Source organism: Aquarana catesbeiana, linkage group LG04 (assembly GCF_042186555.1).
Source record: "Aquarana catesbeiana isolate 2022-GZ linkage group LG04, ASM4218655v1, whole genome shotgun sequence".
NCBI lineage: Eukaryota > Metazoa > Chordata > Amphibia > Anura > Ranidae > Aquarana > Aquarana catesbeiana.
Window position 1 is genome coordinate 372,665,898 of NC_133327.1, and position 60,948 is coordinate 372,726,845.

Consider the following 60,948-nt stretch of genomic DNA (forward strand, 5'->3'; position numbering starts at 1 on the left):
TTTTGTGAAATTCCTGTTTCGTTTTGCCTCTACCTCTGTATTGCATTTGGGGCAAGGGGAGAATTGTGTCTACCCTAGTTGAATAGTTGTGCTGGTGTCCTACAAGTCTGAGGTAGAATAAATAGTTTTGTCAACTTTTGGCAGCGGATACTGAGACCAACGATACCAATGCCTATTCCTATACCCTATTCCAGTGATGGCGAACCTTGGCACCCCAGATGTTTTGGAACTACATTTGCCATGATGCTCATGCACTCTGCAGTGTAGTTGAGCACCATGGGAAATGTAGTTCCAAAACATCTGGGGTGCCAAGGTTCGCCATCACTGCCCTATTCCATATCTCACCATCTATCTCCACCACATCACGCTCGCACTGACCACTACAAAGAAGCGTTGCTAAATTTTGTGACAATATAGGTAAATTACAATATATATGTAAAATCATACCCTTCCTATTAGACCCAGACACCAAGGCACCTATTAAGGGTGGTTCCTCCCATCTCAAGGTGGTTATCTGGGCTTGTGCCTGAAGTGTGTGGCGTGACAGTAAATATTGATAGCCTCAGAATATCAAAACTTGCTTGAAAAATATAAAAAAATGTCAGCACATTCTCAGAGTACAGCTGAGAAATATTCCTAATGCCTCCTTAATACTATCACTAGAACCCCATTTCTGCGTACGACTTGTGCCATAGTGGCTTGTTTTTGCAATACCCAGTGACCTTTTTGAGATACCCTGTGACCTGGAGACTCTGTTTTAGAGCTGACCAAACCTTTAACAGTAGTAGCACTATAGTGCATTGCACTGGTATGTTGGGGAGCCCTAATTCTAGGTGGGACAGCGTTGTGAGGTCAATCTCTGGGCAAGTCAAAAGTTTATGGATAGGATCTGTCTTATCTTCCCGGTCCAATCGAGTAAGATGCTGTAATTGAGCAGCAAGAAAATAGGTTTTAGAGTGTGGAACAGACATGCTTACTATATTGCAAAGTGGTCAATCAAATCCTGGCTACCTGTCTCCTAAAGATCCCGAAATTGAGAGTCAATACAGGTAAACCATACTCACGGAATCTACATAGGAGAATTGTGAATTATACAAGATAGTTATGGGGCCCAGACAATTTTGATTCAATTTATTCTTCCAATTACAGATAACGTGAGTTTACACCAGCTAGGACATTTCTGTTTAACCACTTCCCGTCCGCCCTATAGCGGATTGACGTCCGGGAAGTGGTTCTGTTATCCTGACTGGACGTCATATGACGTCCAGCAGGATAACATGCCGCAGCGCGCCCCCGGGGGCGCGCATCGCGGCGATCGGTGGAGCGGTGTGTCAGTCTGACACACCGCTACACTGATCTTGGTAAAAAGCCTCCGGTGGAGGCTCTTTACCACGTGATCAGCCATGTCCAATCACGGCTGATCACGCTGTCAATAGGAAGAGCCGTTGATCGGCTCTTCCTCACTCGCGTCTGACAGACGCAAGTAGAGGAGAGCCGATCGGCGGCTCTCCTGACAGGGGGGGTCTGCGCTGATTGTTTATCAGCGCAGCCCCCCCTCAGATCACCCCACTGGACTACCAGGGATGCCACTAGGATCACCAGGGAAGGGGCAACGTGGATGGCCAGGTATGTACCCCATGGCCATCCACATGTGCCCAATCTGTGCCAATCAGTGCCCACAAATGGGCACTGATTGGCACTATTATGTCAATGATATGCCCAGATCTGCCCAGCAATGCTTTATCAGTACCACCTGTCATTGCCCATCTGTGCCACCTGTCATTGCCCATCGGTGCCACCTATCAGTGCCCATCTGTGCCCATCAGTGCCCACCTATCAGTGCCCATCAGTGCCACACATAAGTACCCATCAGTGCCACCCATATATACCAATCAATGCCACCTACGAGTGCCCATCAGTGCCGCCTATGTGTGCCCATCGGTGCCACCTATGAGTGCCCATCAGTGCCGCATACCAGTGCCACCTATCAGTGCCCATCAGTGCCACCTATCAGTGCCCATCAGTGCCGCCTATCAGTGCCCATCATCAGTGCCCGTTAGTGCCACCTCATCAGTGCCACCTCATTGGTGCCACCTCATCGGTGCCCATCAGTGCCGCCGTATCAGTGCCCATCAGTGCAGCCATATCAGTGCCCATTATTGAAGGAGAAAGCGTACTTATTTACAAAAAAATTTAACAGAAACAAAGAAAAACTTGTTTTTTTTCGAAATTTTCGGTCTTTTTTTATTTGTTGCGCAAAAAATAAAAACCGCAGAGGTGATCAAATACCACCAAAAGAAAGCTCTATTTGTGGGAACAAAATGATAAAAAATTTGTTTGGGTACAGCGTAGCATGACCGCGCAATTGTCATTCAAATTGCAACAGCGCTGAAAGGTGAAAATTGGGCTGGGCGGGAAGGTGTCTAAGTGCCTGGTATTGAAGTGGTTAAACAAATAGAGGATAGGCTAAAGATTCAGAACCAAGTATTTCTCTGGATATGAAGTTACTGTAATTCCCAAATATTTAACAGACTGTATTTTTTTAATTTGGGAGGCACAACCTAGCAGAGAATGGGACACTGGACCAGGCTTAGGGATAAAAGGATTATCAAACATGGAAAGAAAGGTTTCTTTTAGAAGGAGCCTGAAGTTCCCTGACCCTACAGGCTGAAGTAATTTGTATAAGTATGACCTTGGTGGTGTGGATGTGTCATTGCCATCATCCCATATGCCTATGTAGAAAAAATTATAATACCTCTTAAGGGATTTTTAAGGCAATGAATTTTAAATTTTAAATTTAGGTAAAAGTAAATTTATTTAAATCGTTCAGAGTAAAATTGTACAAAATTATACAAGAAAGACAATAACATCAAAAATTACATTAATTTTACTCTGAACGATTTAAATAAATTTACTTTTACCTAAATTTAAAATTTAAAATTCATTGCCTTAAAAATCCCTTAAGAGGTATTATAATTTTTTCTACAGGCTGAAGTAATAGCAATGAAAAAGACTGTTTTTCAAAGAAAGCAGCTTGATAGAAGACTCTTATGCCGCTTACACACGACCAGACTTTCTGGCATAAAAGGTCCGATGGTCTTCCCGACGGAGTTCCGACGGACTTCCGACTGAACGGACTTTCCCACACACGAACGGACCAAAGTCCTTCATTTTGAACGTGATGACATACGATGGGACTAGAAAAAGAAGTTCAATAGCCAGTAGCCAATAGCTGCCCTTGCGTCGTATTTGGTCCGTCGGATCAGCAAACAGACGAACTGTTTTCCCGATAGAAATTGACTCCGTCGGACAGATTTGAAACATGTTCTATTTCTAGGTCCGTCTGAATTTTTGAAGAAAAAAGTCAAATGAAGCCCACACACAATCGTAATATCCAACGGAATGATTCCGTCGGACCTTTTCTCCCGGAAAGTCCGGTCGTGTGTACGCAGCATAAGGGTTAAAAGGGAGCTTGAACAACACCCCATAGAACTAAGGATAAATCCCACCTAGGACAAGTTTTAGGACTAACCGGCCACCTAATTCTAGGGATAGCCTTAAAAAACCTTGAAACAGTAGGATGTTCCAAACAGTGTTAATTTCGTCAACTAAACGACTAAAACATTTTAGTCGACTAAATGAAAATTATTTTAGTCGACTAAAATACGACTAAAACAACTGAGATGACTAAAATACGACTAAAACTAAAATGTCATTTTAGAAGACTAAAATGGGACTAAAACTAAAATGCCATTTTTGTCAAAAGACTAATGCCCCGTACACACGATCGGACATTGATCGGACATTCCAACAACAAAATCCATGGATTTTTTCCGACGGATGTTGGCTCAAACTTGTTTTGCGTACACACGGTCGCACAAAGTTGTCGGAATTTCCGATCGCCAAGAACGCAGTGACGTACACCATGTACGACGAGACTAGAAAAGGCCAGTTCAGAACCAAGCGCGGCACCCTTTGGGCTCCTTTTGCTAATCTCATGTTAGTAAAAGTTTGGTGAGAGACGATTTGCGCTTTTTCAGACTCGTGGTTTTCAGATCGTTTTCTGCTGTTCAGTTTGTGCTTATGGGTTTGTATCTAGTCTTCAGTGCGTGCAGTGAGTTACGCGTGACTCTTATCATTGTGTTCTTGTTCGTTCGTTACTGTTTTTCAGGTCGCTCTTCACAGGCCTTGCTGTTCTTCAGTGCGTTCTGTTACTTTGTTCTGAGCAGCCGACCATTTTCTAGCCATGTTGCGTATACCGTAGAGTTCGTGCTGTGCGGGGGCTTGGTGTTGGGGTCCTTACCTTGACACAAGCCCAGTCCATGAACAGGGTGGGGAGGAGTTCATGGACCAAGAATTGGTTGCTCCAGCGTGACCAGTTCTGTCATATGTCTTTGCTCCGTGAGATCCGTGAGAATAATCCTGATGTTTTCAGGAACTTTCTCCGGATGACGGACCCCGTATTTCACCGTTTGTTGGCTTTGCTGACCCCTTATATTAGCAGGCAGGATACCTGCATGAGGCAAGCCATCACTCCAGAGCAGAGGCTAGTCGCCACCCTGCGGTACTTGGCGACGTGGAGAAGCCTGAAGGACCTCAAGTTCTCGACAGGCATCTCTCCCCAGGCTCGGGGGATCATTATCCCGGAGACCTGTTCTGCCATCATTCAGGTCCCGCAGAAGGAGTATATTAAGGTAAGATTTTTATCCTTTAATATCACATTTTATTGTATTTAATGTTTGATAATATATTGTATTTCTTTCCTCATTCTCTAATTACCATGATTGTAATATTCTGTGAATGACCCCTTTGTCCTCATGCATGCTGGATTTTTCTGTAATTTTTTTTTTGTCCTTCATACATATTTGCCTTCACTAACCTCCCCAGCATGCTCTCCTGGCCCTATATTCACCTCATGTAGTCACTTAACAATGTATTTTATCAGCTCCATAGTAGTGCTTTACCCCAAACACCCCCTAAAATGTTTTTAAATGTGATTTGTGCTTTAAATTCAGGCAGAGTGCCAGAGGCTTTTTTTGGGGGGTCCCCAAATCATTTGGAACCCTCCCTCCCCCCAACTGCTAAGTCAGCTGATACCAATTCTCTATCTATTCTCAATCATCTGTCTGCTGACTTTGCCAAACCCATACACACTATACCCACCTCTTTTGTGGTCAGATGTATGGATGAATTCCCCAAAGCATGTAGTGCAAGGGCCTGCCTGTATACTTTCAAATGGTACTGTTTAAAGTTTTTGTATCCTATTATTATCTTGATAGGTAATAGCAGAATTTCCAAATGTGCTAAAATGTGTACAGTGTTTTTATATCTTTGTATTATGACACTTCTTACCTGTCCAGTGGGCTGTCAATAGTGTAAGTAAGGAGGGGCTGGCCAAAGTAATACACATTATTTAGGCATTCATCTCTCAATGAAGTGGAGAGGGTTACCTGTCCAAGAGCTCCCCCCCATAAAATGTTAGAAATGGCCTATGAGAGGGGGGGAGGGGGAATCTGATAGGTGGACCTTATACTTTGGTCTTTAAAACTCCCTCAAATAAATGTTATCTTGATGTTGGCCAAGAATGTTTGTGTCTAATCTGCTTTCCCTGTTTATGTGCAAAATGACTATTTTTTGTTGTTGTTTGACTCCACAGTTTGCTTCCACGCCACAGGAATGGCAGACTGTGGCCTCCCACTTTGCCCAGTGATGGGACTTTCCTAACTGCGGAGGGGCAATTGATGGGAAACACGTCCACATCGTCCCACCACCCAACTCGGGGTCATACTATTTCAACTATAAGGGGTTCAATAGTATTGTGATGTTGGCGGTGGTGTCGGCTACTTACGAGTTCCTGTATGTGGATGTGGGGAAGAATGGCCGGATGTCCGATGGTGGAGTCATCGCCCAGACGGAGTTCTACAGGCGTCTCCAAAATGGCAGCTTGGACTTGCCACCTCCAGAAGACAATGTGAAAGGACTCCCATTCTTCTTTGTAGCGGATGAAGCGTTTGCGCTGGGGGACCATCTTATGCGGCCATTCCCGATGAGGACCCTCACCCCGGACCAGAGGGTTTTTAATTACCGGCTGGCCAGAGCCAGAAGAGTGGTGGAGAACACGTTTGGAATCATGGCAAGCCGGTTCCGCCTATTTCTTACACCCATACACATAGCGGAGTACAAACTGAATCACATCATCCTGGCGTGCTGTGTTCTACACAACTTTTTACGGCAACATTCTGCCAACTATGCTGGCTCAGTTGCGCCTGAGGCTGGAATTCAAAATGAACCAACCCTGACGGCGCTTGAAAGTGGCCGTCCTGGCTTGCCCCCCCTGAGTGCCCGTGATGTCCGTCTAAGATACCTTGAATACTTTGCGGGTAGGGGGGCTATCAATATGCCAGACAATGTCTGAAACCTTTTTCAAATAAAAAAAAAATTTAACTACTAAAATCTTTGGTGACATTTACTGCTTGTGTTTCTTTTAGCTGACCCTGACAGAAATGTGGTGTGTCCTGAAAATGGCGTGATTGTGTAACATTACAAAGCATTGTTGGGTGTTATTTACTAAAGGCAAAGACACTTTGCACTACAAGTGCACTTTAAACTGCACTTGCAGTGCAAAGTGGATTTTCCCTTAGGAAATAACCCCCATTGTCACTGAAAACACCAATTAGAGCACAACAAAAGTTTTGGAGCGTTGAAACAACAATCCACACATTCTTGATTATCAATCTTTTTAATACCAGCACAATCACATGTTCATTTACAAAAGGTTTTTAAAACAAACCAACATGTTTGTTGTATAACAATTTTTGGGGTCACATTAGAAAAAGTAGAAATGTCCATTTAAGATAAAACAGGTATGTTTAAAACCAACAAGAAAGACACAAATCTTGAACTTACAAAGTTCAGATTTGGTAGAACTTGAAGGCAATATCAGACATGAGTATTTACAAACTGTGTTTGATATTGCGTTCAGATGGGGTGAAGTCACCCCAGGAAAAGCCAAATTTTGAAGATGCACACAAATTGCCGAATGTCAACATGTGCTACCTGCCATCACGGGGGATCAAGGGACGTGTTTTGTGGGTGCAACCCCTTCCTCACAGCTACTTTATTATTGAGGAAGGGGTTGCACCCCCAAAACGCCTACATTGATCGCCCGTGATGGCAGATAGCACATGTTGACACACTGTGTGCATCTTCAAAATTTGGCTTTTCGCAAATATGTCAAAAAATGGTAAAAATTTTTAGCTCACAAAAAACAAAGGGATTTTGATTGGTTTTAAACTCTCCCTAAAACATCAATGATGTTCTTCATTTTTTTTGAACATCATTGATGCTTTTCTGGATGTTTTCCAAGTCCCTATTACACCCCATGATATCCCCGATCAGGATCTGTGCACTTTCTGAGGTGAAATGCCCTGGATCCACAACATCACGATCACATAAAAAGATAGAAACAAAAACACACCATGTATTATAAATCTGCCGGCATCCATCTCTTACCTGAGCCTTTGGTCGCAGACACTCACCTGTTGTGGTGACAATTTCCACCACATCTCCTTCCTCCTTCTGCTCTGCTTGGCTTGGGTGGGTCTCCACTTCTTCATGAGGTGGGGGGTCTCTGGTCTCCTCAGATGAGGGGTGTCCTCTGAGTCTTTTATCCCCTATGTAAAAAAAAAATAGGTATACTTAGCACACAGATATTTGATGGCAGAAATAGGAATATGAAACATTGCTTGGAAGTGGGGTACAATTGTCTGTTTTGGCAGAGTTCCAAGATGTTGAATTTTTATTGTCCTTTGTCAAGCTTCAATACTTTACCTATTTAGTACAAGCTTCACAAATGGAGTCACCCCTATAGTATACACTGGAGCACCTGTGTGGACCCCCTAATAAAAAGTGTGTTCTTGTGTCCCACACTAGTGCTCCAGCGTCCAGATATGAAAACTGCTGAGTGTCCTCTCCTTACACAGAATCTAGTTTGCATTTCATTCTAGTTACAAACCCATCTACACAACTAAATTATTTAAAAAAAAAAATGTTGGCAAATACATATGGCCAAAACAATGGTGTTTTCTAGGCCGAACGAACAATGTTTTATACGAACGAATAATGTGCCCATGAACATGAATGTTGCCATTTTAAACTGCACAACAGTTAAGAAAAGCACATGGAGCAGCACGAACGTAATAAACATAAAGAATAGGAAGACAGGACAACTAATTACTTTTTTGCAGCACTCTCCGGATCCTTCTGTACTGCTCATGCTCTCTTAATTTGAGGTCCGACCACCGCTTCCTGAGCTGATCTTTCGATCGTTGTACCCCGAAATTCCGGTGCAGACTCTTGACCACTTTCGCCATGATCGTGGCCTTTCGGACATTGGGGTTGGGGTAAGGTCCATGCTTCCTGTCATAGTCGTCCTTCTTCAGGATGTCCACCATCTCCAACATCTCCCCAAAGGACATATTTGATGCCTTAAATCGTCCCCTTCTGGATCGGGACGTTTCAGGCTCCGGGCTTTCCTCCTCCTCGTTGGTGTAATTATCTGACACCTGTTGTGTCTCCGCCATGTGCTCTTCCCCCACTGCGCCGAACAAGAAGGGGCGGGGAATAGACTAGAAAGAACGTCAGGGGCGGGCGGAGTTTCACGCATGCGCAGTGTCTATAAAGCGTAACACGCGTGCATAGTACGTACGATCTGTGAGCGGAGGACGGAGTAACGGAGGCACCTATCGTGATAGCGGAGGTAAGATTTAACATTGGGCCTATACTGCTTCTAGATTGAGGCCTGTATTTGCACAAGTTTAGAAGACTTTAGGCTGACATTAGGGTTTGTCTTGTGTTGTGTCTTGCAGTGAAAATGGATATCTTGAAGGATCAGGACTTTATGCCAATCTTCATTGATATGTTCAGGGAGCTGCCTAGTCTATGGCAGATAAACCACCCTGAATATAAGAACCAAACAAAGAGGAAGGCAGCGCTGGATAATTTGTTGGAATTTGTTAAGACGGTGATCCCCACGGCAGACATCATCTATTTGAAGATCCTAATTGGTGGCCTGAGGAGCACTTATCTAAGGGAGCACAAGAAGGTCCAGGATTCCCAGAGATCAGCAGCTGCAGATGACATTTATGTCCCCATGCTGTGGTACTATGACAGGCTGCATTTTTTGGCAGGTCAGACTGAACCCAGGCCAGCACTTTCCACTCTTCCTTCCACGCTTCCTTCCCCCCCAGCTGAGGCTTCTGACGCCCAACCTGGGCCTTCCAGTCAGCAACATGTGGAGGAGCCCAGATTGAGCCAGGTATAGCATTTTTCTAAATATTGCTGGTTGTCCAATCAATGATGTTAAATAGATGTTAGTTTGGAGTACTAATTTATGATTGTGATTGATGAAGCAAAAACTAAAACCATGTCCCTTTTTCATACACAGGGAAGTCTCAGCCAGGAGGTGGCCGGGCCAAGCAGGCTGCCTGATGTCCAGGTCCCTCCCCTCCACCTTCAAAGAAAAAGTGGCAGGAAGAGGATTAACCTGGAGGAGGCTACCATAGGCCTATTTTGGAAGGCTACAGAGGCCCTCAGAACACCCCACACTGTGGAAGAGGACTTTGCTGGCCTAACTGCATGCAAAATTATGCAGATGGAGGAGGGCCAACGACTCCTGTGTGAGTTCTTAATTTTGGAAGCTCTAAATAAGGACTTGAGGGGCCAAATCACATGTGCAACCCACATTTGTGACCTCACACATAGTCCTCCTCCTCCTCCTCCTCCAGGTCCTACTCCTCCTCCTCCTCCAGGTCCTACTCCTCCTCCTGCCACATCTCCAACACCAGAGCCACAGCCGGGAAGGAAGCGTGGAAGGAAGACCAGAGAGTGATGGCCCTGGGCTCAGTCTGGTCTGGCAAAATATGCAGCCTCTTGTATGACCACAGCCTGGGGACATACATGTCATCTGCTGCTTTCATGATCTCTGGAACTTCTGGACCAGACTGCACTCCCTTACATATGGACTCCTCAGGCCACCAATTTTGCTGTAAAATAATTGATGTGTGCCCTGGGGGTCCAAGGCTTCGCCAATTTCTGCTGTTTCTCCAGCGTTGCCTCCCTCTTTGTTTGGTTCTGAGCCCTTAATAAAGGAATTTTTGTTACAATTATACTCGCCTATGTGTGTTTCCCTTCAAAAAGGACAGTTTGTTTGTGAGGAGGCAGGTACATTTCAAAACTACAATGTGAAATTAACAAGAGACACCAACACCAAACAATCTCCTTGAGATTAAATAATACAAGATAATAATGGTGTTGTGGTAACTTGACACACAAAAATATTCTGGAGTAAAAAAACAAAAAAAATCAGCCTTGAAAAAAATACAAAACAAAAATTAAAAAAACAAAAAAAAATTTTGTCAGATGTGACAAATCAAAATATATTGAGGGAATCACGATAAATAATAAAGAAATAAGTTTATGAGAAGTCTGTGTGAATATAAGCAGCAAAACTACTTAATTCTTCTAGCATTATAAAGAAGAAGAGAGTGCGCTGTATTAAACAATTTTAAACATTGCAGCCTGACGAAAGTGCTCTATCCATTCCGAACGCTAATTTTACCAGACCGAGCTGTTCCGTCTCAGAATTTCTTCTGAGCATGCGTGGCACTTTGTGCTTCGGAATTGTCCACACACGGTCGGAATTGACGCGATCGGATTTTGTTGTCGGAAAATTTTATAGCCTGCTCTCAAACTTTGTGTGTCGGAAAATCCGATGGATAAAGTCAGATGGAGCCCACACACGGTCGGATTTTCCGACAACACTCCCCGATCGCACATTTTCCGTCGGAAAATCCGACCATGTGTACGGGGCATTAGACTAAAACTAAATTGAAATTTGACTTCAAAATTAACACTGGTCTGTAGTGCATGTTCATACCTCAATGCCATAATAAAAAACATATTCGATGTTTCACTCCAGCAGTATATAATGAGTTTGGAAATGGTAGAGAAATGTTAACTAATGCATTACAATTTAATTACACCTATTCGATTTTAGACGACTAAAATGTACTGGAGATTTTAGTCGACTAAAACGTAGGACATTTTAGTAGACTAAAATGTACTGGAGATTTAGTTGACTAAATATGACTAAAACTAAAACAATTGCAGAAGACTAAAATGGGACTAAAACTAAAATGCCCTTTTAGTCCTAAGACTAAAACTAAATCGAAATTTGCTGCCAAAATTAACACTGGTTCCAAAAGAAATCTTTGTAGAAAAACACTGAGAGCTGCTGCTTGAACCTTTAAGGTGCTACAGTAAGAGTCAAACTTATCTGCACCATCCTGGAAGAATTCTAAAATAGACTGAATGTCAAATCACGTCCTCTTGCACCATCTACCACAAACTGAATTTCCTTCATATCTTGCCATAAATAGACCTCATGACAGACCTGACTATTCTGTCCAAAACCCTTAAGCCCTTAACATCTGTTCTTCAAAAACCAAGCTTATAATTTCAGAGTGAATATCCAGGGGTGTAGTACTGGCCCCTGTGAGAGGTGATCTGACATTTCCTAGGATGAAATAGATGAATGAGGGAGAACCATGGCCTCTTGGGCCAAAAAAGGTGCAATCAAGATCAGATTTGTATTTTCCTATGAAAACGTCTGAAAAACATTTGGCAGTAGAATGCGGGGTCAAGGAAGAAAGTAGAATGCGGGGGAAAGAATGCATAACACAGGTTGAATTGCCATCCACTGCCATTGCTGAGTCCTCTGGATTCAGGGAAAAAATAGCCTTACTTTTACAGTATGTTTTCCTGAGAGGTAAAAAGATCCACCTCTGGTTGATCCCCCAGAGATTTGTGAGGGCGAAAAATACCTCTGCATTTAGGGACCACTTATTCTGCAACACTTCGTGCCTGCTGAGGAAAACTGCCAACTCATTCCGAGTCCCCTGTGAGTGCAAACTGTGATAACATTATCTGACAGGATCTGGAGATGGAAACCTTTACCCTTTCCTTGCCTTGAGTGCGCGATCCACTGCACTCAGCTCCTTACAAGTCGAAGATGATCTGACTTTCCTCCAGGATCATTGTCCCTGCACCACGTTGTCCTTTAGATGTGCTCCCTAGCCCCATATGCAGGCATCTGTGGTCATTCTCTGAGACACAGGCCAGTCAAAAGAAGACCCTCCAAGGGATGAGCGTGAGCTCTCCAGCACCACAGAGGGTGATTCACTCTGGCTGGGGCTGGCACCAGGTCGCCAAGTGAGTCTCAGAAGCCATTCCAAACAATCAGCAAGAATAATTGAAGAGGTCAATGGTGAAGTCAGGCCTATGGCACTGCTGGAATGCAAGCCTTCATAAGACCCACTGCTCACTTGACAAATCTCACTGCGACACTGTGATTCATCTGGAGGCAAGCTAAATGCCAATCTATCTTTTGGATTTTGTCTTCTGGGAGGAAAATTTCTGCTCCCCAAAATGCATAATGTACTGCAAGAAATTGACAATCTGAGATGGATTTTGATTCGACTTCTCTAGATTGATTAGCCAACCCAGTTTCTCCAGACAGCTTTGGGTGAACTGAAGATCTGCATACAGCTGCTCTTGCATGGGTGCTATGTGGAGGAGGTAATCGAGGTAATGAATAACCATAATGGACCTTAGCTTTAGTAGAGCTATGGAGCTTCCCCCATAACCTTTAAAAAATCCTTGGAGCCAAAGAAAGACCGAAGGGTAGGGCTTTGCACTGGAAATGATGAGCTTTTGACCTTATTTTCACCCATATCTGCAGAAATTTCTGAGAGGCTGGGTTGATGAGAATATGTAGTTACAGAATACATCTCTCAATATGGAAAATACACCAGATGGAAAAAATTGATTCCATCTGACATTTTTTTTTTTTTGTATTTGATGGACCTGTGGAGAGGTTTGAGAATGAGAATTAAGTGAAATTTCCCAGAATGGATTCTTTACCATAAAAACGTGTGAATGAAAACCCTTCCCTTTTTCCTCCTGCGGTAGTGGAACTAGCACCTTCTGATCGACCAAACATTCGTCCAAGAGACAAAAAGCCTTTTCACGGTCCTTGGGTAATTTCAATACCAGAGAGCTTTAAGGTGGACGACTGTGGAATTGCAATATGTATCCTCGATTGACAAGGTCCAGGATGAATCTTTTGGAGGTATGATCGACTACCACTGTGGAAGGAAACCTCCTAATCTTCCTCCCAGTGGGGCTACCACATCATTAAGGGTTGATCAGGAGGGTTGAAACAGATACCCCCTTTACTCTTCCCTTCATGGCCTGACCAATACTTCTTAGGCCTGACTTTGTTCTCTTGACTGTGTACCATCGGGCCACAAAAAAAACTTCTATTTGAAAGTCTTTTCTTTTCCTCTGGAAAGGCCTTCTTTCCTGTCCTTCTTTCCCATCTTTGGTACGCTAAAGAGCAGCCTGAAGTTCTGGACAAAAGAGATAATCTCCAGAAAAAGGAAGACCACAAAGACATAACTTAGAGGCTGAATCTCATAACCAGATTTTCAGCTATAGGGCTCTATGAGCTGAATTAATAAGAGCAGAAGATCTAGCCGACATCTTACCATACTCGGCAGAAGTGTTTGCAATAAATCTTACTGCTTTGAACGACATAGGGAGAGATTCTAGCAGCTGCCTCATAGGTGACCTTGTCACCAGGTGCAACTCTAATTGCATTTGACATAACTCCATATTGCATGCAACACAGGTGGTAGCTACAGCGGGTTTGAGACTAGCGATTGTAGAATCCTAAGCCCTCTTTAGCAGAATTCCTCCTCTTTTATCCATGGCATCTTTAGGTATTCCTTTAAGTTTACTCAAACGCCAAATAAAATTTTTTGGAGACCTTGGAAAGTGTGGAATTAAGCTGATGGCACTTATTTCAAAGACGTTGTTAGAGAACGAAGGCTTTTTTTCTGGTTCTGTCCATTCCTTCAGAATGAAATCTGAAATAGAACCCTGTGCACCAGAAAAACTCTAGACTGCTTGTGCAGATCCCAATACATCTTATTATGCCTACAGAGCGGCACCTTTTTCTCTTCAATATCCAAGGTCTCATAAATCGCTTTAGGAAAGTTGTCAACATCTTCTAGAAATAATTTATCTCTAGAAGGCTCCTCCTTATTGTGGGCTTATCTCAACTAGCTGCATCTGCTTCTGAAGATGATATGTCACAAGGAACCTCTCTCACCACCTTGTTAAGCAAAGCTTTCCCTACAACTGAGGAAACTGCAGCCGTCAAGGACTTTGGCACCATTATAGGCTGGCTAGGAGCAGCAGAAGGGGTCATCATATCCACCAGAAGTGACCTAAAAGTATGGAATGCGGAAGCCATCTCTTCCTTTATTAAAGAAACTAGCAGGCTGCAGGCCATCGCAGATTCTTCCGTCAGAAGATCCTCTATACATGAATGGAATAAAGGCTTAGACCGAGAGGATCCTAACTTTGTTTCACAGACTGCACCCTTCTTCTTAGAAGCAGTTCTTGCAAGTTTATCCAGGGCCTTGGCCTGCAAAACAATGACAAGCTGGCTTACTTCCACCATCCAGCACCTTCTGACTTTGTACCCACATCAGAAAAAATAGTACACTATCATCTTAAGCCCAATACCAAGGACCCCCACATGACTTGCTTGGAAAGAAAGATAGAACACAGGGTACAGCAAGAAGGTACTACCACCTCCAACTTACCTGTGAAGAGCTGGTGCCAGCAGAACCTGCTTCTGTCAAAGCCTAAGGGAGAAAGTGTATTTGAAGCGGGGAGACCACACCTTCTGTTGGGAGCGATTGCCACAGACACCAACAGCCCTCCTTTTCTTATCCATCTGCACTGCCAATGAAGGCCGAAACCATGGCTATTACAGCTGTCTCTGTAGAAATTTACTGTATTTGTCCTAATGACCATTATCTCTGGGATTGAAAGGGAATTCAATTAGAAAGTTTTGAGTTATTGCCAGAACAGGAGATGAGGGGACATTTATTCCAGTGACTATTGTCTAAGAGGGGATTTTCTTTAACAGGACAGGAAGTAAAGGGACATATTCTCTTGGAAAACAGATACAAAAAAAACTGACAAGAAAAATGGCTTCGTGGTTAGCACTTGTAACCTGCACCAGATCTGAATATTGACTGCAATTTACACTGCACACATGAACATTTGTGATAACTTTTATATGTGTATAGTGCAAATTGACTCTATTAAAGTACAAGAGTCTTAGCAACAAAGGAAGCTAGGCAGCAATGACCAGCTACATCCTAGCAAAGGAAGATGCTAGGCAGCAATGGCCAGCTGCATCCTAGCAATGGAGGATGCTAGGCAGCAATGGCCAGCTGCGTCCTAACAACGGAAGATGTTAGGCAGCAATAGCCAGCTGCGTCTTAGCAACGGAAGATGCTAGGCAGCAGTGGCCAGCTGCGTCCTAGCAACGGAGGATGCTAGGCAGCAATGGTCAGCTGCTTCCTAGCAACAGAGGATGCTAGGCAGCAATGGCTAGCTGCGTTCCAGCAACAGAGGATTCTAGGCAGCATTGGCCAGCTGCGTACTATTAATGATTGTGCAGAAGGCTGTACAGCATCAGCTCCAGGCCTACTTCTACTCTCAGGAGACAGAGCTGCAGTGTATAGCTGTTCATATTAATTAATATCTATGCTTGCGCAACACGCCTTGCTTGTGTAAACAAATTATGTCTAGCGACTTACAATTGCGTTTTTTACACAAGTATGGCTTCAATGCTAGGCAGCAATGGCCAGCTGGCCAGCTGTGTTCTAGCAACGGAGGATGCTACACAGCAATGGCCAGCTACATCCTAGCAATGGAGGATGCTAGGCAGCAATGGCCAGCTGCGTCCTAGCAACAGAGGATGCTAGTCAGCAATGGCCAGCTGTGTCCTAACAATGGAGGATGCTAGGCAGCAATGGCCAGCTACGTCCTAGCAATGAAGTATGCTAGGCAGCAATGGCCAACTGCATCCTAGCAACAGAGGATGCTAGGCAGCAATGGCCAGCTGCGTCCTAGCAATGGAAGATGCTAGGCAGCAGTGGCCAGGTGTGTCCTAGCAACGGAGGATGCTAGGCAGCAATGGCCAGCTGCATCCTAGCAACAGAGGATGCTAGGCAGCAATAGCCAGCTGTGTCCTAACAACAGAAGATGATAGGCAGCAATGGCCAACTGCTTCCTAGCAACGGAAGATGATAGGCAGCAGTGGCCATCTGTGTCCTAGCAATGGAGGATGCTAGGCAGCAATGGTCAGCTGCGTCCTAGCAACAGAGGATGCTAGACAGCAGTTGGCTAGCTGCGTGCTAGCAATGGAGGATTCTAGGCAGCAATGGCCAGCTGCGTACTATTGATGATTGTGCAGAAGGCTGTACATCAGCTTCAGGCCTACTTCTACTCTCAGGAGACAGAGCTGCAGTATATAGCTGTTCACAGTAATGAATATCTATGCTTGCGTAACACGCCTTGCTTGTACAAACAAATTATGTCTAGCGACTTACATCTGTGGTTTTTACACAAGTATGGCTTCAATGCTAGGCAGCAACGGCCAGCTGCATCCCAGCAACGGAGGATGCTAGGTAGCAATGGCCAGCTGCGTCCTAGCAATGGAGGATGCTAGGCAGCAATGGCCAGCTGCATCCCAGCAACGGAGGATGCTAGGCAGCAATGGCCAGCTGCATCCTAGCAACTGAGGATGCTAGGCAGCAATGGCTAGCTGCCTCCTATCAACAGAGGATGCTAGGCAGCAATGGCAAGCTACGTCCTAGCAACGGAGGATGCTAGGCAGCAATGGTCACCTGTGTGCTATTAATGATTGTGCAAAAGGCTGTACAACATCAGTTGCAGGCCTATGTCCACTCCCAGTAGACAGAGCTGCAGTGTATAGCTGCTTGTGTAACACGCCTTGCTTGTGTAAACAAGGTATGTCTAGCAACTTACATTTCTCATTCGACAAAGGCTTTTTTTTTTGTTGTTTATTGTTTCTGATTATGCGCAGTCTTTCGTTTCTGATTCTCGTATGAAAATCGTATGGAAACGGTACACATTAAACCAAAATCCTTCGTTCTGTTCCCCTACAAGAAATTTTTTTGGGCTTGTCCCTTCGGAAATCTTCATTCAGAAGGTAGGAATCAGCTGTAGAAAGTTGTGTACACACTATACGAAAATCATACGAAAGTTCCTCGGACGCAAAGTTTCTTATAGTGTGTACGAGCCATAACTGACACTTTTTGGGGATCAGTGACACTAATACAGTGATCGATGCTAAAAATATGCCCTGTCACTGTGCAAATGACACTGGCAGGGAAGTGGTTAACATCAGAGGTGATTAAAATGGGTTAACTGTGTCCCTAGGGAGTGCTTGCTAACTGTGGGGGAGGTAAAGATCCAAGTTCCTGCTTAGCAGAAACACAGGATCATACATTCCCCTCCCACAGAATGGCGATCTGCCTTGTTTACATAGGCAAATCGCCGTGCCGCCTGTCTCCCGAACGATCGGCAGACCCACTAATTAGCTCCTGCTATGTCCACTCACATGCTTGCGTAACATGCCTTGCTTGTGTAAACAAGTTATGTCTAGCGACTTACATCTGCATTTTTTACACAAGTATGGCTTCAATGCTAGGCAGCAATGGCCAGTTGCGTCATAGCAACAGAGGATGCTAGATAGCAATGGCCAGTTGCATCCTAGCAACAGGGGGTTGCTAGACAGCAATGACCAGCGAGTCCTAGCTACAGAGGATGCTAGGCAGCAATGGCTGGATATGTCCTAGCAATGGAGGATTCTAGGCAGCAATGGTCACCTGTGTGCTATTAATGATTGTGCTGAAGGCTATACAACATCAGTTGCAGGCCTATGTCCACTCCCAGTAGACAGAGCTGCAGTGCATAGCTGCTTGCGTAACACGCTTTGCTTGTGTAAACAAGTTACCATATTTTTCTGTGTATAAGAGGCTACTTTTTCCTAATCATTAGACTGAAAATTGAGGGGCGTCTTATACACAGTCAGCCTGGAAGAAAGTCGCGCAGGTGCTTAGCTGCCCATAGCGTGTCAAACAGCCTTCCTCCAATCACGAGCCTAAGGTTACTGACAGCTGGAGGTGGAGGTGGAGAGTGCACAAGTGCAATCCCATTGGAGGTGGAGAGTGCGCAGATGCAACAGGGACCGGAGCGTTCTGAGCCCAAGATGTCAGAAAAAAAATTAAAAATACCTGTAAGCGATTGTGTTTCTCTGCGAAATTCAAAATGAATGTAGTCAGCTATGCAAATAAGCATGGAAATAGAGCTGCAGAGAGACAGTTTGGACCTCCTCCCACTGAGTGTATGATCAGACAGTGGAGAAAACAGGAAGAACTCCTCCTTCTGTCTGGAACTAATAGTGATGAAGAAGAGAACAGTGATGTAACACTGGCTGAATAAAGTGATATGCTGCATAATATACTGATATGTAAACTTTACGTGTGGTAATTACCAAATAAAAATGTGTTCTGTTTTATGTTTAAAATATTGATTTCTTAATTTTGTGTTTGAAAAGTGGGGGGCGTCTTATACATGGAAGCAAACAAAGAATTGGGGGGCACACCCTAAAAGATGCATTAACCACTTCAGCCCCGGAAGGATTTTCCCCCTTCCTGACCAGGCCATTTTTTGAGATACGCCACTGCATCGCTTTAACTGACAATTGCGACGCTGTACCCAAACAAAAAGAGCGACAATTTTGAAAAAAACACAATGTTTTGTACTTTTTGCTATAATAAATATCCCCCCAAAAAATATAAAAAAACTAATTTCTTCTTCAGTTTAGGCCGATATGTATTCTTCTACATATTTTTGGTGAAAAAAAAAAAATCGCAATAAGTGTATATTGATTGATTTGTGCAAAAGTTATAGCGTCTACAAGATTGGGGATAGTTTTATGTCATTTTTATTATTATTTTTTTTTTTTACTAATAATGGCTGCAGTCTGCGATTTTTATCAGGACTGTGACATTGCCGCTGGCAGAGCAGACACTGGGACCATTGACATTTATACAGCGATCAGAGCTAAAAATAGCCACTGATTACTGTATAAATGTCACTGGCAGGAAATGGGTTAACACTAGGGGGCGATCAAGGGGTTAAATGTGTTCCTTCACTGTGTGTTCTAACTGTGGGGGGATGGGAGTGACTAGAGGAGGAGACAGATTGTTCCTACTTTGTCTCCTCTTCCCTGACAGAAAAGGGATTTGTGAGTTTACACGCACACATCCCCCGTTTTCATCCTCTCACAAGCTGGGCTCCGGCTCCAGGGATACGCTGCGGGCACGCACCTGCAATAGCGTCCTAAAGAGCTGATGTACACCTACGGCGATTTGCGCAGCCGTGCCAACCTGCCGCAGTATAACTGCGGCTTATGGTCGGCTATCGGTTAAAGATGGTGCAGCCATAAGACCATATAAACAGAACAAAATATTACAGCGCACACATGCAAAAATGACATTTACCTCCTGCAAGGCTATTTAAAACACCTGAACATTTTCAAAAAATATGGGGGAACATTTTTCAAAAAATACAGTGTGTCCTATGCTATTCATAGAATGGAAGATCCTGCTTCTTCAAACCATAGGAGAAATACACTCCGCTATATGTGTTATAGGAGTCCTTTAGTTCTCTCATATAGAGGAGTGTATTTCTCCTATGGTTTGAAGAAGCAGGATCTTCCATTCTATGAATACCTTCCGCTATATGTGTTATAGGAGTCCTTTAGTTCTCTCATATAGAGGAGTGTATTTCTCCCATGGTTTAGAGAAGGGGATCTTCCATTCTATGGATAGCGCAGGACCCACTGATAATGGGGTACGTTGACGCAGTAAGTGGGCTTAAGCACCATATGGCCATATGGTGTGACTAATGCCGCGTACACACGGTCGGACTTTTCGTCTACAAAAGTCCAACGGACGCCGACGGACTAAAGCTGGCTGGTAATCCGATCGTGTGTGGGCTTCTCCGGACTTTCAGCAGACTTTTTCAGCCTCAAATCCGACGGACTTTAGATTTGAAACATGCTTCAAATCTTTACGTCGTAACTACGACGGACCCCGAAATCCGCTCGTCTGTGTGCTAGTCCGACGGACAAAAACCCATGCTAGGGCAGCTATTGGCTACTGGCTATGAACTTCCTTATTTTAGTCCGGTGTACGTCATCACGTACGAATCCGTCGGACTTTTGTGTGGTCGTGTGTAGGCAAGTCCGTTCGTTAGAAAGTCTGCTGCAAGTCCGCCGAAAGTCCGCAGGAAGTCTGTCGGACAGGCTGTCGGACTTTTGTAGACGAAAAGTCCGACCGTGTGTACGCGGCATAAATCCCCATATTTTTTTTAAATGTTCAGGTGTTTTAAATAGCCTTGCAGGAGGTGAATGTCATTTTTTCATGTGTGTGTTGTAATATTTTGTTCTCTTTATACTTGGGGGTTCTTATAAACACAAAAATACGGTATGTCTAGCGACTTACATTTCTTGTTCAACAAAGGCTTTTTTTTTGTTGTTTATTGTTACTGAATCATGCGCAATCTTTCGTTTCTGATTCTCGTATGAAAACAGTACACATTGAACCAAACTCGTTCATTCTTTTCCTGTACGAAAAAAAATTTGTAGCTTGTCCCTCCTGAAATCTTCGTCTAGAAGGTCGGAATCGGCTGTAGAAAGTTGTGTACACACTATACGAAAATCGGATGAAAATGTTCGCTCGATTTTCTTATACTGTGTACGAGCCATGACTGACACCTTTTGGGGACCAGTGACACGAATACAGTGATCAGTGTTAAAAAATATACACTGTCACTGTACAAATGACACTGGCAGGGAAGAGATTAACTTCAGGGGCAATAAAAAGTTTGAGGGCCAGTTCACACAATAGAAGATTTTTTTATGCATGTGCGTTTTTTATGCGTTCCAGTGCGTTTTGGTGCTTTTTTTGATGCATTTCAGTGCATTTTGGTAAGAACTATGCCATTGAAAACCATATTACCTATTTTCCATGTGTTTTTGATGCAGAAAAAAAAACACACTGGACTGCATGTGGTGTGAACTGGCCCTAAATGTGTCCCTAGGGAGTGCTTGCTAACTGTGGGGAATGTGCTTTGACTGGGGGAAGGTAAAGATCCGTGTTCCTGCTTAGCAGAAACACATTATCAATACATTTCCCTCTCACAGGATGGCGATCTGCCTTGTTTACATAGACAGATTGACATTCTGCCTGTCCCCCAAATGATCGGTGGACCCACTGATTAGCTCCTGCTGCGTCCAATCACATTGGGAGCGAGTTGCGCACGCCCCACACCTGGAAGTGTCAGATCACATACTAGGTACGTAATCTGGCACAGAGCGGCCGCCCTGTGCAATATATCTACGGTGGGCGGTCCGCTAGTGGTTAAATTCTTGTAAGGGCTCGTTCATACGAGCGGTCTGAAAAGCGATCCCTGAGGCCCAGTTCACACCTGAGAGATTTTCAGATTAAGGCTGGGTTGACACCTATGCAAATTGGATGCAGCTTCCTCCGTATCCAATTTGCATGACAGGAGATTGTGACCGGCTCTCTATGGAGCCAGTTCCCATATCTCCAATGCGGCAGCGGAGCAGCTTGCACAGGAGTGCTGTGCGTATTTGGCTCCGTTTCAGGGCCGAATTCAGGTAAAAATTTTGCCCCGATTCGTCCCTGAAATGGAGAACAGGACCACACCAGACCCCTGCTGCGATCCACATCCTTCGGAGGTCTGAACCCAGCCTTAGAGCCGGTTTACACACAGGGCCGTAGATATGGGGGGGGGCATGTTTGGGGTTGAAACCCCCCAGAGCATCAGTGCAGATTGTAGAACCAGTTATGTTATTTATGCTTTTTTAACGCCAGCCGCGCTGGTGCCGCCACACTCGGTACTGACTCTCCCATGCTGTGGTTGTGTGCTGCCTCAACTGGCCTGCGGTGTGGGCTGAGGAAGGCTCTATCAGCAGGAAAGCAGCAGGGACGGGCGGGGACGGTAACGCTGCTTACGCTGGGACCCTGGCCCATGCCATGCAGCCTGTATGTTTGGAACAGAGAAACCGAATGGATTAGCGCTGAGAGCCCTGGACTTTTGAGAGCCCTGCCCCTGGACATTTGACAGCCCCAAATGATAGAATTTTAAAAATAGCTACTTGATCTGTATGTCGTGTCCGCAGTCCCTGGTTATCTCTGTATGTCGTGTCCACAGTCTCTGGTTATCTGCTTTTGACCATCCTTAATTTCTGCTTATTTCCTGTAATCCATCCGCAGTCTCTGGTTAGCTGTGCATTTGGCTTGTGGCTGTGCCAACAGTCACTTCAATGAGCACGTTTAACTGCTGCCTGTGAAACTTGCCATGTAAGGTTGTGGCACCGTGAAGCTAAGCATCAATGTCAAGGCAATGTGTAGTCAACGATGCAGTTGCTATGTTTGCTGTAACCTCTGGCAACCATAAAGCAAGCAGAAATTATGTGCTGTAACCTCTAGCAACTAAACAGTGAGCTGTAACCTCTGGCAAACAATTTCAATCGCTGCCTGATCTGCTGCAGTAAACTGATTTTGAGTCTTCCTGCTATTTGTTATATGTCTTAGAGCAGGGGGGGCATGAAAATGTTTGCCCAGGGTCCAATCAATTATAAAAAAAAGGCCCTGGCTCTCTCTGCTCCGCCTCCGCACCTCCAGGCTCCATTATATGACATCATGTCTTCTTGACTTGTCCAGCCGCAGCCTTCAGGACAGGAGGCAGCACTGAGCGGAGTGGGAGCGGCTGGTGCTTACCCGCCCACCGGTTGGCTCCACCCCCCTGCAGTGCCACTTCCCACCTTTTGGCTGCCGCTTGGGTGGGGAGCTGGACCCTTGAGGGTGCTGTTAACTGCTGGCCTGCCACGTGGGCATGGATGTTCTAAAGTGCTGCTGTCCGTTGACCCAATCCACCCCGGGTCACCAGGTGTGTCCCTCTTTCCCTTGTGTCCTCCTGTCAGGCTAGCTTATAGTTGCAGAATTTCTTCCTGTCATTCTACTCGGTATCAGAGATTGTGGCAACGGCAAAGTTGGTGATTGAGGTGCTGGGTTAAGTCTTCCATAATTGCTGTTGTGTTCAAATTTAGCGATTTGGGTTTGTGGGCAGAATCATTGTGATTCTGCCCACAATTCCAAATCACACTGCAATGCTGGCAAAACGCAGCACGTGTTCATTTTTAGTGGCACCAAAATGTGGTGTCTTTTTGCTGTGATTGTTGAGCGATTTATCGCATAACAGGCATCCAAAACCACGCTGTGTTTGGTGCCACTAAAAATGAATGGAACACAAACACATGTGCTGCGTTTTGGAAGCATTCTAGTGTGATTTGGAATTGCAGGCAGAATCACAACGATTCTACCCAAGATCCCAAATCGCTACATGTGAACAGTCAGGGCCTAACAGGCTAAAAGAATAGCAATATGGAAGACTCAACCTCAGCATATTTTACAGGTGCAAGGTAGCCCATGTTTTGTTTAACCACGACTCTTAAGCCCCTCCCACTATCATGGTTAGCCACGCCCACTTTTTCAGCAGTGCACTCAGTGTTTCCAACCCCCCGAAGTGAAATTTACTGGCAGGACGCCAAAATTTACAAATGGCACCAATTTTTTACTGGCGAAAACCATTAAATTTACTGTCAGAGCCGCATTTTTTACTGCCACTGCAAAAAAGTACCTAAAATGCCTGTTTTCATTGCTAAATAGTGCAAATATCAATATTTAAACTATAAACATGTTGCTAGTGCTATTCACAATGTGTTTAAGTTAAACAAAAGTCTAAAACCATATTTCTCCATTTACATTGAAGGGGAGGGGGTCTGAGGTTGTGCAGAATGGTACAGGGGGTAAGAGGCTGCATGGACATGGTACAGGGGGTCAGAAGCTGCGTGGATATGGTACAGGGGGTCAGATGCTGCGTGGATATGGTACAGGGGGTCAGATGCTGCGTGGATATGGTACAGGGGGTCAGAGGCTGCGTGGATATGGTACAGGGAGTCAGAGGCTGCGTGGATATGGTACAGGGGGTCAGAGGCTGCATGGATATGGTACGGGGTTCAGAGGCTGCGTGGATATGGTAAGGGGGTAAGAGGCTGCATGGACATGGTACAGGGGGTCAGAAGCTGCGTGGATATGGTACAGGGGGTCAGAGGCTGCGTGGATATGGTACAGGGGGTCGGAGGCTGCATGGATATGGTACAGGGGGTCAGAGGCTGCGTGGATATGGTACAGGGGGTCGGAGGCTGCGTGGATATGGTACAGGGGGTCAGAGGCTGCGTGGATATGGTACAGGGGGTCGGAGGCTGCATGGATATGGTACGGGGTTCAGAGGCTGCGTGGATATGGTAAGGGGATCAGAAGCTGCGTGGATATGGTACAGGGGGTCAGAAGCTGCGTGGACATGGTACAGGGGGTCAGAGGCTGCGTGGATTTGGTAAGGGGATCAGAGGCTGCGTGGACATGGTACAGGGGATCAGAGGCTGCGTGGACATGGTACAGGGGGTCAGAGGCTGCATGGACATGGTACAGGGGGTCAGAGGCTGCGTGGATATGGTACAGGGGGTCAAAGACTGTGTGGATATGGTACAGGGGGTCAGAGGCTGCGTGGATATGCTACGGGGGTCAGAGGCTGTGTGGATATGGTACAGGGGGTCAGAGGCTGCATTAGACATGGTATGGGAGTCAGAAGCTGCGTGGACATGGTACAGGGGTCAGAGGCTGCGTGGACATGGTACAGGGGGGGTCAGAGGCTGTGTGTGTAGTGTTCTATTGAATGGCTCAGCTCTGCTCTAGCTGTCCTCCCTCCTTGGCTCAGGCTGATCAGCACAATACAAATCAGTTTCTGACTGACCTGGTGTGGAGTGGATGGTCAGTCAGCGGCGCTCTGTTCAGCACTCCCTCCATTCCAGGCAGAGACAGACTGACTGTGCCATCACGTCACTGTGCATGCGCACGCCCAAGCATGTACGAGTTTCCCCGACCTACACAGGCTTCGGAACAGCGCATGCGCACTTGCGCTGTCCCTAAATTAATGGGTGCTTGGCAACACTGGGCGCGCTAAGGTTAATGTCTCCATGTCACTCAGTCTCAAGTTCGAAAGTTTAGAAGTATGTATGGACTCACAAGATGGTGCCCTTTGCACCTGCCCAGTAAGATTGGCTATTACAGTGCATCACCCTGTGATAAGGCATTCCAATGGCTGAGAGCACTGACTGCTGTGTTATGGTGGGGGGGGCCAACCCCGTCAGAACACAATAGCACAGTGGGTGAGATTGCTGTACTAACACCCTGTGTGTTAGTACATTGATCTGTTAGGTTTTTTTTAGTTCAGCCAGTACCAGGCTTTAGACTGGACAATAGCCAACCTCACTGGGCAACGTTCATAAAAACTGGAAGAAGGCAAAACTGAAATCAGGTTCAACTTTCAATAGGATCTGAGAAAATAGAATTACGAATGTGATTGCTTACTATAACACAGTTTTTCCTTTTCCCACTCTTTATGAATTAAGCGCAATTTGTTTTATTTAAAGACATTTACCTAATATTTGCTGCTGAACCCCCCCCCGAACAAAAAATTATTTACAGCCCTGTTCACACAGGGGGCGGCTTTAAAGTCGGACGACTTTGAAGCCGCCCCGTACAGTGTGACTTGCAAAACGACTTCTGTATAGAGTTCAATGCAAGTGGCCCCAAAGTACTACAGGAACCTTTTTCTTGAGTCACTCCTGTTAGAACAGTTCTGTTGTACAGAATGAAGCACGGATTGTCAGTTGGCTATGTCGCTTAGGCCTCATGTACATTGCTACTGGTAAACGGATGTTTAGGAGCAGTTGGGCATTTTTTTCAACTGCTCCTGAACTCTCCTCTGTGTTATCTTATCAGTACATGTACACAGGGTTGTTTATAGTTGTTTCTAGGCAGTTGTGTTTAGAGGCTTTTTTTGGAACCCAAAAAAAAATGCGTTCAGAAGCAGTGTTTAACCGGTTTCCGACCGGCGAGCGCCAATGTACGTCGGCAAAACGGCACGGCTGGGCAAATGGGCGTATCTGTACCCCGCCGTGCCATTGCGTGCCGGCCGGGAGCTCTGTGAGTCGGGTCGCGGGTCCCGCGGACTCGATCGCCTCACGGAGAGATGCTGATGTAAACAGCATCTCCCCATTCTGCCTAGTGACAAGTGTCACTGATCACAGCTCCCTGTCATCGTGAGCTGTGATCAGAGTAATGACACTGCTAGCCCATCCCCCTACAGTTAGAAATCACTCCCCTAGGACATACTTAACCCCTCCCTGCCCCCTAGTGGTTAACTCCTTCACTGCCAGTGTCATTTACACAGTAATCAGTGCATTTTTAATCGCACTGATCGCTGTAGAAATGACAATGGTCCCAAAAATGTGTCAAAAACTGTCAGTTAAAGCGACACAGTGCCGAATCGCAAAAAACGCTCTGGTCAGGAAGGGGGTAAAATCTTCCAGGGACAAAGCGGTTAGAGGCATTCCAAATGCGGAAACTCGCATTTAGCTGCGTTTACAGGCATTTTTCATTTTGGGCTATTTAAAAAAAAAAAAAAAAAATTTTCAAACGCTTCTAGACACCAACGTGGCACGTAAACGCGGCTAAACGGTCATTTTTAGACGCTGGTTTCTAGCTGTCAAGTTCAATCTTTCAGGAGAGGTTGAACAACTTCCCGTGTACATGAAGCCTAAGCGCTAAAATGCCGAACAAGCCAAATAAATCCCCTAAATTTCAATGGCCCCTGTTCTCATATGAGCGTTCTGTCACCTGAGGCAAACTACCTGTCGCTCAGAGAAGTGCATGAGCTCTTTTTGTCAGATAACAAGCGGTTTTGGCCCCATAGACTCGATTTTGCCATGTCAGTCAGAAGTGGCGGCAACTCTGTGAGAGAAGGGTCAGTGACTTGCTATAAGGTGTGTGTGAGGAACCGCCAGGTGTACACTTAGAGGCCGCCAGCCGAGGACACACGAAAAACCGGGAAGAAGAAGACGATAGGGCCGCCTCTCCCCGCTCCTCCTCCTCCCTCCTAGGCCTGTTACTGCTCGGCTGCTACATCCGGGTTGTTCCCGGAGAAAGAAGGCCGGAGCCTGGGCTAGACATGAGGAGGAACTGATCTGCACCGGGGACATGACGGGGAACTGCAAGAAGAAGAAACAGGTGCGCTTTGCACGGGCGGGAGACGACGAGGCCGGGGAGGAGGAAGAAGACACGCTGTTTGAGAAGCGCCCGGCCAGGCTGAGAGACGAGGGGCTGGAGGACGAGGGGGCAAGGAGCAGAGCCGAGGATGAAGTGCACCTGGTGTCCGGAGGGCAGCAATGCCGGGGGATACGCTGCTGTATCACCACCGTCATGTGCGCTGCCTTCCTGGGGCTGGTAAGAGGAAGTCTCTTCTTCATGTCTTCTATAGAGCAGTGTTCCCCAACCCCCGGGCCGTGGCTTGTTTGCAGCCGGGCCGCGAAGGCTGCACTGTCTGACGTGCGACGGCGGGCAAGCAGAGAGATGACATCTCTCACCGCCTGCCTGGAACATCGCTCTTCTGCCCACACAGCGGGGCTGCTACATTGCAGTAAGGCGGGGGAGCAGAGAGATGAGATCATCTCTCACCGCCCACCCGGATCACCGCTCTTCCGCCCACACAGCGGAGCCGCTACACTGCTGGAGGTGAGGCAGGACAGCAGACAGATGAGCTCACCGAGCCCGCATCACCGCTGTTCTCACTGGCATGTGCTGCCACCACAGCAGGTGACAAACCACATCCGGTGGCAGGTGGAAAACCAAATCTAGTGCCAGGTGGCAAACCAGACCTGGTGGCAGGAGGCAAACCAAATCTGGTGGCAGGCGACGTGGCAAGCAACAATCCACATCTGGTGGAAGGTAACGTGGCAAGCGTCAATCCACATCTGGTGGCAGGTGACATGGCAAGTGACTAACCACATCTTGTGGCAATCCACATCTGGTGGCAGGTGGCAATCCACATCTGGTGGCAGGTGACATGGCAAGTGACTAACCACATCTGGTGGCAGGTGGCAATCCACATCTGGTGGCAGGTGACGTGGCAGGTGGCAATCCACATCTGGTGGCAAGTGACTAACCACATCTGGTGGCAGGTGGCAATCCACATCTGGTGGCAGGTGACGTGGCAAGTGACAAACAGCATTAGGAGGCAGGCGACGTGGAAAGTGTAAAACCAAATCTGGTGGCAGGTGACGTGGCAAGTGACAAACAGCATTTGGAGGCAGGCGATGTGAAAGTGTAGCAGGCAAGGTAGCAAGTAACACTCTTCATCTGATGGCAGATTCTGGATTATGGTGAGTTGAAGTATTTAATTGTATATTACAATGTAATGACAGAAATAATGAGCTTCAATCATCGTGACACCATTTCAGCCATAGTGCTGGGATGATTGAAGCTCTAATACCAGCCGTTTCCCCGACAAATTGCCTGTGAAAAGCCGCATAAACCCCACCCGGGCCTTGGCACACTTTTATTCCACAATGCCGTCCTCGGTGCCAAAAAGGTTGGAGACCACTGCTATAGAGAACATTCCAGGGGCAGGATTTCTATAGTATACCTGTGGATTCTTCCCTCCACCTCATTCATGCCATGTCTCAGGCACCCCTCACAAGCTGCCAATGACCCAGTCACACCAAGCAAGGAGCAGAATCGTGCCTGTTTCCCTAAGGGCCCGTTCACACTGGGGTGGTTTGCAGGCACTATTGCGCTAATAATAGCGCCTGCAAACCGACCCAAAAGTGGCGCTGCTTTGTTTCCAGTGTGAAAGCCCTGAGGGCTTTCAAACTGGAGCGGTGCGCTAGCAGGACGGTAAAAAAAAGTCCTGCTAGCAGCAACTTCGGAGCAGTGAAGAAGCGGAGTGTATACCGCTGGCAAAGCACCTCTGCAGAGGCGCTTTGCGATGGTTTTTAACCCTTTCTCGGCCGCTAGCGGGGGGTAAAACTGCCCCGCTAGCGGCCGAATACCGACGGTAAAGCGCCACTTTAAGACCACTTTCATACCGAGCTGCCCATAGCGTCGGCGGTAAAACGCTGCTATTTTTAGTGGTGTTTTACCGTCAGATTTGCCGCGCATTTGGGGCGCTTTTACCCCCGCTAGCGGCCGAAAAAGGGTTAAGACCGCCCGCAATGCGCCGCAATAGCGGCGTTTTACCGGCGGTATCCCAGCTCTGCCCCATTGATTTCAATGGGGAGGAGCGGTAAACACACTGCTCCTTCACTGCTCCAAAGAAGCTGCTGGCAAGACTTTTCCTGACGTCCTGCCAGCACACCGCTCCAGTGTGTAAACCCTCGGGCTTACACACTGGAGACAATGGAGCAGCTGTTTGAGGGCGGATTGCAGGCGCTATTTTTAACGCTATAGCGTCTGCAAAACGCCCTCGGTTTGAAAGGGGTCTCGGTGAAGATGCCAGCGCCTGCACCCTCAGCCGATAGACAAATCAGTTAGGGGTGCGAACATCGTGGGATGCCTGGAGAGGTAAGTGTCCAGATATTTAAAAGTCAGCAGCTACAGTATTTGTAGCTGTTGCCTTATAATTTCAATTTCTTTTCCGGCTGGAACTTGGCTTTAGCCACCTCAATACTGGGCACTTACTCCCTCTTCCTGCCCAGGCCATTTTTCAGCTTTCAGCGCTGTCACACTTTGAATGACAATTGCGTGGTCGTGCTAACTGTAATCATGTGAAATTGTTATAATTTTCTTCAAACAAATAGAGATTTCTTTTGGTGGTATTTAATAATTCCTGGGTTTTTTATTTCCCCCCCCCCCAAAAAAAGACCAATAATTTTGAAAAAAAAAAGTTTTACTTAGTTTCTGTCAGTAAATTTTGTAAATAAGTAATTAGAGGTCGACCGATATGGGTTTTTCTCTGGCCGATGCCAAAGCCGATATTTAGAAATCGCGGTGGCCGATGGCCGATATATGATGCCGATTTTTTTGGGCCGATATATGATGCCGATTTTTTTGGGCCAATATATTAGGCCGATTTTTTTGGGCCAATATATTAGGCCGATTTTTTTTTTTTTTTTTTCCCCCTTCATCTCATAAAATCTAACAGTTAGACCCCTTTCACACTGGGGTATTTTTCAGGCGCCTTTGGGCTAAAAATAGCGCCTGTAAACGGCTCCCCTGCAGTCTGTGTGAAAGCTCGAGTGCTTTCACACTGAGGTGATGCGCTGGCAGGATGTTAAAAAAAAGTCCTGCAAGCAGCATCTTTGGAGCGGTGTATAACCACTCCTCCACCACTCCTGCCCATTGAAATGAATGCGCACCGCTGCCGAAGCGCCTGCAAAGCATTTCGGCAGCAGAGCTTCAGGGGCGCATTTAACCCCTTCTTCGGCCGCTAGCTGGGTTATAAGTGCTCCGCTAGCAGCAGAATAGCGCCGCTAAAATGACGGTAAAGCGCCGCTAAAATTAACAGCGTTTTACCGTGAACGCATGCCCGCTCCAGTGTGAAAGCAGCCTTAAGTAATAAGTGATACAGAAAATTTTTTATATTTAAACATTTATTAAACAAAACAAACCTCCAATCAGTTCACTTGTATGTAGAATTTAGATTAAAAAAAAATAACGATATCTTAAATATTAAATACACAAAAACAGGTAATCAAAACTTTTGGACGAAAAAAAATGGGCTAACTTTACTGCTTTTTTTTCTTTTAAATTTCATTAGTGTATTTTTTTTTTTAAAAATTGCGTTTGAAAGACCGCTGCGCAAATACTGTGTGACATAAAATATCGCAACAACCGTTATTTTATTCCCTAGGGTCTCTGCTAAAAAATAATGTTTGGTGGTTCTAAGTGATTTTCTAGCAGAAAATACAGGATTTTTACTTGTAAGCAACAAGTGTCAGAAAAGATTTAGTCTTTAAATGGTTAAACTGAAAACTTCTCCACGGAGTTCAGTCTATTGATAAAAGAACCTGAAAGAGATACAATGTATCTTCTTATCAGACTTGGCAGGCTGCCCAGAGGAGGAGAGAAGAAAACTTCAGACAACTTGCAATTGACTTCTATTACAGAAGTCATTTGCAAGTCCCGCTGAATCGGCTTTTTTTATCAGCACAATCGGCCGATGCCGATTAAGTAAAAAAAGCCAAATATCGGCCGATATATCGGTCGACCTCTATAAGTAATGTTTCTCCTTCGCTGGTGGGCATTGATGTGCAGCAGTGATGTGCATTGATGGGCAGCACTGATTGCTGGCACTGGTTGGCACTGATTGCTGGCACTGGTGGGCACCTAATTGTAATCAGGGCACTGATGATCAGTGCCCTGATTACATACCTAGCTGTCCCCTATGAGGAGATGCCGCTGATCGGCTCTCCTCTCCTCACACTCTGTCAGTGTGAAGTGAGGCGCGCCGATTACCGGCATCTCCGTGTTTACATGTGACCGGCTGTGATTGGACACAGCCGATCACATGGTACACAGATCGGGGTTGTGCCATGTCCTAGCAACACGGCGCGGCCACCGGGGGCACGTGAGAGTGATCGTTCTGGGAAGCCGTCGTATGACGTCCACCCAAGTGGTTAAAGAGAAGGTCCAGCCCCCCCCCCCAAAAAAAATTAAGTGGGCAGCTACAAATCCCGGTAAGGGAACCCGGCAGTGAACCCAGTTCCCTACTGCTCATGCACAAAGTGTGCTTTCTAATTGATCCGGTGGCAGAAGAGGGGACCGAACTCCTGAGAAACCGGGCCGCGGCCCCATCTCCCAGAAGTGGGGACCGGTACCTGTCAAAAACAGGTACCCCTACCCCCTGAAAGGTGCCAAATGTGGCACCGGAGGGGGGAGGAGACGGATAAGCGGAAGTATGGGCAAAAGAGTTTTTTTCATTTTGGATCTATTTCCGCTAGAGAAGTCTGTTAAAATGAATACAAAAGTGTTATGCCCTGTACACACGGTCGGATTTTCCGATGGAAAATGTCCGATCGGAGCGTGTTGTCGGAAATTCTGACCGTGTGTGGGCTCCATCGGACATTTTCCATCGGATTTTCTGACACACAAAGTTGGAGAGCAGGAGATAAAATTTTCCGACAACAAAATCCGTTGTCGGAAATTCCGATCGTGTGTACACAAATCCGACGGACAAAGTGCCACGCATGCTCAGAATAAATAAAGAGATGAAAGCTATTGGCCACTGCCCCGTTTATAGTCCCGACGTACGTGTTTTACGTCACCGCGCTCAGAACGATCGGATTTTCCGACAACTTTGTGTGACCGTGTGTATGCAAGACAAGTTTGAGCCAACATCCGTCGGAAAAAATCCTAGGATTTTGTTGTCGGAATGTCCGAACAAAGTCCGACCGTGTGTACGCCCTATTACTGTTACGATGGACAAATCGGACACCTAACTGACACTTTTTTAAAAAAAATTATATTGTTTATTTTTGCAAAACAAGGTAACATGTCCTATTAGGCATTGCCACAGGTATAAAAGTTGAAGATCCAAAGGACATGTATAACATGTGCAAGCACACAAAACGCAACAACATACTATTAATGCACACTCCGTTAGGCGGTTGCAGCAACCTTAAGGGCATATACATAGACCTAAAGAATAAAATAACTTAAGAGGTAGGTTGCGGAGCCACTCCTGGACTGTCAAAGACAGAGTGGAAAAGTTTACAATAATGTGGCCTTTCTGGCCCCAAAGTTGAGGGAGGGGAGCCAAAATAGCCTCCATCAGACCTCCCCCAATAGGCCACCACCACAAGGGCCACACACAGAAATATTTAAGTGCTGAGAATGAGGATTTAGGATCATTTTTGAAAGGTGACCTCCCCTACCATAGTGAAACATTAGGTCAGTATGTCAATCCTATGTATAGCCTAAGAACCATACATTTAAAAGGAAGAAAAACATTGTAAAAATCCAAGTAAGAACAAAAAGGAAAAGAAAATCAGGTACGTACCTACAATTTTCACTGTTGACCCAATCGTTCACACCAATGTCCGCCGATGTGCTGTAAGGAAGGTGGTAAAGCAGAGGAATGCCTCTCCCATGCTGAGAAAAGACTCTAGCTCACTGCTGCCGAGAACACATTTACTGTCTAAGGGAGGGTTCCGCCAGTTCCAGAAGTGCCAAATCCAGACTAGAGGAAACCAACCTTGGGTCGTAAACATGATCTAGCCATGTTGCCCATATGCTGGTGAAGCGGTCACGTTTACCCTTGCAAGTTGCTGTCAAGTCCTCTGCATCCCTGATATCATTCACCTCACGTATCCACTCCCGGCTGGGAACTTATGTGTGCTTCCATTAAATTGGCAGGAAACGCTTAGCTGCATTCAGAAGATGAGGTAATACCCTTTTTTTTTATACTAACTAATCGGCAAAGGAGGGATATGAAAGAAAAAAATGTACCGGCATAGGGGAATGTCTAAGCCAAGGACATCTTGTATTTGGACTTTAATGTCCTTTCAAAAGGGTTCTATCACAGGGAATTCCCACCATCTATATGGCCGCAGCCTCGCCAGCATAGGTCAGAGGTAGAGGGGTATATTCGTGACCTGGTTGGCGGGCACTCTGTAACAGCATGATAGGATCTTGTAGTTTGTCTCTTGTATTTTAAAATCTAGTGAACTAAAATGAGTAAACTGGTACAGGTGGGTCAGCTGAGCCTCAGAGAACACAAGCCCCAAGTTGCATTCCTATGCCCGGAGATACACAGGTTTGGCGTTAGGAGTGGGGGAACCTAACAGTTGATCTAGTTCAAAAGCCATATGGGGTATAGGTTCTTCAGCTATAAAAATACATTCAAAGGGTGTGAGAGAGGATTTGGCTCTAATGGCACAGCCACGCTCCGCAAAAAAATAGTTGTTTAATGCCAGAAGTCCATAAGGAAACCACCACGCCAGGCTTTTAAAACCTCAAAGGTCAGCCGTTTACCATTCTCCTTGAATTTGCCACAGCTGGCATTGCCATCGTCCGCCCATGGTCCAAAGAAAGCGATTTGTTCGCCAGGGGGAAACCAAAGAAACCCCCCAAACGGAGCCAACGGGGACACAGGTGGGCCAGGTCCAACAACTTGTTAATCCGATCCCAAACTCTAAAAGCATGGGTCGTAAAGGGGGAGTGCTATCTGACAACCCCCTGTGTTACCGGGCCAACCACGCTAACTGACACCTTTCGGGGACCAGTGACACTAATACAGTGATCGGTGCTAAAAAACAAAATGCACTGTTACTGTACTAATGACACTGGCAGGGAAGGGTTTGGCATCAGGGGTGATCAAAGGGTAAAATGTGTTCCCTATGAGTGCTTTCTAACTGTGGAGGATGTGCTTTTACTAAAGGAAAACGGAGATCTGTGTTTCTGTAAGCATAAACACAAGATCTCCTCCATTTCCCCTCACTTTCCTTGTTTACATAGAAAGACCACTGTTTTGCCTCTCCTCACAAACGACCCGAACGATCGCTGATGGCCGACGTACATCGCATCCGCCGGACTTGCTAATTGGCTTCCGCTGTGCCCAATCACAGCGGGGCTCTGGTGGCGTGCCCTGGAGCCAAATAGGAAATCATGTACAGGTACGTGATTTTGCAATTAACGGCCACCCTGCAGCAGTATATGTACGTGGGGCAGTCCTTAAGCGGCTAAGCTTGGTACACACTAGCGGTTTATTTTCGTTCAGCATGTTGAAGATCTCAGCAGGAGCCGATGTACTAACTATGCAATGTTAGTACAGCGACCTCCCCTCCTGAGCTGTTGTGACAGGGGGACCACCCCCCTGCCAGGACACACCGGTCAGTGCTCTCAGCTTTGCTTTGGAGCAGGCATCCCTAAATGGTGGCCCACGGTCCAAACAACCAATTACCAGCTTGCTGCTTCCGTCCTCCATTCAGATCTGCTGTGCCTCCCGTCGTCCTCTCTGTCTAAGGTAGGGAAGATGCAATGTGGAAAGGGGGAGAGGCGCTGAGTACTGAAATGAAAAGATTGAGTACTCTAATGTGCTTGGGGGCTCAGTACTGTAATGTGTGGGGGGAGTTAAGGCTGAGTCCTGTAATGTCAGGAGGGGTGAGTACTGTAATGTGGGGGGCTTGAGGACTGTAATGTGGGGGAACTGAATACTGTATTGGTGGATGGAGGACAATAATGTGGGGGATATGAGTACTGTAATGAGGGGCTGAGGATCGTAATGTAGGTAAGCGGAGCACTGTAATGGGGGGGGTGGGGTCGAGGACAGTAATGTGGGGGAGCTGAATACTGTATTGGGGGATGAAGGGCAATAATGTGGGGGATATGAGTACTGTAATGGGGGGGCTGGGGACAGTAGTGGGGGGGGTGAGGACAGTAACATGGGGGGGCTAAGTACAGTACTGTTGGAGGGTGTTAATGTCAAGGGAGTTTGAGAACACTACGGTAAAAGGGGGGATCTTGATGTGAAGGGAACTGTGATGTGTAGTGGACACTGTGGGACTGATGTAAGGAAGAGATTGTGATATGGGGATCAGTTCAGATCTATGCATGCGCATTTGCTTGTGCATGTCACAGGTAGGTCAGGCCATTCATTTTAATGGGCTGCACTACCCATGAGAGATGCGGGGAAACAAGTCCCTGGCCCCTTTTTTTTTTTTTTTTTTTTTAAATTGTGCAGCACCAAGCTGCATGGTGCTGCTGGACCATGCAATTTGGTGCACGCATGTGCTAAAGTGTGGCGTGTTTCTCTGCGGGTCAGGAACATGTGCAATTTCGGCTTGCACAGGAGTCCTATGTGTCTTTGGCTCAGTTTCAGGGCCAAATTCAGGCAAAAATTTGACCGGGACAGACTTGTCCCTGAAACAAAGAACTGAGACGCACCGGACCCCCGCTGCGAGCTGCATCTGTCGTAGGTGTGAACCCAGCCTTAAGGTTAGTAGCACCTCCAAAATGTGATATGAAATTAGATGTGTAATTAATGCCCCTGGAACACCTGAAGGTGCTCCTTGGATTTTGGGCCCCTCTATGCATCTAGACTGTGAAACAGTCACATACAGTGCCTTGCAAAAGTATTATTCCCCTCGGCATTTCTCGTGTTTTGTTACATTACAGCCTTTAGTTCAATCTTTTTTTAATCTGAATTATATGTGATGGATCAGAACACAATAGTCTAAGTTGGTGAAGTAAAATTAGAAAAATATATACATAAAACAATGTTTCAGAAATAAAAAACTGATAATTGGCATGTGTGTGTATGTATTCACCCCCTTTGTTATGAAGCCCATAAAAAGCTCTGGTGCAACCAATTACCTTCAGAAGTCACATAATTAGTGAAATGATGTCCACCTGTGTGCAATCTAAGTGTCACGTGATCTGTCATTACATATACACACCTTTTTGAAAGGCCCCAGAGGCTGCAACACCTAAAGCAAGAGGCTCCACTAACCAAACACTGCCATGAAGACGAAGGAACTCTCCAAGCAAGTAAGGGACAATGTTGTTGAGAAGTCAGGGTTGGGTTAAAAAAAACAAAAAAAAAAAAAAACAATCTTTGATGATCCCTAGGAGCACCATCAAATCTATTATAACCAAATGGAAAGAACATGGCACAACAGCAAACCTGCCAAGAGATGACGCACACCAAAACTCACGAACCGGGCAAGGAGGGCATTAATCAGAGAGGTAGCACCTACCTAAGGTAATCCTGGAGAAGCTGCAGAGTTCCACAGCAGAGACTGGAGTATTTGTACATAGGACGACAATAAGCCGAATGCTCCATAGAGTTGGGCTTTATGGCAGAGTGGCCAGAAGAAAGCCATTACTTTCAGCAAAAAACAAACTGGCATGTTTTGAGTTTGCGAAAAGGCATGTGGGAGACACCCAAAATGTATGGATATTGACTTTTTCTGTTATTTTGTCCTATTTGTTGTTTGCTTCACAATAAAAAAAAAAATCTTCAAAGTTGTGGGCATGTTCTGTAAATTAAATGATGCAAATCCTCAAACAATCCATGTTAATTCCAGGTTGTGAGGCAACAAAACACAAAAAATGCCATTGGGGTGAATACTTTTGCAAGGCACTGTATGTGGTATCTGCATAATTAAGAGGTGTAGAAAATGTGTTTTTGGGGTGTCATTTTAACCACTTCCATACCAGGCACTTACCCCCTTACTGCCCAGGACAATTTTTAGCTTTCAGCGCTGTTGCACTTTGACCGACAATTGCGCGGTTATGCAGCACTGTACCCAAACTAATTTTTTTTTGTGATTTTCTTCCCACAAATAGAGCTTTCTTTTGGTGGTATTTTATCACCTCTGTGGTTTTTAATTTGTGCGCTATAAATGAAAAAACCGTCAATTAAAAGAAAAAAACTGATTGGCACTGATAGGTGGCATTGGATAGGCAGCACTGATGAGCTACTGACAGGCATTACTGGCACTTTGGGGCACTGAGAGGCATTACTGATGGGGCACTGGCACTTGTTTGGACACTGGTCAGCACTGTTGTGGGCACTGACAGGCATTTATTATGGGGACAGGCTGGCAGGTGTTGGGCACTGATTGGCACCTTTTGATGGGGGCTGTGCTGATTATCAGCACAGACCCCCCCCCCCTCTGACAGGGAGAGCCGCCGATCGGCTCTCCCTGTCAGCGTGAACCAAGGAAAGCCATTTACCGGCACTTCCTGGTTCACGATGTGATCAGCTGATCATGTGGTAAGAAGCCTCTGTCAGAGGCTTCACACCATGATCGGAGTTGCAGTGTGTCAGACTGACACACAGCACCTCTGATCGCCGTGCTACACGCCCCCGCGGGCACATGCCAGCTGTGATATCCTGATCACGTCATATGACGTCCGGTCAGGATATCACAACCACTTTGCCGCCGTCATTCTGCTATATGGCGGGCGGCGTGTGGTTAAGTATGCCTTTGCTGTGTTAAAATGACAACTTTGTGGGAAAAAAAATTAATTTCTCAATTTTCAAAAAAATTGTGACAAAAACTACCTCTTACTAAATACCTTGGACTGTCGACTTTCTGGGGAAAAAAAGGCTAATTTTTTGGGTGGTATTTGTACTATCCTGGCATTAATTTAGGCAGTCAGTACATCAAGACTGATCAATTTTCAAATATATATATATATTTCACAGACTAAATAATATACACGGATTTGGGTTATTTTTTACCAAAGAAACATGACAATCCTTTTTGGCCTAAGTTTATGAAGAAAGATTGATTATTTGCAAAATGTTATAACAGAAACAAAGAAAAACAGGGTTTATTCAAAATATTTAAAAAAAAAACAGTGGTGTTTACATACCACCAAAGGAAAGCTCTGTCTCAAAAAAAATTTGTAAAAATTTCAAGTAATTGTCATTTAGCCCAGGTTCACATTGCATGTCAAATCACATGCCAAATTGGCGGCCATTGCCGCCAATGGCACTGTCCAAAGCGCTCTGGGGCTGCACCGATTCCCAAAAGTAGTTTCTGTACTACTTTTGGCGACTTGGGGTGCGATTTGTATAGACATCTGTGCAGCAACCCGCACAGATGTCTCTGAAATCGCCCCCAAAGTCGGACTAATATGCGGGAATCGATTTCATTCCTGCTGTCAGTGTGAACCTGGGCTTAGTGTGACGGCTCTGAAATCTGAAAAATTACCTGGGCAGGACAGGTGGGAATGTTGTATTAAACTTTTTAAATTTAATATGATAAATTTAAATGAATATGAATTTATTTATCTATGTCTTCACACTGGTCTGTTGCTCTTCCGCTGTGAAGTTAAAAATCTTGCTGCATTTGTGGTCAGTCAAAAAAAAAAAAAACATACTAAAAATGCACCTCCCTGTTGAAATGCAATGAAAAAGCAGCAATAATGCACCATGTTATTTTTTTGATGTGGTTTTTGATTCACATGACCTATGGAAAACACAATAAGCACAGTAAAAGCGTTTTGGGCACCATTATCGGCACTTTTTTTTTTTTTTTTCTTTATCGGGAAAATGCCGAAAACACCATTTTTGGTTGATATGTTTTGGCTGCCGAAATTTCAATGCATCTCTATTTTTGGAGAGGTAATTTGTTACTTTTAAAGGGTAAGTTCATCTTTACAGAAAAATCTGTAAGGTGAACTTACACAGGACCCCCCCCCCCCCCCAGTCCCGCTGACCTGCAGCGTGGCAATCTCCCATTCTGAGCCCTACTATAGCTGCGTCACGGGTCCGGGGCTTAGAAATCCCCGCAGCTTCATCTACAAAATGTACCCCGTCAGGAGGGACATTTAGGAGCATTCTAATTGGTTGGCCAATCTGAACCTGCGTAGCCTGTCCTGTCAGTGGGGAAGAAGACGCGTGAATGCCGAGTGGATTTTTCTTCTGTAAAGGTGAACTTACACTTTAACCACTTCTTCAGCCCCGGAAGAATTGGCTGCTCAATGACCAGGCCATTTTTTTACGATACGGCACTGCGCCGCTTTAACTGACAATTGCTTGGTCGTGCGACGTTGTACCCAAACAAAATTGATGTCTTTTTTTCCCCCTCAATTAGAGCTTTCTTTTGGTATTTGATCACTTCTGCGATTTTTATTTATTGTGCTATAAACAAAAGAGCGACAATTTTGAAAAAAACACTATATCTTTTGCTTTTTGTGAAAAAGAGGGGATAGGTATGGCGCCGCTCTTATTAAGAGGTGACCTACAACCTCTAAATACTTGAGGCGTGTGTGTCACGGGTGCGTTTAGTGCAAAAAGTGACACATCGCAGACAAGGAGGTACTTGCAGAATACAGGACAGGAAGCTTCCTCCCACTCCACAGGCTGCACAGTGGCTCATACTGTTAAGGTGATATACCTCCTTGTGGGGTGAATAATAGCAGTGAGTGCGTTTCCTATGGGGCACTGTTTTCCAAGAAGCACAGAACAATTTGAAGGAGCACATTGTCACTTTATTGGACTTTTTTTTTATACACCAGGGTTTAAGGACGGTATATGCATATTTCTGAACCCAGTTTCATAGCAACAATACACACCAGTCATATACCAGTCATATATGTTGGATTTTTTTGCACAGAAATGTCACTTTGAATTGCAGGTTTTGCACAGGATTGTGTTTATTTTATTTTTGTTTGAACATACCAATATGTAATATTTATAAGCAGTTAGGAAGTTTACATAGTAGGATTTTTTTGTGGATTTTTGTGAACCTACAAATATTTATTTTCTGCACTTTTATTGTCACTTTTTGCACTAAATGCACCCGTGACACACACCCCTAAAGTATTTAGAGGTTGTAGGTCACCTCTTAATAAGAGCAGCGCCATACCTGACCCCTCTTTTTCACATTTCTTCTAGATTCACCTTAGGGTGAATTTATTGATAGAGGCTGCAGCTCCTCATTTTTCATTTTCACCATAAGCGCGGGGGTCTAATAATTTTTTCATCTTTTGCTATAATAAATATCCCCAATTAAAAAAAAAAAAAAATCATTTTCCTCAGTTTAGGCCCATATGTATTCTACATATTTTTGGTAAAAAAAAATCGCAATAAGTGTATATTGATTTGGTTTGTGCAAAAGTCATAACGTCTACAAAATAGGGGATAGATTTATGGCATTTTTTTTATTATTATTATAAATTTATAAATATACATACACAGATTCATGCATACATATTTTTTTTTTACTAGTAATGGCAGTGATCTGCGATATTGTGGCGGCCAAATTGGACACATTTTTGAGACCATTGACAATTTTATACAGCGATCAGTGCTATAAAAATGCACTGATTACTGTAAAAATGTCATTGGCAGGGAAGGGGTTAACACTAGGGGGGGATCAAGGGCTTAACTGTGTTCCCTAGGTGTGTTATAACTGTAGGGGGGATAGGACTGACTAGCGGAGGAGAGAGATCGGTATTCATACTTAGTATGAACACACGATCTGTCTCCTCTCCCCTGAGAGAACCGGGATTTTTGTGTTTACACACACAGATCCCGGTTCTCGCTCTGTAACGAGCGATTGCGGGTGCCCGGTGTTCAGCGCGCGCGCCGGGCATTCGCTGCGGGCGCGCATGCCCCTCCTACAGCATCTTAAAGGGCCGACGTACAGTTACCGCTTTTCGCCCAGGGGAGCCAACCTGCCGCAGTATAACTGTGGCGGCCGGTTGGGAACTGGTTAAAGTAACAAATTGCCTCTTATTTTTGAATACAGATATCCACCTGCTTATACTTCTCAACTTAAATCCTGTGTAAAATAATGGCTCGGTCTCCCTTATCTTCATTTTGTAAGACTGGTGGCTGCTATGCCTGCTCCTTTCGTGAGCTACTGGTCATATAACCTCCCCTACGATGTTCCTTGTTTAGTAAACGGTGACGTAATTCTGTTGCCACTCCCTATTATAGGAGGTTCTAGGCATCTCAGATTCCCGATGTGCCTTGCCCACTAACCTAGTGTAGTTTGATTGACAGGCTGAGCAGTGTGCAGTGATGTGGGTGTATTCAAAAGGCTTTGACTGGCAAACTAAGGATCATGGGAAGTACTCGGCATGCAGTGAGGGCAACAAATAGTTCTGGGGGTCTCAAACCTGCCAGTCTAATGCCCTGTACACACGGTCGGACATTGATCGGACATTCCGACAACAAAATCCATGGATTTTTTCCAACGGATGTTGGCTCAAACTTGTCTTACATACACACGGTCACACAAAGTTGTCGGAAAATCCGATCGTTCTGAACGCGATGATGTAAAACACGTACGGCGGGACTATAAACAGGGCAGTAGCCAATAGCTTTCGTCTCTTAATTTATTCTGAGCATGTGTGGCACTTTGTGCGTCGGATTTGTGTACACAGGATCGGAATTTCCAACAACGGATTTTGTTGTCGGAAAATTTTATAGCAAGCTCTCAAACTTTGTGTGTCGGAAATTCCGATGGAAAATGTGTGATGGAGCCCACACACGGTCGGAATTTCCGACAACAAGGTTCTATCACACATTTTCCCTCGGAAAATCCGACCGTGTGTACAGGGCATTAGGCCCCTTTCACAGGAAAAACAGGCGGATCAGAGTGGGCCACCCATTGACTTCTATGGGCAGGCGGATATCAGCGTAGATGTGCCCTCTGACACCCGCCTGCTATCCGATCCGACATGGTCCGCTCAAAACAGGCGGATGGTGATATGTTCGCCATCCATCCAGCGTATCGGATAAAAACGGACAGGCTGTCCGTTTTCATCCGATCTTGCCATAGAGAACAGTGGAGCTCTGACAGGTCCATCCGTGCACAGTGAGCAGAGACGGACCTAACATCTGCCTGCTCAGCGGGGATCAAGCTGGCGGAGTCCATCCAGCGGATCCGCTCCATGTGAAAAGGGCCTTATTTGCAATGAGAATTGAGTCAGATTGCAGACAATTGACTTTGACTTTTAATAAATTTTATCTCTTCTTTTAGGGAATGGCAATTTCTGTCTTGGGGCCAACGTTCCCTGATGTGGCTGCTAATGTAGACAGCACTGTAGGAAACATTTCTTACATTTTTGTGGGACGCTCCATGGGGTATCTTGGAGGCTCTGTCTTGGGAGGTGTCCTCTTTGACCGTATGAATCAACACTTGCTGTTGGGTATGTATAAACTGTGTAACACCGATATGTATTTTATTGCTTTTTTTTTTTTTTAAAGGAAGAAATGGCTAAGTATATACAGTAAATGCTTACTCTGAATACAGTTGACTTTTTTCATAGTATATTGCTGAGCTTACTTGGGCTCCGTTCACATCTCCGCATTATGAATTGCGGGTGGAATCGCTGCGATTCTGCCCACGATTCACAATAGCGGCAAATTGCAGGATGCCCGTGAGTTCCCGTTGCGTTACCCGTTGATTTTAATAGCACCCCAAGCGCGGCACGGTTTTCCCACGATTCGTTGGGTGACAGTCACGGTAAAAACGTGCGAACAGAATGGCGGGACGCCCCTCGCCCAAAAGAAATACAGGAGCTTCTTATGGGCATCCTGCGATTCTATTTGCGTGCTTTTATTGTGATTGACGTCCCCATACGCGGAGATGTGAACGGAGCCTAATCTTTGAAATATATACTTTTTTCGAGGTTTTATCTGTATTTCTAAGATGATAGCTTGTGATCCAAAATACCATGACATCATTTACATGTCGCAAAGTAAAAGCTTGACACAGATATTGCACAGTTGTCAGCTGTGTATCCTCTTCATGACGTCCTCTGGCAGCCCTTTAAGTGAGCCTAAATGGTGGGAGGTGCAGAGGCTTCCAATTCACTTGACCACTGTGATTAGAATTCACAGTGGTCACATGATCGGGAGCCTGTCCTGCTGGCTCCTAACTTGGACAATGACCAAGAGCTGTTGGAGACAACTTTGCCAGTGTGCTGGAAGCGTGCAGCGTTTGTGCTTTCAGCACACAGCCTCAAACCACTGTGGACACGTGCGATGGCTAGGTTTTAGGGCCCCTTTTTTCCTACCGCTGTATGCATGCGGTCAGGAAGAGGATATTTACATTTGAACTGCTTATCTTTTTCTTTGCAGGGAAAAACATCTGCTTTACTTTACTTTTACATAGGACCCCAACAGCAGCTCATATTTACCCCTCCTTCATTCCCCTGCAACTTCGTTCACCTCCCGGTAATGAAGAAAAATATTTGGTACTTCTGCCTATAGGGAGCATGTTACTCACTCCTTTTCTTCCATGTGACAGTGCTGCTGTAATGATTGGGACAAATGGCCATTCAGGCACCCTCACTTGGGGCAGACAGAGTCCTGAGCCCTGTGTAAGCTCCTTGTTGCATCTTTAAGCTTACACAGGGCTAAATCTGTTAGCTCAGAGTGGCAGGAGAACAACAGGTTCCTTTAATACCCAACTCCCCAGCAGCATATAATTCATTTCACTGATGCGCCGCTCAATTCACCTGCTGAGAGTGAATGTCACTGGCATAGCTTACACGGGATTGTGAATTCCTTTGTGATGAAACTCATTTGCCCAGTGCTGTCATGTGTCTGTGTAACATGCCTCTCCATACATGGTAGCATTGGGTATTTTCTTTGGTTCCTGGCTTTAAACAGAGCATTTTTGGAGTAAAGCAAGGGTAAGTATAGCTGTTGGGGGGGTAAAGCAACTCTGCATTGCCCTGAATTTGGCAAAACATGGGTTTTCTTCAAGGCAAACTAATAAACTTGCCCCTCTTTTCCAATACCACTGACCAAGGAAGTCCACTGAGATTTCAAGGAACCTTTAGACATCTTGACTGTTGCCTGCTGAGTTTTGCAGTTGGACAATAAAAACCTGGTTTTGCTCAACCACCCCTCAAAATGATATAATATATCAAAATCTATATACTTCAACTCACTGGGCTCGCAGGAATCATCATTTTATTGTTTATCAAACATGTAAATACTTAAAATTGGTAACATAACACACTATTGCACACACACCTAAAAATATTCATACACCTCACTCGCAGAATAAGACACATCGTACCCATAATATATATGTATACTCACAAATTGTGTATGTATATGAAGGTGAACCGAGGTACTAGACTCGTGATCCAGCAGAGTGTCATGGGTTGGGCCTATAAATCCCCAAAGTAATACTGTACATGGATTTAGAAAAAGGATGCTTGAACTAGTGTCCAGAGTAATTCTCCAAAAAAGTCCAGACTGTGTAATCTGAGAAGAGAATCCTTGACCGTGGTATACTGGTTCTACCTCCTGATAGACTCCTGAGAGATAGTGTTCCAGAGGAGAATCAGTCAATGGCTAAATATATATTTTGACTCCATTGGCAGGGAATCTGCCTGTGTAGGATAGCCATAGGAAGTATGAAAGTTCCTCCCTCACACTCCAGTAATTCCAAGTTGCATAGAGTAAACGCATTCACACCAGCACTATGAAATTAGCTGCTAATATCCTGGTTGCTAAGCAAGCAAAGTCCATATAGTTCATTTAAATATTGTCAGGCAGTCCATATAATAGTATTCATGCATAAATACTTATCGATTCCAGAAGCCTGTGGGAATCTTGGTCCACAATCCAGTCAGAGGAATAATATCCTTTTGTCTTGGAGCATTATTTGATCCTTTGTCTTGGAGCATTATTTGATCTCCCAAGCCACCAGTGATGGATAGTGAGGAGGTGGACAGACAAAATGGCCTGACCAGCTTTGCCGTACACGGGGTGGCTGCTTCAGAAGCAAATGGGGGCCAGAAAGGTCACCATGTGCTTAAATATAGTTTGAAAATGGCCATCGCACTGCCAAAACACGTGATGTTGCCACGCATGTGATGTCATTGTGCACGTGGCATCATGCACGTGATGTGGCAGCCATAATCCAGCGCAGCCCTCTACCAGGAAATTCAAGAGCACTTCATGCTTCCCTCTGCTGACCTACTTTATGGAGATGCTGATTTAGTTTTCCAGCAGGACTTGTCACCTGTCCACACTGCCAAAAGTACTAATACCTGGTTTAATGATCATGGTATACCCGTGCTTGATTGGCCAGCAAACTCGCCTGACCTAAACCCCATAAAGAATCTGTGGGGTATTGTCAAGAGGAAGATAATAGACACCAGACCCAACAATTCAGTCGAGCTGAAGGCCGCTATCAAAGCAACCTGGGTTTCCATAACACCTCAGCAACGCCACAGGCTGATCGCCTCCATGCCACGCCGCATTGATGCAATAATTGATGCAAAAGGAGCCCTGACAAAGTATTGCGTGCTTACTATACTGTAAATGGACATACTTTCAGTAAGCCAACATTTCTGTATTAAAAATCTTTTTTTTTTTTTTTTTGGTCTTGTGTAATAATCTAAATTTCCGAGATACTGAATTTTGGGTTTTCACTAGCTGTAAGCCATAATCCTCAAAATTAAAAGCAAGAAATGCTTATATATCACTCTGTGTGTAAAATGAATCTATATAATAGGAGTTTCTGTTTTTGAATTGAATTACTGAAATAAATTTTAACTTTTTGATATTCTAATTTTTTGAGATGCACCTGTAAATTATGGGTACGATGTGTTTTTATTCTGCGAGTGAGGTGGAGTAATGTTTTTAGGTGTGCATACAATAGTGTGTTATGGTACTAATTTTAGGTATTTACATGTTTGATGTATACAATAAATTGATGATTCCTTCGAGCCCAGTAAGTTGACGTATATAATTTTTCATATTATATAATTTTGAGAGGTGGTTGAGCAAAATCAGGTTTTAGTGAACTCTTTTGTCCATTTGCCCTTACTGTTGACTCCCACCATTTTGATTTACATTTTTGTAGTTTATGGAGAGGACAATGAGGGGGGTAGTGTTTGGAGGGTTCATTTTCAGTGTTCATAAGTTGCAGTTACAGCCAAAAGTCGTATTGTTTCTGTGGGCACATTAAAGGTATTTTCTAGTTTTACTTTGATATTTTATTCTTCCTTTGAATGATTTCATAAGATTGTAAGGGTTTTTTTTATTTTTTTTTTTATATTTTGATGCTTTGGTGGTTGGCCCACTACTTTCACATGGGGATTTGGGGAAAGACTTCAACCGTGTGTAAGTTCCTCTAGTCAGAACTTACACAAGGCTTTCTTTCCTCTGTTGGGAACTAGTGGCGAAGTGTGAACATAGGTGCCATAGGGTTTCTCATACCTGGTTGATTCAATGCCAGAAGTCATGTGATGTGTGTACAGTGCATGCTTTTAGGTTAGTGTTGGGAAGCAAAAATGCACCACAAAAGAATAGGTGGTGAGAAGCTGAAGGAAGAAGGTGGTTTTGCCAGCAAAATATGTTTTCCCAGCCAAACCTTGCTAGCCAATCAGACACAACTCTGTTTGCACAGCTTAGTGCTGCAGCTGACTTAAAGCTGAACTAAACCCTCCTATCCATTACAGCCAAGAAAGCTGCCATCTTTGCCTCAGTTTGATTTGTATTTGCCATAGTGCTGCACATGTGATCAGCTATGACACCAGCCATTTGATGCCTTGACAGTTTGGTTGGAAGCACAAGCGGCTGATACAGTTATCCTTCACAGCATGCCTTGAATGTAACTATTTTGCTAAACAGTTAAAACGGAACTGAAGTTCCACTATAAGAAACAGCGAGCAGGCAGGCTTTTATTTCATCATGCATTGTCTCTTCTGCAATAAAATGCCCCTACCTGCACCTCACTGTCTTCTCAGGTGCTGTAAACTGAGCTGCACATGTGAAGCTGAGCTTACAGTGCTGGGCCTGTCTCTTGGATACTGGGGTGACTGGCTCCTGCGGAGATATGACATCATCCCCCGCCTGTCAATGAAGACGACCAAAAACCGGCACTCAGAAAAAGATGCCAGCATCGGCGAAGGACCATTGGATGAGTGAATATTCACCATTTTAGTTTTGCTTTAAATCGATGGGTTTAGTTCCGCTTTAAGCAGGAAACTTAAACAGACTCTTGGAATTCCAGTACAGCTGTAAAGTTTCTGTGGGCTCAATTCACTAAAGAGTATCGCATGAGCTAATTGGATCACGTGACAACTTTTTTCCAATTCTTGTGCGATATTCAAAATATTAATATACAGCATAAACTGACTCTAGAGTCAATTCACTAAACTATATAAATTAATAAATACGTTCATTGAAAAGTCGTGGTCCAGCCATGCGTTAATCAAGGAATATATTGTGTATGTGTGTGTGTATGTGTTATATATATATATATATATATATTATATCAGTGGGGACGGAAAGTATTCAGACCCCCTTTTTCACTCTGTTATCATTTAAGTTCTTTTTTTTTTTTCCTAATTAATACCCCATATTGACAGAAAAACACGGAATTGTTGACCTTTTTGCAGATTTATTAAAAAAGAAAAACTGAAATATCACATTATTATTATTATTATTATTATACAGTATTTATATAGCGCCAACAGTTTACGTAGCGCTTTACAACTTGAGGGTAGACAGTACAAATACAATACAATTTGATACAGTAGGAATCAGAGGGCCCTGCTCCTTAGAGCTTACAATCTAAGAGGGAAGGTCAAGAGATACAAGAGGTAATAACTGTGGGTGATGTGCTGATTGAGAAGATAAATGTACAGTTGTTAGGTGGGGGCCAGATAGGCTTCTCTGAAGAGATGAGTTTTCAGGGATCGTCTGAAAGTGGATAAAGTAGGAGAAAATCGGACGGATTGGGGTAGAGCATTCCAGAGGATGGGGGAGGCTCTGGAGAAGTCCTGAAGGTGAGCATGGGATGAGGTGACAAGGAAGTTTGAGAGCAGGAGGTCTTGGGAGGAGCGAAGAGAACGATTAGGTTGGTATTTTGTGACTAGGTTAGAGATGTAGCTAGGGGCCAGGTTGTGGATGGCTTTGTAAGTTATAGTTAGTATCTTGAATTTAATTCGGTGACTGAGTGGCAGCCAATGGAGGGATTGGCAGAGGGGTGTAGCAGACGCTGAGCGGTTTGTGTGGTGGATGAGCCTGGCCGCAGCGTTCATGATGGACTGAAGTGGGGATAGCCTATTTAGAGGTAAACCAATGAGGAGGGAGTTGCAGTAGTCAAGGCGGGAGATGACCAGGGAGTGGATTAGAAGCTTTGTGGTGTCATTGGTTAGGAAGGGGCGTATCTTGGAGATGTTGCGAAGACAGAGGCGGCAAGCTTTGGATAGTGATAGAATGTGGGGTCGAAAGGTTAGTTCAGAGTCCAGGATTACACGTAGGACCTTGGCGTGGGGAGATGGGTTGATAGTTGAGCCGTTGATCTTGACAGGGAGATCAGGGGAAGTGGCACCTGAGGGAGGAAATATCATGAGCTCAGTTTTGGATAGGTTGAGTTTGAGAAAGTGATGTGACAACCAGGCTGATATGTCTGCTAGTAAGTTGGTAATGCGTGAGGAGACAGATGGAGAGAGCTGGGGGGTGGAGAGATAGATTTGGGTGTCATCAGCGTAGAGATGATATTTAAAGCCGTGGGAGGCAATCAACTGACCCAAGGAGGTGGTGTAGATTGAGAAAAGGAGAGGTCCGAGAACAGAACCTTGGGGGACCCCAACGGAGAAAGGAAGAGGAGAGGAGGAAGTAGAGTTGTAAGTGACACTGAAGGAGCGGTGGGATGGGTAGGATGAGAACCAGCGAAGAGTACAGTCACGGAGACCAAAGGAGTGGAGTTTTTTGAGGAGGAGGGGGTGGTCCACTGTGTCAAGGGCAGCATGGTCCTAAGTATTCAGACCCTTTGCTGTGACACTCATATATTTTACTCAGGTGCTGTCCATTTCTTCTGATCATCCTTGAGATGGTTCTACACCTTCATTTGAGTCCAGCTGTGTTTGATTATACTGATTGGACTTGATTAGGAAAGCCACACACCTGTCTATATAAGACTTTGCAGCTCACAGTGCATGTCAGAGCAAATGAGAATCATGAGGTCAAAGGAACTGCCTGAAGAGCTCAGAGACAGAATTGTGGCAAGGCACAGATCTGGCCAAGGTTACAAAAAAAATTTCTGCTGCACTTAAGGTTCCTAAGAGCACAGTGGCCTCCATAATCCTTAAATGGATCTAAGAGAGAAAAGAGGGTTCCCCTAAATGGACTTTTAAGGCACTGAAAATGGTCAAACAAGTAACAAATTTTTATTGAAATTTTTTTTTAAAAGCAAATAAAGCAAGGCATAGGTTATTCATACATCACATATATAACAATACAAAAGGTAAGTGATAGGTACTCTTTACACCCAACGCGTTTCGATATACATGTCAAGATCCTCTTCAGGGGTGTGGAGATTTAAGAGAACCTTTTTCTAAAATAGAATTAAATATACATAGAATCAATTTCAAAGAAACCCAAGACAAAAAATTCATTCAAAGATAGACATTTTAACACTCACGTATTGCTGATTGATAGGGATGTTTAAACAATGATTCGTTGGTTACCATAGGACCTTGCAGTTGGAATGGCATCGGATTACTGGACTGATAATAAATCGATCAAGATAATAAAACGTCTTCCATTTAATCCTTAAATGGAAGACGTTTGGGACGACCAGAACCCTTCCTAGAGCTGGCCGTCTGGCCATACTGAGCTATTGGGGGAGAAGAGCCTTGGTGAGAGAGATAAAGAAGAACCCAAAGATCACTGTGCCTGAGCTCCAGAGATGCAGTCGGGATATGGGAGAAAGTTGTAGAAAGTCAACCATCACTGCAACCCTCCACCAGTCGGTACTTTATGGCAGAGTGGCCCGACGGAAGCCTCTTCTCAGTGCAAGACACATGAAAGCCCGCATGGAGTTTGCTAAAAAAAACACCTGAAGGATTCCAAGATGGTGAGAAATAAGATTCTTTGGTCTGATGAGACCAAGATAGAACTTTTTGGCCTTAATTCTAAGCGGTATGTGTGGAGAAAACCAGACACTGCTCATTACCTGTCCAGTACAGTCCCAACTGTGAAGCATGGTGGTGGCAGCATCATGCTATGGGGGTGTTTTTCAGCTGCAGGGACAGGACGACTGGTTGCAATCGAGGGAAAGATGAATGCGGCCTAGTACGATATCCTGGACGAAAACCTTCTCCACAGTGCTCAGGACCTCAGACTGGGCCAAAGGTTTACCTTCCAACAAGACAATGACCCTAAGCACACAGCTAAAATAACGAAGGAGTGGCTTCACAACAATTCGGGGACTGTTCTTGAATGGCCCAGCCAGAGCCCTGACTTAAACCCAATTGAGCATCTCTGGAGAGACCTAAAATGGCTGCCCACCAACGTTTACCATCCAACCTGACAGAACTGGAGTGGATCTGCAAGGAGGAATGGCAGAGGATCCCCAAATCCAGGTGTGAAAAACTTGTTGCATGTTTCCCAAAAAGACTCATGGCTGTATTAGATCAAAAGGGTGCTTCTACTAAATACTGAGCAAAGGGTCTGAATACTTAGGACCATGTGATATTTCAGTTTTTCTTTTTTAATAAATCTGCAAAAATGTCAACAATTCTGTGTTTTTCTGTCAATATCGGGTGCTGTGTGTACATTAATGAGGAAAAAAATGAACTTAAATGATTTCAGCAAATGGCTGCAATATAACAAAGTGTGAAAAATTTAAGGGGGTCTGAATACTTTCTGTCCCCACTGTGTGTATGTGTGTGTGTATATATATATATATATATATATATGTATATGTGTGTGTGTGTGTGTGTGTGTGTGTGTGTGTATGTATATATATATATATATATATATATATATATATATAAATAATATACGCCAGCATACTCTTAACAGATTTTGTACATTTACCCACTGACAAAGAAATGATCAGTCTTTAATTTTAATGGTAGGTTTATTTGAACAGTGAGAGACAGAAGAAACAACAAAAATATGCAGAAAAACACATTTCAAAAAAAGTTTTTTATAAATTGGATTTGCATTTTAATGAGTGAAATAAGTATTTGACCTCTTCGCAAAACATGACTCAATCTCAGAGGTCAGATGTTTCTTGTAGTTGGCTACCAAGTTTGCACACATCTCATGAGGGATTTTTTCCCACTCCTTTTTGCAGATCTTCTCCAAGTCATTAAGGTTTTGAGGCTGACGTTTGGCAACTTGAACCTTCAGCTCCCTCCACATATTTTCTATGGGATTAAGGTTGGGAGACTGGCTAGGCCACTCCAGGACCTTAATGTGCTTCTTCATAAGCCACTCCTTTTGTTGTCTTGGCCGTGTGTTTTCGGTCATTGTCATGCTGGAATACCCATCCAAGACCCATTTTCAATGCCCTGGCTGAGGGAAGGAGGTTCTCGCCCAAGATTTGACGGTACGTGGCCCCGTCCATCATCCCTTTGATGCGGTGAAGTTGTCCTGTCAGAAAAACACCCCCAAAGCATAGTGTTTCAACCTCCATGTTTGACAGTGGGGATGGTGTTCTTGGGGTCATAGGCAGCATTCCTCCTCCTCCAAACAAAGAAAGTTGAGTTAAAGAAAAAGAGCTTGATTTTGGCCTCATCTGACCACAACACTTTCACCTAGTTCTCCTCTGAATCATTCAGATGTTCATAAGCAAACTTCAAACTGGCCTGTAGATGTGCTTTCTTGAACAGGGGGGCCTTGCGGGTGCTGCAGGATTTCAGTCCATCATGGCGTAGTGTGTTACCAATTGTTTTCTTGGTGACTATGGTCCCAGCTGCCTAGAAATCATTGACCAGATTCTCCCGTGTAGTTCTGGGGTGATTCCTCACCATGCTCATGATCATTGAAACTCCACGAGGTGAGATCCTGCATGGAGCCCCAGACTGAGGGAGATTGACAGTTATTTTGTGTTTCTTCCACTTGCGAATAATCGTACCTACAGTTGTCACCCTCTCACCAAGCTGCTTGACAATGGTTTTGTAGCCCATTCCAGCCTTGTGTAGGTCTACATTCTTGTCCCTGACATCCTTGGACAGCTCTTTGCCATGGTGGAGATATTGGAATCTGCTTCTGTCGACAGGTGTCTTTTATACAGGTAACAAGCTGAGATTAGGAGCACTCCCTTTGAGAGAGTGCTTCTAACTCAGCTTGTTACCTGTATAAAAGACACCTGGGAGCCAGAAATTTTGCTGATTGATAGTGGATCAAAAACTTATTTCGCTCATTAAAATGGAAATCAATTTATAACTTTTGTTGAAATGTGTTTTTCTGGATATTTTTGTTCTGTCTCTCACTGTTAAAATAAACCTACCATTATAATTTTAGACTGATAATTCCTGTCAGTGGGCAAACGTACAAAATCAGCAGGGGGTCAAATACTTTTTTTTTCCCCTCACTGTAGCAGGTGGCCGCCAACATCCTTAACAACTGGTAAATATCATAGTTGTTAAGGAGCGGGTGGCCACTGTGTCCTTTAACAAGCATGACTCACCTGCTGTCACCAAAGCCCCCCCCCCCCCCCCAATGTTGAGGGCACATGGTCTGGCTTGTTTAAGGAGTCCATTGGACTGGTAGGGATTTTGGGTGGACCCCTTGCCATTTTTTTTATTTTTTTATGTGTGGTTCCCCCTAAAATCCACACCAGACCCAATGGCGCTGGTATGGATTTGGGAGGGACCCCGTGCTGTTTTTTCTTTTTCCTCTTCCTTTTTTTTTTTTTTTTTTTTTTTTTTTTTATTATTAAATGTCAGCAAGCCTTTTGGTTTACGTTCTGCAGCTCAGCAGATGAGTCTGGTTGTTAAGGACGCATGCCTGCGTTAAAATACCGTTAGCTTTCACTACAAAAATACCACATCATGTCATAAGAGGTATTTTACAACATTTGTTAAAGTGGTAGATGCTGCTTTATGAATTGAGCCCTGTAAGGCCCCATTCACACCTCAGGGTTTTGTAGCATGAAGCTCCAGAACGCTGGAAGAGAAAAAATCTATTGTTCTCTATGGAGATGGTTCACATCACCACTCCAAATCGCCTGAAGCCAAACGCCTGAAGCTCAAAGTTCTGGAGCTTTTTTTTTTTTTTTTTGTAGCTCAATTCGGGCAGATTTGGGAATTTTTTCTGCTTTTTACATTGGTGACCTTTTGACTTGTACAAAATTGTGGCAAAATCATGTGACTTTCTGCCTGAAAATGATACGCTCAGGTGTGAATGCAGCCTGAGAGAGAGAGTAAAAAAAATAGATTCGATTTGCATAGCAAGGCCCTCTGATGCCTCTTGTATTGATTTTGTATTGTAAGTGTACTGTGACTGTCTGCCCTCATGTTGTAAAGCGCTGAGCAAACTGTTGGCGCTATATAAATCCTGGTCATTAACATTGTAATGGTTTGCAGACTGACTAAAAAACAAAGTGCAATGTGTGAGCAAGACCCAACATTGAAACTAGAGCTGAAGAAACATACATGCTTGTTATTGAATTATTTTTAATATGAATCTTTTTTTTTTTTTTTTGTGAAAGTGTTGAAATTTGTTAATGCTCAAGCTCATTTTTTTTTTTTTTCTTTTAACAGGATTATCCATGATGGCGACCTGTATAGGCCTTTTAGTTTTGCCTTGGTGTAAGAAGGCCATTCTTCTGACTGGAGCGATGTCTGTTGTGGGCATATCAATGGGATTCTTAGATACGGGTAACTTTATTCTCTTAACATTACAGAGGAATATCAAAAACATTATCAAGATGTTCATTAATATATATTTTTATTGTGTTGTTTAGAACAGTCCTTAGCATAATCATGTATAACAAGTGGCTGCAAGTTGTTACAAGTTATTTTTTTTGCAATGAATGCAGTGCAGATATATCTTAAGACAGCCTTTCTCAACATATTAATCCCTAAAATTTTCATGTCTCAGGGAACCCTTACTAAAACAGGTGTAGGGGTCAGTGGGAAGAAATGCCCCTTACATGTAGGATGAATACAATCTTCACAGTAGTGGTCAGCCTTACAACCACTGAAAATATCATTGGCATCATGCTACTGGTTTTGCCAAGTGGTATTGGACCTGGACGTATAGGTCAATCGGCCACAACGCAAGGTACCCCTAGCACCCCCTGGAGAAAACTTGGTGTTCCACGCAACCCAGGTAGAAGTTAGCTTTCCTAAAGAGGGCAATCAATGTACATTTCAAGAATTTTTAACAAACTTTGTTGCAGTTTCCTGCTATTTGATATTTTGAAGTAATAGCTGTTTGTGTCCATGTGCAATGTTAATGGTAGTGACTTTATAATAATATAATTATAATAATATATAATAATAATATAATAATAATTATAATTGACAATCAGCTGCTGCACTTGCAGGGCTCTAATATATTTATATATATATTATATATACTTTTTAACTATATAGTAACGTTCTGAAAATTACTATATAATGTTTGGCAGATTGCCTCCTAAAGAAAGTGTGAATGTGAACAGACACCAAGAAATTTAATAATGTGTGTTTCTGTAAAAGGAACATGTGATATAGTGCATTATGTTGCATCAACTTTTTTTTTTCCCCACCGTTTTGTTACTGAGATTGTGTTTTTGATGTATTCATTTCTAATTGTTTTCTTCTCCCATGTCAGGTGGAAATGTTGTCATTCTGAACACTTGGGGAGATGAAGCTGGACCCCATGTTCAGGCACTGCACTTCAGTTTTGCCCTGGGGGCTCTTCTGGCACCAATCTTGGCAAAATTAATTCCAGAAATTCTGCCCTTTGATAAGATCCATAAAACATTACAAGAAGTACTAAATATGCCTCTTGAAATTAAGAAGTCAATGCTGTCCTATATTGTTATTGCCACATACATTTTGCTGGTCTCTATATTTTTATTTATCTTGTACTGTAAAAGTCCGTCCAATCGATCAGCCGCTAAGGGTTCAGAAGAAAAAGGAAGGACAGCCAAGTATCATAACGCTCTCATCTTTCTTCTTTGTTTGTTTTTCTTTTTCTATGTTGGGGCAGAAGTTGCCTATGGTTCATACATATTTACATACGCAATCACTATGGCAGAGATGGATCATGATAAGGCTGCGGGGCTGAACTCTATATTTTGGGGGGTGTTTGCTACAGTTCGAGGTTTTGCTATCTGCTTTGCGACATTTTTGTATCCTGGCACCATGCTGCTTCTTAGTGTGATTGGCTGCACTGTTTCATCTGTATGTTTAATGATCTTTTATAAAAAAGACATAGTCCTTTGGATTGGAACTGCACTGTATGGAGCATCAATGGCTACCACCTTTCCCAGTGGTTTCTCTTGGGCACAGCAGTACACGACTATAGGAAGCAAGTCGGCTTCCTTATTTGTGGTTGGAGCAGCACTTGGAGAAATGGCAATTCCTGCCTCTGTAGGATACCTTCAGGGAATGTTGCCCACTCTTCCAGTACTTATGTACACCATCTTGGCATCTTCTGCTGTGACAACTGTCTTGTTTCCAGTCATGTACAAACTGGCCACTTCTTCGCAGGACAAGGTACGGTGGGGTGCAGTTGAAAGTGAAGACCGAAGGGCTTTACTTTCAAGTTCTGGCCTAGAGGAAGAAGAAGAGGAGGAGAATGCTCAGCAATTGAATGATGCAGATTTTGAAGCCATTGAAATGAATGACCGAAGTAAAAATTCTATTACTGTGATAACGGAGGATGCATCAGAGGTGACTTCCACTTCCAACAGCAACAGCCAAACTTTCTCCAAGAATGGGACACTCGGCGATCAGGTGACCTTTATCAGATCACCTTTAACCACTTAAGGACCGGCCACTGTATATATACTTCATCACTTTAAAGATGGATATCTCGGTAACGGCAGCAGCTGCTGCCACAACCGAGGTATCCATCTTTAGGGACGGCGATTCTGTACACGATAATGGTCTCTGCGGCGGGTTCACTGCGAGATCACCGTTATCGGCGGCAGGAGAGGTGCCACCCCCCTACCGCGCCCTCCACCGCTTACCGGAGCCGTTGGTATCGGCGGAGGCGATCGGATCCTTTCTCTTCCTCGGTATAGAGACGAGTGAGGCTAAGATGGCGCCCACCCGTCTCTATACCATAGGACGGCCGGAGCGACGTCATTACGTCGGCTCCGCTGACTTCTCTTAACCACTTCAGCCTCGGAAGGATTTACCCCCTTCCTGACCAGAGCACTTTTTACAATTTGGCACTGCATCGCTTTAACTGCTAATTGCGCGGTCATGCAATGCTGTACCCAAACGAAATTTGCGTCCTTTTCTTCCCACAAATAGAGATTTCTTTTGATGGTATTTGATCACCTCTGCCGTTTTTATTTTTTGCGCTATACACCGAAAAAGACCGAAAAAAAAAAAGTTTCTACTTTTTGTTATAAAAAAAATCCAATAAACTCAATTTTAGTCATATATTTAGGCCAAAATGTATTCGGCCACATGTCTTTGGTAAAAAAAATGTCAATAAGCGTATATTTATTGGTTTGCGCAAAAGTTATAGCGTCTACAAACTAGGGTACATTTTCTGGAATTTACACAGCTTTTAGTTTATGACTGCCTATGTCATTTCTTGAGGTACTAAAATGGCAGGGCAGTACAACCCCCCCCCCCCAAATGACCCCATTTTGGAAAGTAGACACCCCAAGGAAATTGCTGAGAGGCATTTTGAGCCCATTGAATATTTTTTTTTTTTTTTATCCCAAGTGATTGAATAATGACAACAAAAAAAAAAATTTACAAAAAGTTGTCACTAAATGATATATTGCTCACACAGGCCATGGGCATATGTGGAATTACACCCCAAAATACATTCTGCTGCTTCTCCTGAGTACTGGAATACCACATGTGTGGCACTTTTTGGGAGCCTAGCTTCATACGGGGCCCCGAAATCCAATCACCGCCTTGAGGATTTCTAAGGGCGTAAATTTTTGATTTCACTCTTCACTACCTATCACAGTTTCCAAGGCCATAAAATGCCAAGATAGCACAAAACCCCCCAAAATGACCCCATTTTGGAAAGTAGACACCCCAAGCTATTTGCTGAGAGGCATGGTGAGTATTTTGCAGCTCTCATTTGTTTTTGAAAATGAAGAAAGACAAGAAAAATGTATTTTTTTTTTCTTTTTTCAATTTTTAAAAGTTTGTGACAAAAAGTGAGGTCTGCAAAATACTCACTATACCTCTCAGCAAATAGCTTTGGGTGTCTATTTTCCAAAATGGGGTCATTTGGGGGGGGGGGGTTGTGCCATCTGGGCATTCCATGGCCTCCGAAACTGTGATAGGCAGTGAAGAGTGAAATCAAAAATTTACGCCCTTAGAAAGCCTGAAGGCGGTGCTTGGTTTTCGGGGTCCCGTACGCGGCTAGGCTCCCAAAAAGTCTTACACATGTGGTATCCCCGTACTCAGGAGAAGCAACAGAATTTATTTTGGGGTGTAATTTCACATATTCTCATGGCATGTTTGAGCGATATATCATTTAGTGACAACTTTGTGCAAAAAAAAATGTGTCTTTTTCCCGCAACTTGTGTCACAATATAAAATATTCCATGGACTCGACATGCCTCTCAGCAAATAGCTTGGGGTGTCTACTTTCCAAAATGGGATCATTTGGGGGGGGTTTTGAACTGTCCTGGCATTTTATGCACAACATTTAGAAGCTTATGTCACACATCACCCACTCTTCTAACCACTTGAAGAACAAGCCGTTTCTGACACTTTTTGTTTGCATGAAACATTTTTTTTTTTTTTGCAATAAAATTACTTTAAACCCCCAAACATTATATATTTTTTTAAAGCAAATGCCCTACACATTAAAATGGTGGGTGTTTCATTTTTTTTTTTCACACAGTATTTGGGGAAAAAACACACTTTTTAAAATTTGAATACACTAAAACACACTATATTGCCCAAATGTTTGATGAAATAAAAAAGATGATCTTAGGCCGAGTACATGGATACCAAACATGACATGCTTTAAAATTGCGCACAAACATGCAGTGGCGACAAACTAAATACATTTTTAAAAGCCTTTACAGGTTACCACTTTAGATTTACAGAGGAGGTCTACTGCTAAAATTACTGCCCTCGATCTGACCTTCGCGGTGATACCTCACATGCATGGTGCAATTGCTGTTTACATTTGACGCCAGACCGACGCTTGCGTTCGCCTTTGCGCGAGAGCAGGGGGGGACAGGGGTGCTTTTTTTTTTTTTTCTTTATTTTTTTTTTGATTTTTTTATCTTATTTTTAAACTGTTCCTTTCATTTTTTTTTTTTTTTTTTTTATCATTTTTATTGTTATCTCAGGGAATGTAAATATCCCCTATGATAGCAATAGGTAGTGACAGGTACTCTTTTTTGAAAAAATTGGGGTCTATTAGACCCTAGATCTCTCTTCTGCCCTCAAAGCATCTGACCACACCAAGATCGGTGCGATATGAATCAGATCCATCCAAGAGGAACTGCTTGTGATCACATCCAGTGTAAATCAGCTGCATACATTTAAGTGTCTTCGTGTGTCTTCCACCTCACCCCTGTGCTCAGTGAATCACACCCTCCAGAAATGCACTCACCGAGTTACAATGCCAGCACTTTCATGCCTGAGTGTGGTAAAACTTGCGTTTTTTGCCTTGCATGAAAGTGCTGGCATTGTAACTCGGTTAACTTAAATGTATGCAGCTGATTTACACTGGATGTGATCACAAGCAGTTCCTCTTGGATGGATCTGATTCATATGGACTGTCATTTAATGTTTTGAGATGTCACAGCATGGAATGCAGTGATTTCACAGAGTGTTTCACGTGAATGTCACAATTATTCATTTAATGTGTGTTATTTGTTACGTGCAGCACAAAACACAGTAGGAGGGTTCCACCACTATTGTGCTATATACAGTTTTTTGATTACACTTGTTACATGCAGCACAAAACACAGTAGGAGGGTTCCACCACTATTGTGCTATACACAGTTTTTTGGTTACACTTGTTACGTGCAGCACAAAACACAGTAGGAGGGTTCCACCACTATTGTGCTATATACAGTTTTTTGGTTACACTTGTTACGTGCAGCACAAAACACAGTAGGAGGGTTCCACCACTATTGTGCTATACACAGTTTTTTGGTTACACTTGTTACGTGCAGCACAAAACACAGTAGGAGGGTTCCACCACTATTGTGCTATATACAGTTTTTTGGTTACACTTGTTACGTGCAGCACAAAACACAGTAGGAGGGTTCCACCACTATTGTGCTATACACAGTTTTTTGGTTACACTTATTTATATTTGAAGCGCCCCATATTTATTCCATGTGCCTCTAGGGGAGTATTGGGCTAGCAGTGGCATGGTGGAGTAAATACTTTACCTGTATGATAAAAACATAACAATAAAACATTGCAGTATAGAATACAATAAAAAAGAGCAGAACAATAGAGAGAGAACAATAAAACAACTATTTTTGTTTTTTTTATTTTATATTTTTTTTGTATTTTTATTTATTTATTTATTTATTTATTTATTTACACTTTTTTTAGTAACTTTAACTTTTTTAACTGGTACTAGGTTTGGGTCTCTCAAAATGCGATGGCATCTTGGGAGACCCTGTGAAAGTGTGTCCTAGTCTGTGCAGTGCTGTACCCTACGCTAATACTCAACTAGTGTATGGTAGCGTTCAAAACATTCACCAATGCATAGACCAGGATTGTCAGGACAGGAAGGACAACAATACCGGGTGTCACGCTTAAATCCGCGCTTGCTGCAGACACAACATCTTTTTTGGGGGGGGCTCGTTGGGTAGGGGTACTCGGGAGGACATAAGGAAAATGCCTCTCATGCAGCCGGCTTACTGCATTTGTTTGGGGAAGGTGAGGTGGAGCACCGTCTGGAAACAGAAGGGCTCTGACGATGTCTTCCTGGAATTTAAGGAAGGATCCAGTCTGTCCTGAAGCTCTGTATAGCACATGAGCATTCAGCAAAGTCAATTGAAATAAATAAGTAGACACTTTTTTGTACCAGCGTCTGGCCTTACGGGCAACTAGGTACGGCGCCAACAACTGGTCGTTGAGGTCCACCCCTCCCATATTGAGGTTATATTCGTGGACACAGAGGGGTTTCTCCACAACACCAGTCGCCGTAGTAATTTGGGTCGTCGTGTCTGCATGAGAGGGGGTAAGAACGAAAACATTCTTATTGTCCCTCCACTTCATAGCGAGCAAATTATTACACTGTAAGCAGGCTCTCTCCCCCAACCTAAGAGGGGAATCTACAAGCCGCTGGGGAAAGCCCTGGCGATTAGGTCGCACGGTGCCACATGTTCCAATCTGTTGATCAAAAAGGTGACTAAAAAGTGGCACGCTCGTGTAATAATTGTCCACGTACAAGTGGTACCCCTTTTCGAATAAGGGTGACACCAAGTCCCACACTATCTTGCCAGCGCTTCCTATGTAGTCAGGGCAGTTTGTCGGCTCTACGTGACTATCTTTGCCCTCGTAAACCATAAAACTACATGTATAGCCTGTGGCCCTGTCACAGAGCTTATACATCTTGACCCCGTATCTGGCATGCTTGCTGGGA

General features: G+C 44.3%; 1 protein-coding gene across 2 annotated transcripts; it reads left to right on the plus strand.

Annotated features, from left to right (window-relative positions):
• The first annotated feature begins 27,074 nt into the window (after nucleotides 1-27,074).
• On the plus strand, nucleotides 27,075-56,967 carry LOC141140194 (sodium-dependent glucose transporter 1-like). 2 transcript variants are annotated; one of them, XM_073627091.1, is made up of 4 exons: nucleotides 27,075-27,452; nucleotides 42,452-42,620; nucleotides 53,949-54,065; nucleotides 55,006-56,938. In XM_073627091.1, the coding sequence occupies exons 1-4, from the start codon at nucleotides 27,207-27,209 to the stop codon at nucleotides 56,166-56,168; spliced, it is 1,695 nt and encodes a 564-aa protein (XP_073483192.1). In that variant the 5' UTR covers nucleotides 27,075-27,206; the 3' UTR covers nucleotides 56,169-56,938. The 2 variants fall into 2 exon arrangements, with proteins under 2 accessions (XP_073483192.1, XP_073483193.1); XM_073627092.1 differs by lacking the exon at nucleotides 27,075-27,452 and adding an exon at nucleotides 27,493-28,387 and having other exon boundaries at nucleotides 55,006-56,967.
• The last annotated feature ends 3,981 nt before the right edge of the window (nucleotides 56,968-60,948 follow it).

Coding starts and splice junctions, on each gene's coding strand:
- LOC141140194 (XM_073627091.1), top strand. CDS start 27,207: ATGACGGGGAACTGCAAGAAGAAGAAACAGGTGCGCTTTGCACGGGCG. Junction 42,621..53,948: donor GAATCAACACTTGCTGTTGG/GTATGTATAAAC, acceptor TTCTTTTAACAG/GATTATCCATGATGGCGACC. Junction 54,066..55,005: donor AATGGGATTCTTAGATACGG/GTAACTTTATTC, acceptor CTCCCATGTCAG/GTGGAAATGTTGTCATTCTG.